Source organism: Corvus hawaiiensis, chromosome 8, assembly GCF_020740725.1.
Source record: "Corvus hawaiiensis isolate bCorHaw1 chromosome 8, bCorHaw1.pri.cur, whole genome shotgun sequence".
NCBI classification, from domain to species: domain Eukaryota; kingdom Metazoa; phylum Chordata; class Aves; order Passeriformes; family Corvidae; genus Corvus; species Corvus hawaiiensis.
The window spans coordinates 4,196,663-4,268,751 of NC_063220.1; the positions used below are offsets into that span (position 1 = coordinate 4,196,663).

Genomic DNA, 72,089 nt, shown 5'->3' on the forward strand with positions numbered 1-72,089 from the left:
ATGCCCAGAGCAGCTGTGGCTGCCCCTGGATCCCTGGAAGTGTCCAAGGCCAGGTTGGACGGGGCTTGGAGCAGCCTGGGATAGTGGAAGGTGTCCCTGTCCATGGCAGGGGGTGGCATTGGACTGGATGATCTTTAAGCTGCCTTCAAACCCAAACCACTCTATGATTGTATAATTCAGTAACAATTCCAAATGGAAATCCTTTTCCTAACATGACTTTGTGTGTAAATAATCAGCCATATGGGCTCGTGCCTCTGGGTATATTGAAACCCTGTGAAACAGCATTTCTTCAACCAAAAATGTTCTTTTACTCCACGATTGCCACCCCTGCTGTCACACCCCTGACGCTTTTGCTTCTTGGCACACACATTTCTGAAGGGCACTTAAAGTCTGTAGCTCTAATCCTCCTCCTTAGAAATATAGACCTATGTGATAAACTTCTCCAGTTCATTAGATCAGCAGTATTTGCTTAAAACCCAACAATCCTAAATACATATTTACACCATACACACCAAGAGTACAGGTAAGAAGCTGACATTTTACAAAGACTCAGCAGCTCTTTTCTCCATGTAAACTTTTATACCCCCCCAAGAGGGACAGTTGCCTTTTGGTGCAGGATGGTTTTCTTAAGAAAAAAGGTCACCTGTCAAAAATTTTCACTATATTGAATGCTGAAAGCATGAAAAGCAAATTAAAAATAAAGAGATTTAAGGCTACAATGTCATTGTTCTCACTTATTCAGGTGTGGGGAGGTTACAAAGACATAATCCCTGATTCTGCAGACATATAATCCTGTGCTCAGTCCTCACAACCCAGCAAAGAAAACACACAGTGACTCTGGGATCAGGACCTAACTGAGCTTTCCGTGCTGATCAGTGATTTTTAGAGTCAAGTAACAATGAGCTGACAGAGGTGTGAAGTCTCTGTCTTTGCTTTTAAGCTTTGTTTAATGATAAGAACGTTGAGAGTGGGGAGAAGACAGATCTAACAGCAGTGAAAAGCAATTTCCAAAGGGTTGTTCCAGAGATATTCACTGTACATGTAAAACTGTATGGGACAGGGAATTCAGAGTCTTCTTCATTTAGGATTAAGAGAGGTAAGGGAGCTCTGAAACCTGAGGCATGTAGGTCCAGAAAAATTCACATCCTGCAAGTGATCTAAACCTCTTGGACTTTGAGAATTAGACTCTCTGGTCATTCAAAAAACATGAGTAGTTTCCACATAAACCATCTGAAAATCATTAGAGTCTTCCCAAACCCAAAAGGGTCCTCCTGTGGCAGCTGTGCTGCTCTTGCAGCCTCAGCCCAATCTGTGGCACAGCTACAGGGCTTTGACAGGATTTTCACCTTTTCCTTTGGAATGAGTGAATATCTGAGAGACTTGGAGAGCTCCCGGGGTGGAAACAGGGCACTGGGAAAATCCCACTGCAGCCAAGGAATCCCATATCATTGCAGCAAAGCCACTTTGTACTTCCCAACCTCCCTGAGCCTCAGCCTCCCACTCACATCCATTCCTGCCTCACTCTTGGAATCTCTTAAAAATGTTTTGATTTTGAAGTTAAGTCTAAAATGTCTTCTCAAAGTTATTTTTTAAAAAAATATCCTTGCCAGAAGATTTTACTTTTGATCTGAAGCAAACCAAGATCATTTCCTAGATGCACTGGCAAAATTGAGAGGGTAAATCACTGCCAGAGGCAGGGATGTGGCTTTTGGGGGCCTTTTGGGGGCCTTTTGAGGTTCCTTCCAACCTCAGCTGGTCTGTGGTGCTATGATATGAGTGGCTGCTGCTGCAACAGTCGTCAGGCTTCATAAGGATTTGTCTGGACCATTTTTAATCTCTAGCTTTTATTTTTTTTCAGACATAAAGGAAGTTCTAAGAAGTCTGATTTAGGGCTACTGCAAAGAGATTTTTAGGGTGATCTTCTCAAAGAGGAAGAACAGGGATAGAACTTGTTGAGTATTGTGGTTGCCTGACATTGGAAGTGACAACTTACACACAAGAAGAACTCCCTAAATCCTGTCTACATCCTCCCATTTGTAAATACCATAGAAAGCAGGGCTGTACACATTGAGCAGACATGTATAAAACCTGGAAAAAGTCATCTAATAGACCCAATCCTCAGGTGAAATAACCATTATTTTGATTTATCAGGAGAGGGCCTAGCACCTAATAATTGTTCAACAAACCCTGTTCAGCCTCTCCTCGGTTTTGCCAAATGCAATTACCCAGATCTTCACATTCAAGCTGGCTCAAGAACATAACATAAACCAGGATCACAGCTTACAGTTAGGGCTCTGAAATTACATAAAAACCGTTAAAATGAACAAAGGAAAAAGCTCAGAATCCACAAAATGACACAGTGGACTACATTCTCTTAATCATCTGCCAGTGCTCTGCCTGCCAAATTTACAAGATAGAAAGGAAATGTTAACTGAACATGCGTGTGAGGAGTAGATATTGCATATGGGTCACAGATACTAACAAACAGAAAACTGCATATTGCCTAAGCAGCTGCCCAGATTTTGCACATGCAGCTCCAGATTTTGGGCACAGGATGCAGCCAAACTTTACAAACTTCTTCAAAAATATTTAAGTAACAAATGGAAATCCCCCCTCCCCCCCCCCTTTGCACACGTGTGTTAGACAAGAGAACAGTTCTGCTTCATGAGCAGAGATAATAAATACTGTGCATTACACTTACCACTGTTATTTTACCTCACTCGGGTCAGAGTGTTGTATAGTACAGATAATACTCAGCAGACAGATGGTTACTCATATCTACATTCATCACTGAGACACACACTTTAGAAAATTTTGCCAGTTGCCTATAAGAATTCAGCTGAATATCTAGCACTTAACAAGCCACAGCATCGTATTTCGAGTGTCCCATAAAATGTCATCAGGGAATGCTGGGGTGCTATTTTTATTTTGTGTTCTGAGGCAGTTTGTCAAGCACCAGCATTTACAACTCCTGCTTGCTTCAGATGGTCAAAACATGACAGAGAGCTGATGCAAGGAAGGGGAAATTATATCTATTCTCTATTATAGGATTAATTGTACAAGAAAGGCACTATGAAAGAGAGACAAATTTTTAAACACATACGAAGGGAGAGATTTATTGCTCATGGTGGGATATAAATCAACCAGTGACTGACTGTGATACACAAGCATCATGAGACAAGTCCAGTGCTGTATTCTCCATCTTTTACTAGACATCCTAAATGCATTATGTTTTGGATTGTTTCTCCTGGGAAACTAGCTTGCTGTCTTTGAATTTGAAAGTTTGAATGTTTCTGGAGCTGCCCTTATTGACGTACAAACCTCCCATTGACTTTGGCATCAACTCCACGTGGAAGTTTACAACAGCTGTGGACTTTCCTGGTGCAATTTAGTAAAAGTGATCTTAGTCAAACATGCTCAGTATAGAGCTTTTTATCTTTTTAAACTCAGTAATAATCAACTTTCTAACATCCTGCACACTACTACAATCCAATCATCAATATGTCTTGAATTTTTAAAGAAACAAGTATTGAACTGGGTGTTTTTATCTATTCCACCTGAGAAAATTATGTTAAGCCTAAGAAGCAAAATGATTAAACTGAGATAGACAATTTAATCTGGCCAAGGGCTCATTTAAATGCAGTGCTGTAAAAGCTTACTTAAATTCTGTGGCTGTAATTACATGTGGATTTTATTGTAATTATGGTATTTTTTTCTGACTGAAATTAATAAATAAGCTGAAAATTTTTATTTACATGGTAGCTGATAATCTTCACATAATAACTGAGGCGTTACCCCACATTCACTGACTTTGGGGTGAGGCCCCTCACTGAGTTCCCAGTCTGGGCTTTGAATCAGAGGCCAGAAAATCCAACAGTGGGCATTTTTTGCAACATACCATGCCCTTTTCTTGCGTGAGAGAAGGTGCCAACTAAAAAGTAATCCCACATTTTTTACTACTTGAGGCCTTATTTTCTCAGTATGGCATTGACAGTTGGAATATGAGCAAGGATAGATGGAAGTACAGCCAGTTAGTTGTGTCAGCTGTTATTTAAGCTACCATTGCATTCATGAAGCCTAATTAACCAAGCCTATTTTAAGATCTGGGCATGCATCTGAGTGCATGGTAAATGTTAATAATGTTCCTATGCAGAACTGCAATCCAGAGCTATAAAGATTTGTACTGAAACCTCCAGAGATTTGCACGTACAGATGTGGATTCAGATTATTGGTTCCCCTCTCATGGTGGAGAGGGGGCCTATTATTTGTGCTCCACTTGCTTTGGCAATTATACTTGAAACTCAGATTTAGGCTCATCTTTCCTTTAAGTAGTAAAAAACCCTATGATTAATAACTCCTCAGAAAAAGAGATTTGTTATTTTTCCTCTTGGGCACAGGGCCCAGATCTGCAGCTCTGGGCAAAATCCAGCTCTTCAGAGCTCAGATATATGGATGGTAGGCAGGAGGCATCCTGACCTTTCCACCCTGTCTACCATTTGTATTTTCCTGAAATTTAATGGGGAAAATATTAGTGGGATTCTGAGTAAATAACATAAAAAATTTAGAGAAGACATGGCTGAATCCAGCATAGTCCAAATTGTTTTTTCTCTTCCTTCAATTCTACAGGATTCTTCCAAATATATATATCAGAGAAGGCTGAACTGTGCTGGGCGCTGGATGAATATTTAGAATTTTTTTTTTAAGCTTTTCCCATTAAGATATTTTCTGCACAAAACCTTCTCAAGCCACTAGGGTGGGGTGGTTTTTGTAAAGCCATGTTGGCAGCTACAGCAGAGGGAGCTTTACCTGCAGCCAGTGACAAACACAGCACAAATATCCCAGTGCAGCTTTTTAGAATAATCTCACCATGGCACCGGTTTGCTCCCATTACTTTCATGAGCCCCTCTGCTGAGGACTACTTTTCTATCTATAGATGCAGCTGCTGATGGAAATCAACGGGAGATTTGTATTTGTGGAGCCTGCAGGATCACGGATCAATAGCGCTCTTCCAGTCGGGGGCAGGAGGTCCAGAGCAGCCTGTCTCCCTTGGATGTTACATGGGCTACTGGAGGGACGTGGGCTGGGCTTCACCCTGTCCACAGCTGCCTCCCAAAACCTGGGCAGGTGAGGAGAGCTACTAAGGATGGGCCAGTTCCTGTTGTCTCACAAATCTCACTTTGTCTGTCCCATACCGGGCTCCTCATTCATTCAGCTGCGGAAGGTTCCGGTTGTGCGATTCTCCCGCCAGCGCGGAGGAGTTGATGGAGCTTCTCTTGAGGATCTTGTTTATGATGTCCTTCCACGTCTTCTTGTACTGGTGCCGTAGCAAAGAGTACACAAAAGGGTCTGAAACAGCTTTGCTGTAAGCTAAGCACTTGGAAATGATCCCCCAGTGGGCGCTGATGTGGACCACAGAGGATAATTCAACAAGTCTGGGGAAAGAGGAAGGGTGAAAGAGTGAAACGTTAAAAATGACATTAACCCACCCCAAACCCTCAAATTATTCCTGGGCAATTGCAACAAAACTAAAGAAAAGAAAGCCATACTCATGAAAATGTGTATGTCGTCCTCCTCTTGCAAATTTTAAAGACTGCTAACGTAAACTTGAGGCCTGTTTGCCGAAGTGCCGTTGCTTGGTCTCATGGGAGTCATATTCCACTACCACTCACATTCTAAAAACCCAGCATCAGTCTGAACTCGCGGTTCTAGGTCCCCTGCAGAGTATCTGAGTCACCTCACATGAGCTATCCAGCTCTCTTGGCCAGTCCAGATCTAAAGAGAGTTCAATGCCTTTAAACAGTGTTTCTGAGTCATAGAAACACACAAGGAAATTCATCACTGAGAGATGGCGTATCGTACCTTGAATTTAAAAACTGGTCAGTTCAAAGGGCAAGAATTCACATTTGCAACATATTTAGCAAGACAAAACTTTAAAATCATTAAGGGAGGGGGAGAGGGAAGAGCTTCATATGCTCCTCATACCTACACTAGCCCAGAGAGTTCACCGTGTACTAAAAGAATATTTTTGACAGTAAAATATTGATAACTCCCCATGTCTTTGAGCAACACCAAAGGGCAGCTCTGTTCCATATGCCTCTAAGGCTGTTAGAAACTATTGATTTTTATAGAGGTCGAACAGCCACGTGCTGTTACAGAACCCCACATGGCAAATCAGATCTTTGCTGAACCTGTCTGCAGCAGCAGATGTTGTTAAATCTGCCTGGGAAATACTTCAGTTGCTCACGTTTCTCCAGACAAAGCACCACTTCCAAGGAGCTTTCTGAAGGGTGGTTCCTGCAGCAGCAATGACAGTAATGTTGGTACTTCAAGCAGTTTAAAGATTAGGGGTTTTTTTTTCCTCAGTCATTTTATTCCTATTCCAAAACCTTTCACTGCTACACATTGTTTAAAATAATGCTGGCGAATGGCACAGGCCAGTCAGGGGGAGGGACATTTCAGGTGACCAGGGAATGTCACATGCAAATACTTGGGAATCCCTTGTGCCACTCCACTGGTGCTGCTTGGCTCAGCAATTTTGAGATCCCAAAGAACCTCCATCTGTCCCATTTCTCTCTCCTTCCACCTCAACTAAACAAATGTTCTTTCAACCTCTCCTTGTAACTCATGGTTGTTATCTTTCCCATAAAGGAAGATCAGAACTGAGACATAATTATCATCTACTAAAGTTTCCAGGTGGTCTCATGTGGTGTATTCTCTCTTCTTTAATAAAATGCAACTTGACATCCACATTAATGTGTTCTAAAATGAGAATTGACAATTTGGAAATTAATCATCTACTGAGTCACATTTACTTTGTAATCTACCATGAGCCATCCTTGTTGGTCTCCACTTCATTTATTTGATGCCTACTTCACATTTTGAATTTCATCATGTTGAATTTCATTTGGATGATTTATTTTTACTGAGTGCTTTACAGATGTGAATTTGATTATGTTTAATTAAATTCAGTGGATGCCTTGAATAACCAAAATATGACAAATTTGTGTCTGAGGGTCTGTCAGTCAGTTCTCTGAGACATTAACAATCTCCATTTAAAGCACATCAAAGAGACACTTCAGGTTGCAAGCCTAGACTTGCTAATTTTACCTTCATTGACTGATCAAATGAAAAGCCTACAATTTTATTAATAAAATCTTAAATATTTTCCTTGCATTCCAAAAGCTTCCTTGACATTTACACATTTTTCAATTCTCATGTATTATTTTTTTATAGTAAATTACATTTGCAGTTATGAAGCAGCAAACACAGAAATGCAGCCAAACCCCAAGCTATGCATTTCCATTTCATGTACAAACAAATAAATGTCAGCCTTTCAAGGCATATCACAGAATTTATTGCCTTTGAAAGGTTTTGTTTCTCATTTGTGAGGGAAATGATATGCATAGCTTCCATTTTCATGAAGCTTTTCAGCCTAAAAGAGACATTTTTAGTGAAGGAACATTAATATTTCAGTGCTACCTGTAAATTAAATTTTACAGTATCAACTACATAATTCCCTGGCTTGCTTTCATAAGCCTCTCTTCTACTGTCTGGTCTTCAGAGCCTTTTTATTTCAAAGCTGTAAGCTCTTTTTCTGTGATATTTTGTTCATATTTTAGAAACTTATAACTCTGTAGAGTGTGTAATTTCACGTGGCTATCCAATTATTTTATTCCACCTTCAGTAAACAAATGAGAATGCCATGTTGAAGTGCATGACCTTGATCTCTACACATGTAATGCACACTGGAAATCCTTTATTTACCTGTGCAGTTAATCACTGCACTAAAATATTGTACCAAAAGTGTGCCCACCCAGCTGGGAGGCTGAAGAACACAAATGGCACAAGAATTCTGAGCTTCTTGTGTGCCCAAGCACAATCTGGGAGGCAAACAACAGTTTAAAAACAGGGTTTGCTCACCTCCTATTCCCCAGAGATGATACAACAGAATTCTAATCATCTTCTGCTTGTTCCACCATCCTCCTCTGTAACCTGAGGGCTTGAGACTATGAACTTCTGCCTGCTATTACTTCAGGATTTTTAATTTAGAGCCAATTTCCTCATGCATTGACAGCACTTATTAACTTGCACGAGCAAAGTTCTGTATTTTGGTATGAAATGCCTGGAGTTGGAAATGAATATCAGAAACTGCTGTGACTTCTCTTCATTTTTCTTATGAAAAAGATCCTTGGAGAAAAGAGGTTTGGAACAAGTATCTTTAATCCCATAATCAAAAATAAAGCAAAGGAAGAGATGTGCACTAACAAGTTATTTTTACAAAACAAGAAACAAGCTATACCTAGAAATATATAATATGGGGGAATGCACCAGTCATGCTGGTACAGAGGAAACACTGGATCAAAGACAATCAGATTCTGATACACCACTTAAGGTCATCCACTGAACTCATTAGAAGGGTGTTTTCTTGATAAAAGAAGTGCCTAATTTGATTTTTATCTTGATGTGATCTGAAAAACTCTCATCTATCTGGAGGAGTATTTATCCCTATGGGTTCATAATCACAACTCCTTCACTGGCTCATGGACTTCCTAGAGACAGGTATTTATTTTTAGTGTGCAAACAGGAAGATAACAAGGTTATAGTAAAACTTTGTGATTTGCTGCTGACAGCCCCCAATTCAGGGAGTACTTAAAAGCATGTTTAATTGGAGTGCATTGCTGGTTAGAGCTGGCAGAGGCACTCCCTCTCCTGACTTCTGTCCACTGCTTGAACTGTGATTGATTGTGTCTCTCTTGAGAATGCAAAGCACTGGACAGAGTCCAGAAATTACTATTTTCCCACACAATTAAAACCAAATTCTCCCAATTCCCTCAGTGTCCACACCCTCAGCCCTGGGTGAGGCCCAGGGAAGGAAGGGATGATTGTCCTGGGACACCCAGCCCTGCAAGTGTCCAGCAAGGTGTCTCAAGGAGCTCAAGAGGAAATTCCCCGCAGCCTGCTGTGCAGGGATCCCCCTAAACATGCCAGAACTGAAAAGGCCAGGAATGTGGGAAACATCAACCCTCCTGACACATCTGGCCAGCTCCCACCCTGCCTCAAAACATCCTCATGCATCCAGGACCCTGTGTTTTACCTCTCATCATCATCACTCTCTGTGGAGAACCTGTTCCTCGGCAGGAGAACATTTAAGTGATCCTTGTACAGACTAAAGGGAGAAGGCTCAGGATTTTTCTAACTCGTCTTCTCTATCTTAGGGCTACTGGGACACAAATTGGGACACCACAGAGTGAAGAGGAGGTGGGGAGGTGGTGCCTGAGTGCTGAGATGCCTTTGGAGGAGTGCAAAAATACTCCTGACAGCTCTGGTTAGAGCACTCGGTGTCACTCAGGATGAGCCGCCAGCTATTCTGTGACTGGGAGGATTTTCATTAAGTTCAGAGACCCAACATGAAATGAAAATTAACCATTTGCAAAAAGACAAATACTTTAATAACTTACGCCTTGAGAATTAAGGCTAAATGTCCTCAATTACAAAGCCTTTCATACCATTTAAGTGCGTGGATTGCAGTGGTGTCTTGTGGCCACTAAATGAAAGTGAAGGCAATTCTAGTAAATTACTTTTGCTTTCTAATTCTGGAAATTCAGGATATTACACTGAATAGGAAAAGCTCAGGGTAGGCTACGTGTTCAATTATATTCACTCTTAATGCAGCTTTTTCAATGATTTTTTAAAGGTAGATCTGAGTTTGACTGAAGTCAGTCCCACTAATTTCTACTTAATAGTACTGGAATAGGAGATACTTTTAAAATAATTTTTTTCTCTGTTTTGCACAGCAGCATCTCAGTTTTTCCAGAGTCTTTTAATAAAGAATGCAAGCTGCAAATTTCCTTCAACAGCTAGATAACTTTTTTTTGGAGAGACTCACTTTCTAATACTTTTATTTTTTCATAGGAGTAATTTAGCGTTTCTCACAGGAGCCATTTCCAGAGATAAGCTGGTGGATAGCCATCTGACCATAAATCACAAAAAGTTTTGTTTAAGTCTGTGGACTGTGTTCACACCTCAGCTGGATGTTGTTGACCAAATTTTCACAGTCTGAGCTATTGAGGCCAGTGTTTCCCTGGAGATCAACCCCTGGACTGGGAAGTCAATCAGAGCAGCAGGTGACAACTGAAAAAAGGTCTGCAAAACCTTATGGACTGATGTGCCAGCTGCACATTGACTGGGCTGAGTGAGCAGAGTCTGGCCCTCAGACTGCATCAGGACTGAGTGGAGAAGCACTGTGACATTTTACATCGTTTGTTAGCTCAGTAAATGCAACCTCTGTCACAGGAGTGGAAACGGCGCATCAAAATTTCACAGGAGCCTGTAATCCTGTTCTGGCTCAGAGTGCCCTACTTCCCTGAGCTAGGAGTGCATCTCAGCAGCCTTTTCCAGGATGTAGGTTCACACTTACCTTGTAATTACATAAGGTGCAAAGCAAAGTATGAAAGTACCAATAAAGGTACTTATTTTCTTCGTTGCCCGCTGCCTCCGTCTCCTCTGTTCTTCGAGACAGCGCTCTCGCACACTGTGTGACATTCAACACAAACAAGAGCATCAGTCACAGCATCAGGTAACAATCTGCAATGGCTTCACTACAGAATGATGCAGAACAATCTGTTTTAATTGCATAAACCAATAGCAGGTGCACTGCATTTAAATGGGGCAATACCAAATGTTAATGCATTGTCTGATCATCTTACCCTCCACAAAATTACTGACAGACACATGACTGTACATTTATGTGCACACCTCTCCATTATATCAATTCATCTATAGTAAAATTGGTGGAATTTATCCTTGAAAACAGTTGGAAGCTCCTTTTTGAACTACTGTAAGCTGTATTTGCAGGCAAGATGTCACTCAGAGATTTGGAAAATATCCAGGGTGGGACAGGCAGCAGGCTACTTCCCTAGAGGCAGCAATTCCAACACCACTGCCATGGAGAGGAGAAACTTCCCAGCAAGATAAGCAACAAAACAACAAAATCATAATGGGAAAAAGAACACTCTGAACCTTCAGGCCAACGTGGGAGCAATCACTGTATCCCATAGCTGTGAGCTGCGTGGCCATAAACATTCCATCAGCCCATGCAGATCTGCAGGGCTGCTGTGCTGAATGCTCTGCAAAGCTGGAATTGTTTAATAAATCTACAGTGCTGGGATATCCTCATTCCTCACCTCAAACCAGCCCCATTTCCAACTAAACACATACAAATTAGTCACACCCTGGGTTTTTCCCTAGCTGTGGCATTTTAGGACAAGAGCTTTTCCTTGGAGTTTCCTGTTGGTGGTCTCAGCAGGCCACCAGAGAGCTCTGAATTCCCTTGGTGTGCCAGCAAGGAGCACAGGGCTGAGGCTTTGCTTTCAGTGCAAAAAATCTCTGAAATCAGCACATTTTCTTGTGAAAACAGGATTAATGTGAAAGCTCGTCCTCTTCCTCTATCTGCTTGAGTGACTCCTGTGCTCCTTATGATTTCTGAGGGATGTGGATGATTCCTGCCTACTCCAGGCAGGTGGATTGGGCAGCACTGGTATCTCCCACAGTGACAGGACTGCCTGTACCTCAGTAAATCCCTTTGCAAAGGGCCCAGCCGAAGCCAGACTGCCACCCTGAACCCCTCTCTGTGCACATGGCAGCGCTGCCACGTGTTGACTCCTTGCACAGATTTCACAGTGACACAGTCACTTCTCAGGCAAACTGAATGGTTTGTCCCATAACCTGTATTTATATATATATATATTTTTTTTTTTAAAAAAAACCCAAACTGTTTGGCATTGGTCTTTCCACTTTTGTTGTAAATTTTTAATTGATGACTCATCTCAGGCTCCACTCCCTCATAGCTCTGAGGCTCATGGCCATACCCTTACATTATTTACTTCATCTGTAAATGTTTTATCAACATCCAAACACATGTTGTGTCCTGAGGATCTCAGTGTGTTTCAGTGATCTCTGTGGCAGTGAGCTCCTTTGGTTGTGTTAAAGAAGAAATGTTTCTTTTGTTCCATTCTAAACTTGGTCTTACACTGCCGGTCCCCAGAGCAGCTATCATGACGTGATGAAATAAATACTGGAGGAAAAGTTTGTTCTCCAAACAAATTGTCTTTCTCTTAAAGAATGTGACACTTTTAAAGGTGCTACATGTTCCATATGTGAGTTATTTGCAGCTAGAAATGACAGCTGATAAGGGAAAAAAATCCGCCTTTTCAAGGGAACCTATGTGCTCTCAGTTCTGCAAGAGCTGGGGAACTTGGAGTATTTTTATGTGCAGAAAAATGATCTTAGAGTTCTGTGAGCTTTGTTTAAGACCTGTGTTCTTAAATTCATAATATCCCAAGCCCATGGCAATACAGGGAAGTGAATTTCCAAAGCAGGTTCAATTAGGATGTTGTTGGGGAGGAGAGGGTGGTGTATTTTTTGTCTCTATTTCCCTAATTACATCTTTTCCTTACTGGCACATGCAGAGCTGTCTCTCACTTCCAGAGCTCACCCATGACTGTCCTGGTAGACTTAAACCCATTTCTTTTGTTCAGCATTTCCAGATGCATCCAATAAATACCACATCACAGAGGAAGGTATTTTATCTCACTCCTTCATGTAGATAATGTACACAGATGAATATTTTGCTTTTGCACACACTTTCATGCACTAAGATAAGAGACATGTGAGTTCCAGTAGTGACATCAGTAATAGAACAGGATTGTTGACTAAGCTTTCATTTAAAGATTTTAATATCCTGGGAAATCTGAGATATATCCCTTTGAAGGTTTGGTATTTTAAATAAAGTTTATGAGATGCTGGACCTTAAGATGTGTAGAGCTGGATACACCAAAAAGATAATATAGATAATTTGAGTTAAGAAATACATGGGTTAAATCTCCCACAATACCCAAGATAATTTGGTCTTAAGAACAAAGAAAAAGCAGGATCCACTAAAAAAGCCTCAGCTAACTTGAAAGGACACGTGCCCCAAAAATTCACACAAATTTGTAGGGTGTTTGGAGGTTTCCTTTGTGCTCCTCTCAAATGATCTTCAGGAGATCACTCGTGTCTCTCCAAGTCACAGGTATAAAGCCATCTGTCACTAGACCCCCCTGCAGGTGGATTCTGAGCCATGGGAAGCAGAAAATTGTCTGTACTCATTTTCCAGTGTTGAAACTGGACCCTGCAAAGAGCCAGGAGAATCAGAGTAGTCTAAGGTGGGATTGCAAACTTTGCTCTTTCCTGTGGACTCTCCCAGCATCCACGGCTGCGCTCTCAGGTCCTACAGTGCACCTTGAACTTGCCTGTTACATAATGCAAATGATGCCTTTGTTATGTCAGACATTTCTGAGCATCGCTGACTCTTCCAGCAGAGCTGCAGCCCCTGTGCAGAGCTCACAGGAGGGAAGGTGACCTGAGATCTGCCCCTTTCAGCAGCAGGAGCTGTCGCTGGTTAAAGCAGCCCCTCCGCGGGTCAAATCAGCCACCAGTTCTGTAGTGTAGAAAAGAAGCCAAAACTCTCCTTTCTTAGAGAGAGGCGTCAGAATAACCTGATGCCAGAGGTAAGAGCCAGTGGTGCAGGTTGCTCACAGCAAAGTGCCTGTACAGCTCTGTCTCCCCCGAGGATAAGAAGCATCATTCCCACAGCTCCGCAGAATCCATCCCGCAGTGACAGGATCATAAAATGCACAAACGCCCTCAAATCAACCTCAACCACAAAAAATGCAGAGGAGGAGAAATAATACTGAGATTTTTGCCCTTTTGCTAAACTTTGCTGTGCAGTCCAGGCATACTTTTAGCATTAAGCAAAATGAATGCAGCTTAAACCAGCCCTGGTGGGTTTATGGCACTTTCCTGGGAGTAACCACCACATCTCCTCATGCTGCAGGAACTAAGGCAGTCGAGGCACAGTTCATCAACCAGACAGCAAGCAGGGCAGGGGGGAGTTTTTTCCTCAGTGTGACTTGGTGAATAAGGGAAGATTTATACCTGTATTTCTCAGGAATGGCAACGAGAGTTGCCCAAAGTTCTGCTCTGCATTCTTGGTCAAGAGACAGCTCAAACAGCTCAACAGGAGAATTCTGAGCAAATGTTTCTGTCCCTCTAAAATGGGCTGTCCTGCCCTGATCCTCCCAGACTTATTTGTCTTAGCCTCAAGCATCGCCAGAGCATGACCTGTTTTTGAGGACAGCCACATTTGCTCTGAGCCCTGCAGCTCTGCTCCTGGCTGGCTGCGAATGGAGAGGCTGCTGTTCACCTCCAGCTCGTGGAGCGAAGGGGAGCAGGGATGGTCAGATGGGAGGTGTGGTGTGGGACAGCCCTCTCTGACCGCTCCCTGCTTTCCTCTCTGCCAGGCAGATTTCTTCCCCGTATCACACACCGAGCCTGCGTCCCTTCCAGATCTATGCATTGATTATTCATGCAAGATTTATAGCTTGTGCATAATCCCTGGCCTGACTTTTGCACGCATTCCTCTCCCTGTTTGGTGCTTGCCTTCCAGCCCACAATCCTCCCAGTCCCTGGGAACTTTTCTCCTCCTGTCTCGAGGCACAAGGGACTTGCCTAAAATCTCTCGTTTGAAATGAGCTCTATACATCCCTTGTTTGTCACATTAACATTGCTACTGAATTCTCTCTCACTTAAGGTTTAAGTATAGGTATTCAAGTGCATGAATATTGCAGCTGTAATTCCCTTAGGATCCTGCCTTCAGGAATGATAAAGTTACAGAGAGCACAGCAATAGGAAAACTGCTGGGAAAAGGAGCAGCAGGCAGCACTCAGCTTCCCTTCCAAACTTCAAGGGACATGTGCAGCCTCCTCCCTCTCACGGATCCAGCAACATTTTGGGCTGACAGTGCCCAGAAAATGCAAAGCTATCAACCACTAAATCCACCTTTGGAGACAAAGGGCAGTGATCTGATCACTGTCTCAAAGGGAAGTGCATGCTTAGCCAAAACTGCCTGTTCCTTTGCTCTCCCTCCCAAAACAAGTCCTCAAGCCTAACAAAAAATGAGTTCTGCAATCAGAGAATTAAACCCAAGTGAAAAGAAACATGCAGAATAGAAACCGGCTGTGAGGATGCTTGTTTTCTCCCCCTCCCCGTCCCCTGCTGTGAGACAGCTTAGTCTGTATTTAGCATCACACTGAGCCCCCTCCTCACTTCTTTTGCCATGAGCAGTTGCTGAACACACGGGAACCTTACCTGGGATGGATGTCCACAAGCAGCACCAGGGTCTGCATAGTGATCACGTCGATCCGCTTACAGTGGAACCGTGCCACCTTCAGCACTTTGAGATATGTGAAACACAGGACTACAAGGGAGAGGAGGAAGCTGAGGGCGTGAAAGACCCCAGTGAAAATCACAAACTGTGTCCTATCCTCCGGTCTCTTGTTGTAGAGCGTGCAGGAGGCATAGAGGTGATGGAAACCCACCCAGGAGAGAGAAGCTGCCACTATGGGGAACGACGCCGAGTGCAACCACGTGTAGCTCAGTATGAGAGCAGCGTCCCGGTACCTCATTTTGGAGTGATAACTTAGAGGGAAGACCACAGCAATCCACCTGTCAATGCTCAACGCTGCCATGCTCAGCATGGAGTTCGTGGTGAGGAAAGTCTCCAGGAAGCCCACAACGTGGCAGACCTGATCTCCTGCCGGCTGACTCTTGTAAATGATCCCCGCCAAGGTCAGGGGCATGCTCGAGACAGCCATCAACAGGTTGCAGAAGGTGAGGTTGAGGATGAACAATCCCGGGACCTGCTTGCGGATGTCGGCGCTGTACAGGAAGCACATCAGCACCAGCACGTTGGCCAGCAGGGCCACGAGCATCAGCACCACCACCACGAAAGCCAGGAGCAGCTCCCAGATGCTCATGGTGCGTCCAGTCACAGGAGGGACATCTCCGAAACTGCGCCGCGCCGGCACCGGGGGACCATGGTGCGAGGTGCCCCCACCTCGCCCTCCTCCCCAGCCTGCTCGCTCCCGTGCATGCCCTCCGTATTTTTAGAGGAGCTGCAGTTTTCTCCTCCAACCTCCCCCTCCTCGCTGCTCCTTTCCACGTCAACGCTTCCCGAGACGTGCACAAAAGCACTGGCAATGCCCATCAAACTGCAAGGAGGGCTTAAAAAATATCAGCAGGACTGAACCACTGTCTCCAGCCGGTCCATTTTGAGGAGAGCACGTTATTCTGAGCAACTGCTCTCCTGAGAGCCCTAATTACCAGCCCCAAGCTTGCAAGCAATCCACCGAGTGAATTGTGCTCTCTTTCTCCCTTGCTTTCTGCCTCTCTCTCCCTCTCTGTCTTTCTCTCCCCTCCCCTCTCCTCCAACCCTCACTCCCTTGCAGGCTGAATGTAACCTGCTTTTTATGATCACAGATAAAAACCCCATTAATGGATTAAAGCATGCACACTGCTGGTGATTCGCAAACGTGATTATGTCATCCCTGCTCCACAACCCCTCCCCTTCTCCTTGCGACTGTGACTAGACTTTCCTCAAGAGAAATCCCATGCTTTCATTTAATTGATTTAGCCATTAATTTGCAAACAGCCTTGTAACCTAATTCCTGCACTCCAGCGTGTTCCCTACATTTCGGTGCATCACTTGCAGTGTTGCTGCTTGCTCTCAGCCAGGGCAGGGGCTTTCTTTTCTCTTCATTAGCTGTGCTTAAAGAGATGGGGGGAAATGGATATATTCTGCTACTTCTCTGGAGCTGTCATTAGGTGACGGGAGTGGTTTTACTGCTCTGGTTCAGCACTTTGCACTTCGTTGTCTCCACATACGATGCTGAGGAGGAAACTGACTGCTTGCCCTCCTCCTTTAAAAGCAGGGAAATCAAAGCCCAAATGCCAACGCCACATCCCCACGGTCACAGAGCAGGTGAGGGGCAGAGGCAGCATCGTGCTGCAGGTACCTCTATTCACTCAGCTTTTCTCCTCTCCAAGAGTTTTTGCTTCCTCCTAATCAAAGCCTCCCTCCCTGTGAGGCTGAGCATCCTGTGAGATCAAAACTAAAAAGCAGCTTGGCAAAGGAAATAGGAATGAGTCTGACTTGCACATAATTAGGTGTCAAAATTAGGTTTGTTTTAAAGGACGGAACGGGAGCTGTTTTCCCGTTGCTTTTCCTGTCTCTTTAAATCAGTTTTAACTGGGGAGGCTGAGAGTTTGTGAGCAATCAGGACAGCTTTCTGATCAAGGCAGCCAAGCTTTAATCTCTGCACAATAAGAAGGCAGAAGACACCCTGCAGCACGGTTATTTGGGCTGAGTAAGTGCCTCTGCACGTGCACGAGAGCTCGATGCTCGGGCAGTTTTCCCTCTGAGCCCTCCAGAGCTGCGCATCTCCATGAGCAGCAGCTGCTCACTGCAGCTCGGGAGCGGAGCTGGCACCCTGCACGCTGCCAGAGCTTGGCATGCTGTAGAAAAAAACCTCTTTCACCTCAGTTTTGGTTTGTTTTGTTATCAAAAGCCAGGTTTTAAAGGGCTGATAGAGTCATCAAAGACCACAAAGGAGCAGCTCAGGGTGTAGAGCCCAGGTCTGTCCGTCAGCCCTGAGAGCTCCCTGTCTCCAGAACACGACTCCTCATGCTGAGGGGGTGAGGAGAGGACTACAGTGTCTGCCTCTTTTCCCGAGTCAGTGAAGTGGTGGAGCCACCATCCCTGGAAGTGTTCAAAAAATGTGTGGATGTGGCATTTGAGGATGTGGCTCAGTGGTGAACGTGGTGGTGATGCTGGATAGCTGGAGGGGCTTGATGATCTTAGAGGGATTTTCCGACCTTAGTGATTCCATGAGAAAAGCCTAAAGGTGACCCCTTCTTTAAATAAGAGGGGGTTTTACCCTCTTAGGAGAGGTAGACTGAGGAAATGAGGGAGAGGATGAAGGTTTTGCTGCTGCTTCACAGCACCAGCACATCAGCAAGTTTCCCCCTTGGGTAGGAAGCAACAACCCTGCTGGGAGGGGTGTCCTGACATCAAGAGCCTGAGCAGGGTGTCCATGGGACAGTCATGAACAGATTAAATCTCAGCAGACAAAGGCAGCTACAGGACCACAGGAAGGTGCTCTGTGAGTTGGGGGTCACTGTGAAGAAAAATGTGGGAAAACTTGCAGGGATACTAAGAAGAACAGGGAAAAATAAAGGGAAAACCAGGTGATATATGAGAGGCAGGTACTCTGTGACAGTGGTAAAGGGGAGTCTCACCCCCACTTGGCATCAAGGTGATTCCTGAGCCTTCTTCCCACACTCAGCCTCCTCCTGGGCTCAAATGAACCCTGCAAGGACTGGGGAATTCAGGCTTTTCCCCTACCTTCAATGCACGAGACCAAGGGTTTATCAGGGTGGTTTCTTGACACAGCATGCTGTTATCCCTTCAGTGAGCTGTGGTGCCTCCAGGATTGAAAAGCTCTGTGCCTGAGTAATTCCCTGCTCTGACGAGGGTCTGGCATCGGTGTCAAGCCTGGGTGAACAGTGGGGGAGGAAATGTATGCCTGGAGAAAAAGGATTAGGGATGACAGTCGGGAAAAGAGGATTCTCCCTAAGCGATAGATGTGAAATAATGGGAGGCAGAATGAGAGAGTTCAGTGAAGCTGTGATGGAATATGGAAGGTCAGGTTTGGCAGAAAATCTACAATCAAGGGGAAAACCTTTGTTGATTTCAGGAGGAAGCTGAATTTTTCTCTTGGTGAGGGATTTGAGTCTCGGTGTGTATTTTGTATTTTGTATTCTGAAGGCCCAAGCGATTTACATAACTAATTTCCCTGTTGCTAATCCCTGCAGCAGAGGAGGTTGCTGAACACCTCTGGGTTTATTTATCATGTGTACCCAATGGAGCACGATGGACCCACCAAATGGCTTCGTTTTAGACAAATCAGGAGGAAAGAATCTGCTGGGCATCTGTTGAGGGTTAACTGCAGCTGGCAACTGAGCACTGCACAGGCACTCCCCCTTCCCCAGGGGAGGGAATCCTGGGTTGGAATCCCAGGATGGAATCCTGGGATGGAATCACAGAGTCATTTAGGTTAGAACTGACTCTGAGACCACTGAGTCCAAGGAAGACGAGGAAGCTCTTTAGGCACTCATGTAAGTTGACTTTGGTCTCTCTTCAGCCAGACCCATGCAAACCCTTGGCAGGTTTTTTGATGGAGACAGAAGCCACAGGTCTGTCCCTCTTGGGGGTGTCAGAGGTGACCTTTACACCTTCCCTGTCACCTTCACTGATGAAAAATTCATTTGTTTCAGCTCCTAGCCCCAGATTATGAGCATCACTCTGGATTCTTGCCTGGCTCCTTCCTCTCCAGCAGGTTCTGTGTGTGGCACAGTGAGATTAACTGGGATTTCCTGGCCAGCCAGGTAGTTTCTCATGGGCCACCACTCTGGGGATGTGGGGAGAGAAACCCTCCACTGCTTCACCTCACAGCCCCTGAGTTGAGAGTGCCAGGACAGCTCCACAGCTGCTCTCCAGAGCCCTCCTGGTGAATTATTCACACTCGGGCTGTCACTGCTGCTTTGCTTCATGGAATTAAAGAAACATCAGGTCTGGAGGCACATGGCTGGTGCTCCTGGCACTTCTGCCTGCTGGATGGGTATTTAAGGACTCTTAGGGCAGCTAAGGAAATCAAATCAAGGCAGGAAAAGCAGAAAGCCATGGGAAGCTTTGAGTCAGGGAGGTTTGTGGGTGGATGTGTGCGTAGGTGGATGGCAGAACTCTCCCTTTCCCCGAGCTCCTTTGGAGCCAGGTGAGAGCTTCCTTCCTGGGGACCAATTAGGGGGTGAGCAAGCTCAGTGACTGGGTGCCTCTGTGTTATTCTGGCAAATGCAGGAGGTTAAATGACATATTCCAGCATGGGGTCTGGTTCAGAATTTGTATTTTAGAATCACTCCTTATCAGCACCATCAGTGATGCAGATATTGAGTCACACTTCATCTTCATATGGAGCTCTGTTAGAACAGCATTCTTTTAAAGGAGATAGTGCGTGGATGTACCTGCTTTATTTGGTTTACCTCAAAGACAAAAAGGGGGGCTCAAAATAGAGCTTGGTCATTTGATTTTAATTGCACTGCCATTTCCCACCTCAGGAAATATTTAATAACAAAAAATAATTAGCTACATTTTAATGTTTTTAAAGATATAAGAGACTTCTAGTTTGGTTTTCTGATTTTTTTTTTTTTTTTTGTGTTCTCAACCTATTTTTACTCCTCGCCTCTTGCTTAATGCTGATGAATAAAAGAGTAACTAATGGGAAAATTAACATCTTTGAGAGAGGTTGAAAAACTCCAATTAAACAAACAAAATTCCATCACATTTAAATTGGAATAAAATTAGTATATCCATAATACTGCAGCCTGTAGAACAATACCATTACTTTAGGTTAGAATTATCCAGCATGCACCAGCACTCTTTCTGTTTAAAACCCTTCTAGAAAGGATGACTTCCAACCTCCAGGAACTGTTGAAACATTATAGAATCTTAGATGGTTTGGGTTGGAAGGGACCTCAAAGCCCATCCAGTGCCACCCCCTGCCAGGGCCAGGGACACCTTCCAATGTCCCAGGCTGCTCCAAGCCCTGTCCAACCTGGCCTTGGACACTTGCAGGGATCCAGGGGCAGCCACAGCTGCTCTGGGAAATCTGTGCCATTATCCCATTGCCCTTTCTCTCTAGGATGCTTTTTTGCAGCAGCTGAAAGAGAATTGTCTTTGCAATCAGAGCTGCCTTGTGAATTGATGTAGCAACCTGAGCTTTGCCTTGCCTTGGGAAGTTTGTACTTGGGGGACCTGGAAAGGGCTTGAAGAGATTTAGGAACCTTTATCCAAGTGGGAAGGTGATGGAACTGGAAGGCTTTTATTCAGGGAAAGGAATTAAGCTCGGGGTGACCTCTCATAATGCCACCTATGATGTGCTGTCACTCTGGGATTTAAACTGTCCTGGGCAAGGCACTGGATATTTGAAATGCAGAGAAGAAAGGAAGACAGACACTAATTTAAAGACCCCAAATATTCCTGGTTGTCTGAAGGCAGGTAAAGCAAATTAATTCCCAATTTTTTTGGAGGAAAGGCAGGGTTGAATTTGCTAGATGTTACATTTTATATTGGTCCTATAAGTGATATAAGTGATACAAGTGACACCTGTCACATCTACACTGCTCTAGATAGAACTTGTTCGCTTTACCCTGCACTCCTTCAAAATGTCAGAGCAGAAATCACTTTTGTCACACTTGCTCTTTTTAGATGTGTGGTATTTCAATTTCCTCTTGTTTTAAACCGGGCTGGCTCCTTCTCACTCAGCAAAGATGAAAATAGAGGCTTGAACAGAAGGCTTTCAAAATGATACATAGATGTCAGTGCCTGCTTCTATATAAAAAGTCATACATGAGCATGCACCCTTGTAAACTTCCATTTAGCAACTAGCTACGTATTTTATTTTTCATCATTTCTTCTACTATAGCGATTTTATGTGGATATTCGTATCCATCCACTTCTCTGCATGACATGTCCATTATTAATCTTATCTTGTGATTGCAGTGCTTGATTTTTGCATCTTGGTCGGTTTGGGGTTTGGTTTGTTCTGTTTTTTTTTAACAGAACAGAATAGCATTTCTGCTCTATCTAATAAGTTCTGCAGGGGAGGAGGTTATGATACATATGGGGATGATCTAACCAAGTATGTCTGTTTTATTAACGAGGGATATTTGGATCTTTGCCGCCGGCTGGGTAGAAGAGTTTGGGTTCAAAAATACATTTAATTTCCATGAGCATAAGTGTTTCTTGCAGAGCTTGGTTTTGCTTTGCCTCCCTTACTCTGCTGGGATTTTGGACTCCAGGGCTCAACTCCTTGTGTGTCACCTGCAAATTCTGCACCTGATTGCTTAACTAATTTAAATGTACTGGAAAGCTTATTAATGCCATTCCAGCTCAGGGAAGGAGACATCCAATTCATTCTCTGGGAGACTGAAAGGCTCATTGCAAAGCAGTCTATTAAAGGTTTAAGCTATGTCCCTGTAACAGCTCTTTTGGGCTTGTGATTCCCTTGGATCTGTGATGTATTGACAAGGTTTTATGAGGCTTTTTTCACTGGCAGCTTTTCTACAGGTCCAGGAGGTTTAAGGACTTTGAAATTCTAATTTTAATTATTGATTTAAATGTATTACGTTGGTAATGAAGGAATTATGCAATCCCTTCAATAAACCCAGCAGCCTTTTAAAAATACATAAGTTATTTCCAGGCCATCGTTTGGGAAGCACTATTAATGAGGTGTGGCCTGCCCTTGCCATCAGTTTAGCTGTTTCATTTTAATATGCTATTAGTTTAAAAGGGTTTTGGTTGGAACCTGTAAATCTAAGTCAATACAAGCAAAATAGAATCATAGAATGGCTTAGTTTGGAAATGACCTTAAAGATCATCTCATGCCACCCCCTGCCATGCATAGGGACAACTTCCACTGTCCCACGTGGCTCCTAGCCCCGTCCAACCTGCCCGTGGACACTTCCAGGGACGTGGCAGCCACAGCTTCTGTGGGTAAATGGAGGGCTAAAAGAGGAGACTACTCACCACATGTGGTTTCTGTGTTAATGCAGAACAATCCTGTGGCCATTGACCACAACCAGCAGGTTCTGAGATTGGCACTGGAAATCACCACAAATGCAGCTGTACTGGCATCTCCTTGTCATCCAGAAAGATGGATCACTGGCTGCTCTTTGAAAAAATCTTGTCTTCTTGTATCAAATAATTAAGATCAATTAAGATTAATTAAGATTAAGAAATAAACTGGAAGAGCAAATCCTGAGATCCTTTATTGACAGCAAACAGGACTTTAGTTCTGAGATACCTCATCTGTAGCTCCACCAGTTGCTTTCTACAGCTGGGAGCAACCACAACATTCATTTTATGGCAGGTCATGTGCTATGGCTCTCCTTGGGCCTGGAGCAGACCATGTTCCATAAAAAAGTACAAGTGCAAAATTGGTGAGTTATGCTAAATTCCACAAGAGTTAATCATTTTTCTCAGGTAGTAGCTCAACCCAAAGAGTGCTGAGGTCTGGTTTCAGGAGTATCATAGATTCAGCTGCCACAGCAATCTGTGTTCAAGAGCTCAGCAACGTCCCTCATCTCTCCACTAGCGTGGAACATGGGGATAAAACTCCTCCAAAAAATTCACAGCCTTTCAGTCAACTCTAACTCTGCTTTGTCATCTCCTTTAATTTTTTTACAATGCAGTAAATGTTTAAAATAACCCAAACAATGAAATAGGAAACACTGGCCACTTTCTGCTGTTCCTCTCAGTCCATGTGGGTTACCTGGAATGAAAGAAAACTCAGACAGAGACACAGAGCCAGACTGGTGTCCAAGCTCAGCAAGCTCCTGATGGAAAAAATTGGAGAACTCCCCAATCCACAGCAGTACTTTGCATTTATGAGCTGTAAATGAACAGGGCTACCTTCAGTTTATTTTTACCAGCAACTCCTGACCTGTCTTGAGTGAGTTCTTCCCATGGAAAAAGTTAATTGAATCCACATTCATGTAGACTATTTCCATGTCTACTGGTTAATCAATTTGTCTTTTTAAAACACTCCTCTGATAAAGGTTCAGAGAAATCATGAGAAAAAAAAGAAAGCAAACACACAGGAAGATATAAGATTTGTGGAAGGAGCAAGTGAGGACAGAGACTGAAGTGAGCTGTTACATCCTTTGTATCATAATATTCTACAACATTTTTTACTTTTCTTATATTAAATTTCACCTGATAGCTGAGATTCCAGCCACAAAAATCTAATTATAAGGCAGAAAAGAAGAAAGTGATGAAGTTTTGTCTGTGTCCTTAATCACTCTTTGATTTTTATCAAGCCAAGGCATAATAAACATCACCTGCAATTATCTCCCACGCAGGAAGATGACTTCCTTTTGTCAGGAATTCCTGTTGGCCAGACCCAGGAGCTCTGGGTTTTTATTACTCGGGGCTCCAGGAACACCTGCATTTTCTTGGCAAGCTCTGGAGATGAAAATGTTTTAACTGTTCATGTTAAGAATTTCCTCTGCAGTCCTGAGTGCCTCATTGATCTGGTAACTGTAAAGAGAGAAAAATTGAAGGAGCTGCTGACTGATTTCTTTTCCCAGTGTTGAGGATCTCCTGGTCTTCATCACAAGTTTCAGTTTTATTAAATTAACTCTAAGTCCCCACTTTCATTGCTTCTGTCATAGCCAACCCCCTTAAAGATTTGGACAGAAAGCTACAAATGGGGATTTGTGTTCCTTACAAGATGCTGATTTTTTCTTCTCTTATTTTTGCTGATTATTTTCTCTTTCTTAAAGAAAATTGTTCATTATCACTAACAAAAGGGTTTTTATAATTTCCATTTAAAATCAGTATAATTCAATTAGCTTCAAGGAGTTGCTCCTCCTCATCCTCTGGGCCTGGGAGGTGAGGAAGCAGTGCAGGAGGAGCATCTCCACACCTGGAAACACAGGAAATGTCCCTCAGCCCCACAGCCAGATGATGCTGGAGCTTCTTTTTTCTTCCAGGTACAATTTTTGAAATGGAAACAATGTCTTCAAAAGTGGCTTTATGTTCAGAGAAGCTGAGATTGTCTTAATGCAAATCTCTGCAATTTTTCCTCATTTGCACACAGTGCTGTTGCCTTGGATTTCCAGCTATCATTGTTACTCCCTCTGGACATTGCCTTCGCCCCGTTTGGATCCCAGCTGTGTAAGGTCACAGTGGAATTTGAATTTGTTTTCTTCTAAACTTTCTTGCAAACCTTCTGACATTTCTTCCCTGTTAGTACAGGGAAGCAACCAAAACTCAAACCTCTGCTACTGTCCTTCATTTTTTTCCCTCTTTAACATCCAACAGTCTGCCTTTAGTGCTGACTTGAGGGAAGGGAAGGGAAGGGAAGGGAAGGGAAGGGAAGGGAAGGGAAGGGAAGGGAAGGGAAGGGAAGGGAAGGGAAGGGAAGGGAAGGGAAGGGAAGGGAAGGGAAGGGAAGGGAAGGGAAGGGAAGGGCATTCCGATGAGTGATACTGGAGAGCACGCACACGGAATAAAAAGTTCAATCCAGCTAGTAGAAACTGCCTGTCTGTCCCTCAGGAAATCCTCTAACACACCCTGGCAGGGCAGCAGTTCCAGTGCCAGTGAACCCTTTCAGATCATGGGGTCACAGAATGGTTTGGGTCTGAAGGGACCTTTAAAGGCCATCTCCTTCCCTATGTGTTACTTGGAGGTGGTGACGGGATTGAAAGGGCAGAAAATCCAAATTTTTTTGTTTCAAAAAGTTGGAAAATTTCTGCCCATGATTTTTATGTAGTCTTTGGAATGATTTCCAAAGGGAAATCTCTTAAGAATTTGACCATTTTAGGGACAAGTAAAACCTGCATTAAAAAGATTTGTTGGGTTGTTGCAACTGGGGGAGATGAAAAAGTAATGTTGAAACAAACTTGGGGGTTTTATCAACAAACAACTTGCTTGGTCTAATAAACTGAAAGTGTAATTCCAGAGACAAACCATCTCCCTTAGCAGCAGGGACACACAAGCCCTGTATTCCCAGGCTTCCCAAAACAGGATAAAAGCTCATAATCATCCACTGAGTCAGGAATTGGCGAAAATCAATATTTTTATTTTAAAATATGATTTGGGAATTTTTTTTTCTTTCTAAGCCTCACAGGATAAGGCCTGCATTGCCAAAGCCCAGCTCTAAGATGATTTTTTCTGACAAGACATGCATCACTGGGGATATTTGTCTGTAATGGAAGTGATGGCACATGTTTATGGCACTGTGAACACAAACCTGCACTGACAGTTGCTCAGAGAAATGCTCTGTGTTCCACATGGATGTTCCTCAAAAGCCATTTTGCCTCTGTGACACCTCATGAGGGTTTAACCCACAACAAATTTGAGCCAAATTGTGTGATTTTCCAGCATTTAACAGAATAATCTGAGCAGTGTGTAAAATCCCTGGTGTGGATGGTGATCCTGGATGTAGCAGCAAGTCTTTGCTACCCTTCCTTGCTCAGGTCATATGAGGTGTAGAGGCTGTAACTGGTGAAGTCCTTTTTCCATCCCAGAAAGGGCTGAAGGCTCTTTACAGCCTTAACTTGCTCCCAGTTATCCACAGAGATCCCACAATGAGGAAGGAGGTAAAAAACCCCTCTCTCTTCCATCCCCGAGCTGATAACAGGAAAACTGGACTTGTAATCTTGTTCCTTCTTCTTACACCTCTCTCTTTCCTGAGCATGAGAATAACCCTGGCTGCTGTAATTGTTCTTGGTAAGTTACTACAGATAGACAGAGATACAGACAGAAATACAGATAAATCCGAGAATATTCCAGGATATTACTTTTATCCACCAAAGGACAGGATTAGCTGCTGTGCAGCTTTATTAACCACTGTGTTGGATGACTTTCACCAAACAAATTTGTATTATAATGTGGGTGGAAAAAAGCACAGGACCTGCAATAAAAATTCCAAGAGGCAATACATTATCCAAACAGAACTTTATATATTTTAAGGGATTCTGGTAACAAAGTGCTTGGTCTCATTTCCTTAATTTTTTTAATTGTCCCACTGTAAGATGCTATACTTGGCATACAGAGAGAGCCAAGGACGTGTTTTCTGATACTCTGATTTTCAGAGGAACATGGAATATATATTTTCATTACCCAGCTCCTGGGTCAGGAGTATCATATTAGCTCCAAGACAAATTCAGAGAAGGATTTTGCCTGCATGGGTATCAAAGGAGCATGGATTCTAAGAAGGACTGGGTTTGTGCGAGGACCTGTAGTTATAGGTGGATATGGACTTGGAAAAGTGGGAACTGGGAATAATGACACACCTTACAAAAACAATGTCCTGCTCAGACTTCCAGCCATCCTAGCAAAATATGTTCTAACTATATCCTTGGATCACTTGGGATCTCTCCTGACTGCAACCATGCTGTTTATCTGCTGCTGTCTCTACCACAGAAAACTGCTTTAAAATATTACTAAACTCTCCTTTGGTGATTTACTGAATTTATATAGAAAGGGCTTGACAGGAATTTTTTCAGAAAGAACAATATCTTTGTTCTTTTTTTCTCTAAAACTGCTCCTCCTGTGTTGGCTGCCTCTGTTAGCCCTGAGCATTTCGTTCCCAGATGAGCGTGGCAGCACTGCTTCTTTCCTCAATACAACAGCATAAAAGGCACAAGCAAAATGTGGTCTTTTCTAATAGGATCTGAAAAGCTGCACTTTCTGGGTTAAGGTTGCTTTTTGTCTAAAGAAAAAAATCTCATAGGTAAGAAAGAGATGGCAAAGAAAAAGGCTTTCTCAGCTGATACACTGAAGAAAGTGTTCAGGAACAGTTAATCCCCCAAAAGATATTTCTTGAGCAATTCTGGCAAGATTGGATAGAAAAGGCTATTACTTATGTGTCTTGCTGTTATTTGCAGCATGGACAGGAGTTGTCAAGACACAAGTCTACTGCATTTCAATATTTTAGGTCATTCTTTATGCTGGAATCAGGATTATTTCTCATTCATGTCACTTCTATCCCCTGTTCATTAGACATCCATATATGCCTGTAGCACACAGTATTTAAGGCCTGATCCTGAGCTTGCTGGAGTAGAAAGACTTTGAGGGCTTTTAATTAACCCTTGTTAAGCTTTTCAACGAACAGGGAAAACTTCCCAAACAGGCAAAAATAATTGGCTTTAGTTGCCTTCCTGCATTAATTGGGAAAGAGTGAGTACTTCTCAAAGTGGCAGACCAAGAATCAAGTTATGAAACTCAAATATTTGGTATATTTATACCATATAAAATGAAAAAGTAAACATAACAGTCAGTTTGCAGCCAATCATTCAGGATATTGAGGTTTGTATGATCTCAGTCACCCTAAAGTAGATAAACCAGCAAATGGAGTAAGCCATTACTTTCTCTTGATGGGATTGAAAGATGAGTGACAACTAAGCCCTGTAAGTGCCTGATTTAAAGCCTTCACCATCCCCAACACATCTTTCTCAGCAGTGTCTGCCAGCCTAAAGGGTTTTCTCCAATCAATTTTTTACATTAGTTGTTGATAATTGAAAATCTTCAGCATGTGTCTGAGAAGATGTCTCCATCTTTTCGTTCTTCAGGGGAAAATGATGAGTACGTGTCTCAGACTGGGTCCTTGTGTGTGTCATATCTGCTCCAAGGAGTGTCCTGTGATCATGGTCAACCCTGTACAAGGTGAAATTAAAACACCCTGATTACCACGGAATTCACCATAGAAAATGGAGTTCAGTAAGATGCTTTATGTCTTAGCTGAGTAAATGCATTCAGGGATAGGAAAGTAAGACCAATCTAAATTTGAAGGCCAGGCTGAGACCCCTTTTAATAGTGTGACCTCTTGTTCCTCAGAAATATCCAAAGGAAAGCACACTGATCCTTTCTGTGAACCACATTTCGGAAAGGGAGCAGTTGTGTTCTCCTGCTTTCACTTTATTTATTACCCCGATAGCCAGAATTGTATGCAGTCAGATTTCTTGGCATTCTAATTCTTAAAAATTAGTTTCTACTCATAAACATGAACAAACTTCCTAAAGAGCCATTATTTCTTTAACAGACAGAGTTTTACATTCATATGGCTGTGACTTAAAGTGCAACAAGACTGTAGTAGGTAAGATATGTTACAATCTTTAGAGCTAATTTAGTTAGTTGATTATAAATGTTCAGCTTCTTATCAGAAAATTATCAGCCTGGAAATAAATACTCTGTAGCCAAGGTAATCATTCAATATTTAATAAACTGTGTAGGCATCTCCTGCCATTAGAATTCAACGACAGCAGAATTTCAAAGAGCATTTTGGATAAGGGCTGATTCACACCCAAGTGGTTTGTGCAATACAGACATGCAAGGGAAATTTTCCAGCTCTGAGGAGTAAAACAGGATTAGGAAGCCATGACAAATGATTCAAAATAGGGTAGAAGTCCGAAACATCATCTCCAGTGTACTACAGGCTTAGCCAGCAGACTGGTTTAGAAACCACTCTCTCTTCTCTTATCAACAGCCCAAAGGCATTCACCTCCCTCCTGTGTCTCCACCCTTTCCCTGTGGCTGCCATAACATTAGAAAACTGATTTTCAATGTGCTTTATCTCCTAGACTTGAAGAACCACAGTGAAATCTGCTTGGTGTCCATGAACCATCCGGAATCCAGGGAAGCAATGCTCAGATGTTGTGGGCATCTCATGTCAGACCAGACTGCAACCCAGAGTTTTGATTTAGTTTAACAAATCCAAATTATACACTTTGATTTGGGCCCATCCAAACCTTTTGCTTCCATTTAAAAACTTAAAACCAAATGTTTTGCTGTATCCATGCTGCCTTCAACTTTCCATTCTGCAAATCACTCAGCTTGTTGACTTCTCAGCTGGACTTAGGCAGAAAAACATCAGGCTTTTCCACCGAGTGGAAAGAGAGCTGGGGAAAAGAATTGCTTATGCTAAATCTAATTGGCAGCAGGGAGTAATATCAGATTTCTGAAAAAAATGTTTATGTATGACAACCCTTGCTGCTTAACTGGCAGACAGGCTGAAAAATGCAGCTGGATGAACAGTGTCAGACTTTTCAGTTTGACAAACTGGGGACAAACATTTTAGCAGGTCCTACTGCGATGGGACAAGGGGTGATGGCTTGAAACTGAAGGAAGAACAGTTTAGATCAGATTTAAGGAAGATGTTTTTTACAGTGGGGGTGGGCAGGCCCTGGCACAGGGTGCCCAGAGCAGCTGGGGCTGCCCCTGGATCCCTGGCAGTGCCCAAGGCCAGGTTGGACATTGGGGTTTGGAGCAGCCTGGGACAGTGGAAGGTGTCCCTGCCCATGGCAGGGGTGGAATGGGACAGGTGTTAAGGTCCCTTCCAGCCCAAACCATTCTATAATTCTTTGTTTCTGTGTCCCAAACTCCCAGCTTTCCTGAATAAAATGTCACTGGTCGCCACAGATGCTGGATCAGCAGCAGGGAGGCGACTGAGGAGCAGGGGACCCAAATCTTTCCCAATCCTGCTACAATTCTGCTGAATAACCAGAACCAGGAGCTTTCCATGGCCCAGCTGCAGCTCCCCCACAACAGCTGATGAGCACACATGTCCTTATGTAAAGGCTCCAGCTATTTAAGGAGTGTTCAACTGTACACAGAAGAATTCCTCTGTGCCATTGCATTATCCTGCCTCTTCAGCTCAGGAGAGGATTTCAAATGGCAGCACCTCTGTGCTCTGTCAAACCTCACTGCGGTCTTATTCCATATGGAAGCAGTCAAATGTGTTGAATGCAATTAAGTTCATGTTTAAAATTAGAATGAGAAGTAATTGACAGTGAAAATCTGAGAAATAATTCAGACAGAAAAGAAGTGGTGAGTTTTGCTTTCCCATAAACTTCCTAGGAGCTTAAATATCACTGTGCTCTAGGAGACTTTGGGTAAAATGTTATGTTTGATTCTCAAAAACCAACATGAAAATGGTATTTGGAAATGGGAACATTTTTGTTTTCACAATGAAATCCTCAGCAAATATTATCCTCTCCTCCTCAGATTTGTGTGACAACTTTCATGGACTCAAATCAAACATATTTATTTCCGGAAAACCCTTTCAAGAAAATTCTTTTGAGATGAGTTGACTTTGGTTTTTATCCTACACTTTTTCGTATTTCATTAACTTGACTTTTAACAGCTGGTGTTTAATGAATAATTACACAGCAATGAAAAATACATCTTGCATTTAAAGAAAGCTTTATGCAGATTTGCTAATCAATTTAGACACTGTATCTTATTTGTTTATAGTACATCTCCCAATTGGAATGTAATTATCAAACGTTGTGTCTATATTTAACTGTCTAAATTGAAGGAAATAAAACAGTTGAAGCAACTAATTGTCAGCGTTACCAACCAATTAGTATTCTGAAAGATTATTCTATTAAAGCTTTTCCATCCAGTATAACTCATCTTAAACACCCCTGGGGTTTGGTGTTCTGTCCATACCCTCCAGATATTTGTCAGCTCTAGAAGCAAATTGTGGAAGAATAGGCCTGATAGGTCCCTTCAGCTATGAACACGAACATTTTAGGCAAATAAGTGGAATTAAAGATTAATTCTCAGCTAGTCCCTTATTTCTTCTAACACCTGAGATGGGCTGGAAGGACTGAAGGTTGTCACATCTTTTTTTAAAAACAGATATCATAGCTGATCCAAAGGACTGTTAGAAAAATACTGCAAGCATGTTCAGTTTTATGATTTACAGCAAAAGTAAGAAAGAAAAAGAACTTGCATTGTTGCTGTTCTAAAATGTGTTGCTGATATTCTACATGACATCAAAAAGCACTTTAAAAAGGTCATTTAGCACATTAAATAAATGTAACTGGATGAGTGTCTATACCAAGAAACCTGGACAAATTCAGCATCATGTTCTAAAGAGCAATAACCTCTGGCTCCCTGGTTATGAAATGAATTTAAATAAAAATAAGTGAAAGATCAGATTTTCTTCCTGTGGTCTGCTATACTTGAAAACTACCTTATCTTCCATGTTATGAGGGTTTTACAGTTCCTTAAAATGTTCCGAGGAAGAAGGAAAAAAAAGATCAAAAATGAAGAAGGAAAGCTCCTGGTATAACATCAGATGGGACACAGCAGGTGGGTGCAGATATGGAAATCAGTGTATCTCTGGAATGACAATAACAGTAGACCTAATGTAATATTGCTCCAAGTACAGCTATGCAGCTTAAATGAGCCACAAATGTGACATTTCTCAAAGTCCCCAGGAATGCTGCATTTCCCAGTAAAACCAGAATTTTCTCAGAACATGAATTAAAGAAGAATTCAAAATTCCAGGATTCCCTGGAAAAGATGAAGAGATGTGCTGAAGCAGTGCACCAACCACCAGGCATGGACGTCACTGATTAATCACAGCCTCGGGGGGGTATTGCTGCCACCCTGAGCAATAGTGAAGCCCAGGAGGGAATGGATCCAAAAGAAGGTGTCAGACTGCCCAAACCCCAGAAATCACTGCTGTTGGGCTCTTTCCCCCTCTCCTGGGGAGGTGCTGGGATTTCCAGGTGGTAACAATTTGGGCAGCAAACAGCAGGCATTGAAAAATCTTTGGCTGCTCCCTGGAGGCACTGGGCTTGCTGCCCATGGGGAGGGATTGCTGCTGCTTCTCTTCTTTCCCATGGCAGGGAGCATGGTGGGATTCTTGGGGTGTCCTGTGCAGGGCCAGGAGCTGGGCTTGGTGATCCTTGTGGGTTCTTTCCAACCCTGGCTATCCCATGAGTCTCTGATTCCCCTGGATCCTCTGGCATCACTGCACTTTCAGAAGAGCAAAGGCCTATTCTTGACCTGTTACCACAGTGTAAAACGTGAAAAACTCTGACAGCGTCACTTTTAAAGCATGTGTGTGAAACAGTCTTGAGGTCAGCGTCTTTGGAGCTGCCTGCAGGTTGCTTCCAAGAAGTGGGAAGGTGTTAGGAAAACACTGTGCTCCACTCAGCTCCTGTAGCACAGGACAGGTATTGTGTGCCATCAAATAAGATCACTCTATACAAGCAAACTAAGTCCTGTGTAGGCAGTATGGATAGAGGATGTGGTGGGAAGAAATCCCTTTTTTATTTATGAGTTGCTACTTTTGGCTGAAGTCACGTGCAGTGCAGTAGGGGTGGCTGTCATGGGACAACTGGGGGTAGAGCAATCCAGAGAGATCAGGATTGATCCCGATGGGTTTGGATGTAGGAACAGGAGGGGAGATGCGGTAATTGCAAGTGGTGAATCCCTGGGCTGCCTGTTTCCCTGGCTGTTCTCTCAGCGACAAGCCACTTCAGGGAGGAGGTCTAACAGTTCGTGGCATTTTGCCTACAGGGAGCAACTTATGGAGGTGGGAAAATGTCAACCCCCGCGAAGGAATCATTAACTCCTCTCCAGGAGGGAGAAGTGTTAACTGCTAATGAGAGCAGGGCTGTGAGCAAACCTCCCAGTCCATTTCGCTTGCACCATCTTCTGAAGATTTGCTAAAGGCTCTTCTGCCACCTCTGCAAACACAGAGCCTTTGATCAGGGTGGGTGGGAAGTGTTGGATGTCTCCCTGTCTGACCCCGAGTGAAGCCAAGCCCAGTCCCCAGCACCCTCCCTGGGGCAAACCTGGCCTCCAGCTCTGCACGGGGCTGAGGGGAGATGTGTCAGTCCCACCAGCTGAAATGAGATGCCTACAGAGATATTGGGTGGGCACTGTTTGCTTCCACCAGGCGTTTGTCCCCTCCCAAACTCATCCCACTTGGTCTTTATTAGCTCCATGTTCTTGTGCTACAGCCTGGTTATGGAAAGAGAGCACAACAGTGGAGAAATCTAATGGAAAGTTGTCCCTGCCCATGGCAGAGGGTTGGGGCTGGATGATCCTTAAGGTCCCTTCCAACACAAACCACTTGTTGCAGTGGGGATCCTGCAACACGCATATATCAAACCAGGAGTCCCGTGGAAAAGGAAATATATATACGGACAGACAGATTCTTGCTAGCTGTTTCAGAGATGTTTATTTCTCCAGCCGCATGGCCGGGGCTCTGCCGAGGAACTGTTCCAGTCACGGGACCAAGGGTCCTTCTGCCCGCGCAGGAAACACAAACCAACCAATGGGAACGAGGCTGAGCAGGGGCAGGAAACCCCGTGTCTGTGCCCTCAGGGCCCCTCTCCCAGGGCTACACGGCAGGGGAGGGACCCCAACACCTCACCCGTTTTATTTTAATAAAAGGAGAATGAAAACAACTGGATAAACATAACAAGAACAGTTTCAAAACAAAACAAGCCACCCTCCTGAGTCTTTAAATGTCCAAACAGATTCTCTGGAACATCTTAGGGCTGACAGAAGGGAGACAGAATTCTCTGAGCATGCTTTGTGGGGAAACTGAGGCAGGAGAGGGTTTAACTTCTTCCCTCCCCCTTTTCATCCCCCACTCGGCATTGGAAAGGGATTTTTGGGGAAACAATTGGCAAAAGCATGGTTTTGTGAGGGAAACCATGGGTGAAAAAACGGATTGGGAATACACTGGGGGTAATAGGACATAGGGTAAAAGGGAAAGGTGGGATTAGGAAAGGGAAACTGTAGGGGGGGCTTACAATGGAGATACTGTCTAACATGACTACGATTTTTTGCATATATACTGCCTTTTACAGGAACACCATCAGGCCCAGTGACCTGCGATGCTTGTAACCCTTTTCTCCCTAGTACAATATTAAATTCCACCACTTCTCCATCTCCCAAGCTTGGGATGCATTTTTCAGGGTTATTCTTTTTAATAGCAGTTCTATGCACGAATATGTCTTGCTGGTTGTCACATCTTGTTATAAAACCATAATTTTGCTTAACATTATACCATTTTACTATCCCTAAGATCTTAGTTACTATGATTTTTTCCTTTTTCCGAGTGTCTGCTGTTTTCTGTCTCGCTGCGTCTTTGTTCTCTCTTTCGGTCGCTCCCGTGTTGGAATTGTCGGGGCTGCTCGTGCCTGCGCGCTCTTCCCGGGGTCGCGTTCGGGGCTGCGCGGGCCGGGCCGGGCCACGCCGCTCAGTTCTCCGTGCGTCGCCTCCTCTGGTCGCAGCTTCGCTGCCGCTGCCGGGCGCTGTACCCACGTCTCGGCCGGGCCCCTGAGCGACGACTCCCCCGCGCCCTGCTCCAGCGCGCGTCTCGGCCGGGCGCGGCTCCGTTCCACCGCCATCGCCGCCAGCCGCCGCCCGCGTGCCGCCCCTCTCGGTCGGGCGTTCACGGGGCTCGCTCCACCACGCGCTGCACGCGGCCGTGCGGGTCCTGCCGGGTCCCACCGCTCCCCGCTCCGCCACCGACACTGCGGCTCGCGTGGCTCCGCCCGCACGCGGGAACTGCCTCGCTGCTGCTCTCAGAGCGCTCGGTGCACGTGGCCTGGGCCGCACGGTCCCTGCGCCACGCTTCCCTTCACCAGGACACAGCTGACATTGCTCAACAGTCTCAGTAACTAAATAATATTCACGAAAATATTCTTCCATCGGCATATATTTTGACTCTAGTATTAACTGTGTCCAAACGGTTTTCCAAAAGCCCTTGGTAATAATTAAATCCCAAGAAACATAGAAAAAGTTCTTAAACAACCATGCCAGGAAGTGTTTCAGTTCTTTTTGAGCTTGAATCAAGCTAAAATTTACAAATCGTTGTTCAAGAATCATTTTAAGTTTAAGATAAATGTCCATATGCGGCTCTGAGAGCCAAGAGTCTTCCCACGGTTCCTCCATAGTTTAGATATGGAATAGCAAAGCAAAACCAAGAAGAGGAATCCAAAGTTTCCAGGGTTTACTCACACAAATCAGTCGCTTAGGGATCGGGGATCGTTCTGCTCACAAATCTCCACCATTTGTTGCAGTGGGGATACTGCAACACGCATATACCAAACCAGGAGTCCCGTGGAAAGGAAATATATATATATAGACAGACAGATTCTTGCTAGCTGTTTCAGAGATGTTTATTTCTCCAGCCGCATGGCCGGGGCTCTGCCCAAGAACTGTTCCAGTCACGGGACCAAGGGTCCTTCTGCCCGCGCAGGGAACACAAACCAACCAATGGGAACGAGGCTGAGCAGGGACAGGGAAACCCCGTGTCTGTGCCCTCAGGGCCCCTCTCCCAGGGCTACACGGCAGGGGAGGGACCCCAACAACCACTCTGTGATCCTATGGTAGGATCCGATTCTGTGAGAATGTGCCAGGCTCATCCAACTCACATAAAGGAAGGAAAAGCCCTTTTTGGCCTCAGAGCATGGAGGTGGCTCACAAACCCCTCACTTGATGTCTTTGGTCCTTAAGAATACGTACAGGGAAAAAAAGGAGAACTAGACCTTGATTTGCTGCTCATATTTGTGGCGAGCCACAGATTTCAGTGTGCAAGATCAACTATGTCAGGCTTGTTTGGTTATGAAATCCAGATAATATCCCAGCAAGAGCCATGAAAATAACTCTAACTGTGCTGCGATTTGATTGTTCCATGATGCCTACGTGAGAGTACAACCCCTGTGCTCAGGTGACACAACAGCAGGAGGGGGATCTGCTCTCCAAACCCAAACCCGATCCAAGTGAAGAGGCAGAAAATCAGCCTAGAGCCAAAGGAAGGATATAATGAGGCATGACCCCCAAAATCTGGTCATTCTCTGTGAGGACTCTGGCAAAATCACCCTGCAAGCAGCCAGCTGAGGTGATGGGGGAGAGATTCTGAGAGGTGTGTTAGTAAGCTCTGAGCAAAGTTGCTTTAAATCTGCTAGGTTAGAAATTTCTGCACCAAGCTTATTTTGTTCATACATCCTCCTTACTTAGAAATGTATTTTAAACAGACACACTCCAATTTTAAATACTTCTATAATAATTTATGTGCCACAAACAGGGGAGATTGCCAAAAGAGTGAATCATTTTGTCTTGCTTGCAAGTGCTACAAGGTAAATGTGAGGTTATGAAGTATTATAACACTGTTATGTGTCAGGAGCTTGATGCAGGATGAGATTTAATGGGAAATGATGCTAATAGTGTGGAAATAGCCAAAATAGATGGAAGGCTTAGAGCTGGCTGCAGCAGGAACAGAGGGGAAGCCTGTCAGAGGAGCTGCCGGCAATCAGACGCACAAATCCCGCTGAAATGCAGCGGATTCAGGATGTCTGATTCTGCTGCAGCTCCAATAAAAATCCCAGCCTCAGCAAGGAAAGCTGTGATGGATCTTTTACACTCACAAGGTGTGTGATTTGGGGTTGGTCCCGTTGCAGTGGGACCTGTGAGAGCTCTGAGCTGTGCAGGAGCTGCTCCGGAGAAGCTGCTGGGAGAATGCCAGAGGCAACCGAGAAAGTTTCACTTCCTGCAGAGACCACTTTGGGATGGGAAGGGACAGTGTGTTATCTGAGCACAGGCACTATAACCCAGGCCCTGAAAGAGGCAGCAAGAGGTTCAGGAAAGCAGAGGGCTTTAATAGTGAAGGCAGCATCTCCTTGCCTTGATTCTCCCTCACCTCTGTTTAAGTTAGGGAAAATGGTAATTATCACTAAGATTGTTAAGGGAAAGTGCTCGGAGGCCTGAGCTGCCATACAAAGCTCAGGGGAAAAGCCATAATCATCAGGAAATCCCTCAAACCAGAGGATCTCTCATCTCAGCTGCTGCCAGAGCTCCAGAGCAAGGGAAAGAGCCTCCTAATTGCAGGGAATACCCCAGTAAGCTGGCCCTTACCCCAGATGGCTGAAAGCTGGTGACTTCCATGCCTATCCTAAGAAAGGCTCAGTGTCACTTCGCTTATTTTTCTCTCATGCTTTCACTCAATTCCAGCTGGTTTTGTGTGCAAACAGGGCTTCCAGATGATATTTAATAACTCAAATATAGGCATCTAGTGCCATTCTCACCCCTGAGGGTGACTGAGACCTCCTTTGGGGCTCTGGAGGGGTTGCAGGGGGCAGCTCAGGTGGCAGCAGAGACAGTCTGGAAGGACTGAAATAGGACAAGCACTTAGTCTGGGCACCCAAATTGCTCCCATAGGTTGAAAAAAAAATAAACATGGTAATGTTTGCAAGGAGAAGACTCTTGCTGAGTTACCAAGGCAATGCCAACCCCCTGGATAATGCTGGAAGCAGCAGCAGCAGTGAGCTGGTGCAGGGTGAAACTGAAAAAGTCCCTTGGCCAGGGGAGGGACAGATCTCTGTGCTTGTGGATGCTTCTGATGCTGCAACTTCTCTTCCCCTCACACATGATCCCTTAGAGCCCCCTCCACCTTCTCACGGAAATCCAGTGTTAAATCCTTTGTGCAGCAATCAAATGAGTCAGGTCTGCCACGCTGAGCAAGATCAGGAGCAAAATTATGAAGGAGAAAGTGAAAACCCACCAAACTGGGAATAAATCCCATCTAAAAGCACACATGGTTATTTGTGTTTGGTTTTGGTTTTGTTTTTTTTTTTTAAATCCATGACAATGTTGAAGTTGAATATCCAGCAGTGTGGTGATGCTGTCAGGTTTTTCAGAGCACACCATGCCAGCTGTATCAGGGTTGTATCCCAGCATTATCATTATTTAATAAGCTCCTCCAGCCAGAGTGTTCACAAATAAATAAACCAACAGATTAAGGGCAAAAACAATCCCCCTAAAAGGATGTGCTCCCTTTGCTCTGCTCAGGTGCTGCTAATAATAGAAGTATCATGGAGTGATTCAAAGTGCAGCAGAAAGGTTGAATGCTCAGGTGCACAGGGCAGAAGATCCCTGGCTGGCCAGACACTGGAATCCCATCCTCTCCAATTAACTGGGGAAGGGAGGAAGCAGCCTTGGGACGCTCCTCCCGAGCAGCAGGGCTTCAAGAGCATTTCAGTGCCTGTCTTTGGGAAGGGAGCATTCCCTCGGAAGAGTTGCCTCTCCAAATGACAGGCACAATATTTATTCATCAGAAAATGTGCATTTAAGGAGCTCAGCTGGCTGCCCTCTGCTCCGGCAGCTTCAGGAAAGCCTCCCTTGCAGGGCACTCTGCTTCCCGGGGATGCCAGCTGCTCCTTTGCCACTGCTGGCTCTTTTCCACACATTTGCTTACTCTTTTCCATCCCAGTTAGCTCTGCGTAGCCTGGAGGAAGTGAACTAGATTCTCTTTCTGGGGCATCATGAAAAGAAATGTTTACAGGATGGCAGACAATCACTTCTGTGTAAATCTGGTGGCAGCACATGTGCACGGCTGTGGCCGGCAGAGATTTGATTTTCCCTGAGAGCACGGGGAAAAAAGCTTCCAGTGCCCCCCACCCCAAGCCCAGGAACACTGCACAAGCCCTGGCCAGGCATCAGCACTTTCTGTCTGGAAACAAAAGCATTTGAACTGAGACTAATTAAAGTTTATAAATCCCAGGGTTCCATTTAAATCATGTTTCGAAACAATCTTCCTCTGAAACAATCTCCATCAGTCTTCCTCCATCGGCTGCCAGATTATCAACTGCCATGTGAAAGAGAAGTTTGTATCTATTTGGAACAGATGTGTCAGCCAGGATACTAAAATATTCAAAGTAATATCCAGTTAACATGCAGCTTTCCTGAGGCAGAAAGTATTTTTCCTGTCTCATAAGGCACCAAATTGACTCTCAGCAACCAAATTTCGCTGATAGAAGTAGGATTTCATTTTCCATCGAACTCCTTGATTTCCTAATGAGGTTTTCCACACAAACTCTCCTTTAGAGCAGACATGGTGCCTGTCAACAACTCAGTCCAGTGCTGTGCCAGGTAAAGCCAGGCTGGCTCAGTGCTGGTGCATCCACATGGAACCCACTCCCCTTTTCTGGAATTCCCACCCAAACTGGCCAAAGAAATAGGCACATGCCAAACTGGAAAGCTTTCACTCACATTTATAGTTTTGAACCACATTAAAGCTAGATTCTACCATATGCACCCCCTGGGTTTAATCATAATTTTAACAAGTTTGTGCTTCACAATATTTGACTTTTTATCAGTAAGACTTTGGTTGGGGCTGGGGAACCTGCTCAGCTTCCAGGTGGTGCCAGAAAACTCTTCCCTCCTGTGGGGTAAAGCAATGATCAGGGATTCATGGACACACATCCCAGGGAGCTTAGACATTGGATTATGAGATTTAGAAGGCAAATCGCTGTGTCAAAGGCAATAAGTTTATGACCTCTGGAGATCTTCAGCAAAGGCTGGTGAGGCGGATACAGGACACACCAGCAGAGGGATGTGGGATGTGTGAGGTACCTGGGAACTGAGCAGCCACATCATCTCCTGTGGGGATAGACAGGGACAAATATGGGAGCGAATCTGGTGGAAAAGGAGGCAGGTAAATACGTCATATATGAGTGTCAGTGAAATTATCAGGTGGGGAAAAGTCACTTTAGCAGGCAAACTTAGGCTTTGCTAGGATCCAGCATTCCCACCTTTCCCTTTTCTGCTGGTAATACTCAGCTCTTTGACTTTCCTCCCACCAAGAAATCCATTGGTCTTTGACTGCACATGAAGGTTTATTTTACTTCTAACTCAGCTGGAGTGTAACCATTCCAAAAGGGTTTATTTCCATGTGCTCAGTGTTAGAATGCAATTCCTCTTACAACTCTGTTTTCTTTGTGTTTTGTTTTATTTATCGAAATTACGTGTGGTTTATTCCACCTTTTGCTTTATTGGGAGAGCAGCTCTGTTAACTGAGAGGCTGTTTCCACTTTTACTGGAAAGGCTTTTCTGAATATTACCTTTGGATTGGCAAATTTTCAGTAATTTGCACTCTCAGCCACACATTGCTATGAAAATTGGATTTGGGCAATGGGCACTCCCTGAGCTCCTTTACTTCCAGTGTAATGACTTTAGCTGGAAGTTGAGCATTCATCATCCTCCCAGCCACTGCTTTTCTGCTCAGCACCAGCTGCAGATTTGGGGTCCCAATCTTTTAACCATTTTCATGGGAAAATACCATCACTTTGATTGATTTGTAGAGCTTGAGAGTTTAAGCCTCCATTAAGAGACTGCTGTGAAAATTAGAGAATAATTTAATTGTGCTTAGGCCACAATATGACCCCCATTTTTTTCAAATTAAAGCTCCACAGTACAAAAAAATGCAATGATTTTTTGGTTTTTCTTTCTGTCCTTGAGCCCAGATTTGTACCTCTTAAAAGTATCAAGAGATATGTGAAGGATGTTTTTAGATTAAAAAGAATAAAGGTGGAAAAGGAATGGTGGATGTTGATTTCAAAGCCTAAAAGGAGGGATAAATGTAAAACTCATTCTCTATTCCCACACCACCAAATACCCAGGAATAAAGCTCATCATGGATCCCATGCTGTCACCAAAGGGAAGATCAGAGAGGTGTGTCTGTCTTACCTGAACCCATTTAAAAGTGGAATTTACCTCCTGAGCCAGCTGAAAGAAAGGAATTGCTGCAAACAGCATTTTTTCAGCTGTCCCCTGCCTTTGGATGGGGGGACATTATTGATGCTCAAGTCATGGAACCTGAGGATCCAGGACAACTAGTTCAGATTTTCAAGTCTCTCACAGTAGTGAGATGTTTTCTGCCTTAGACTTAATAAGATTAATTAATCTTGGTAGTCATCCCTTGGGAAATATTTGTTAGGAAAACAAAAAAAAATAACTGTGTCCACTTCTGTGGGGAAAGTTGTTCCTGTAAACAAACACACTTGCAAGTAACAGAACTTAATTACTTCTCCCAAAGCCTCTGAAATCCTTGCTTTATCCTTCTGCATAAAGTCTCACTGCTTACAGTAATTTGCAAGAGCTCTGAAGACCTAATTTTGCACACTCCAATTAATAATATTCTGGAGAGACAGAAGATATAAACAGTTTTTCTAAATTAATACTCATGCTTCTCTTCAAGCTTTTAATCAAAGAAGACAGCATGACACCTCCAGAGGCTTCTATGCCATTGTGTTGCCAATAACATTATATTGTTCTAGTCAAAATGTATTTTATTCCCCTATTCTCATGGTGTTTTCAGCTCCTTATAAATTGCTTCTAGTTATTAGTTTTGTCTGTGGTTGGTCTTCAGCTGGGGAGAATGACTTGGCTTTGGAATGGGGTTTTATCCCATGTATTTTTTCATCACTGCTGTAAATTATTTTTTATCAAGGATCTATTTCGTGTACACTTCTGGGGTAAAATGCCTTCTTTATTTATATCCCTGTGGATATTGTTGTACCCACAGAAGGCCCAGGAAGCTGGAAGTCCTCCAGGACTTTGCACATGGCTTTTGACACGTGCGTGAGTCCAGGAGACCCTCAGCACCAGTGGAGTTTGTGGGATGTATCAGTGGGGGTTCCCACAGACTCTTCCAGAAGTGTATTAACACTTTCCCAGAAGTCTCCCCCAGATTTTCTCCCTATTCCTGGGACAAATCCCACATCCCTGGGGTGTGTGTGCTGGTAGACAGCGGCTGCAATCGAGTCACTTCATTCCTCATTAGGACAAAACTTTGTCAACAACATACCCACAGCAACAGATGACACACTGCTGGACACACCATTCCTTAGAGCTTCAGGCCAGCAGCCTTTCCAAAGGAAGGAATGTCTCCCCAGTTGTCTTGGATTCCCAGAAATCTGAGGAACGTAGGACGGGATCTCAGCAGGTACCAATTTTAACACAGGAAACACTGAAACCACGTCTTCATCATAGCAGGTATTGCCAGTTTCCAGAGATTCCTTGCTCACAAGAGTTTGCAATCTATTCAGGGGCACAGATGAAGATTTTTGAGGAAATCCTGTTAAAAAAACTCCAAAAAATCCCAGTGCTTTGCCATATCACTGGTCAGAAACAGGAATTCTTGGTTCTGTAGCTGGGCGTTCAGGAGCTTCCCCAAATGGGGTTGCTCTTGCCTTGCTTTCCATTTCATGAGGACATTTGGGACACAATGCTCCTCAGTGGGCTTGAGGCTTGGCACTGGCGCATTTTATTTTGTTTCTGTACAGGTATACACAATATAAAGAAATATATACAAACAAATCAATATATAAATACACAAGCACAATGCCAGCTTGTAAAAACATCATTTACCTGCTTACCTGAATAAAACCAACATTTTCCTCCAATTGCAGTTCCTTTGCAATTCCTGCTACACAGTCTTCACTAATATCTCTGCAAGTGACCTTTTTTTTATTTATGAGAATATTTTTAGAAAAAGAAAGAAGCTGATAAACTCTTAGTAGCACTATGGATATTCACTGTTTCCCCAGGAAGGGTTTCTGATGGATCCCTGGGAGCTAAAGTGGCAGGGAAGTAAAAATGTGTGAGATTGGGCTTCTCAGTAAGGAATTATTGACAGGAGTCCTCAGAAGACACCGAAGTTGAAAGCAGACAAACCATTGCCCTTAAAAAATATCAAGGATACATAAAGGATGGGCCAAAGAGACTGTCCTGGTTCTTCTGCTTCATCTCACAGGGTCAAACACACAATGAATCGATCCCAGGAATGTGAAGATCCCACAGTCTTGATATTTGTGCTGCGGAGCTTAAATATCTTTCTTACCCAAGAAAAATGTCATAGGCACAGAGAAATAAATTCTTCTCTTCATGTTTTAAGCAGCTGCATCTTCAGCTATGGATTGTTCCTCTGGAATTTTTCCTCTTGCAAAGTTATAAAAAGCTTTGGAAAAAAAAATTAGCGAGCTGGTGATTTATATTTTCCTGATGTAGATTAATTAATTTGGTTTAAATTAGCCTGATCTAATTCCCTGGTTATTCTTTTCTCATAAGTACATAATATACAACTTATTTTGACAAGTGCAGCAGGTGATGCACAAGGAAACTGTTTTTTTTTTTTATGGAGGGTGCTGCTTTTTGGCCTAAGCAGAAGAATATCTGACTCAGAGGGATGGAAACCTTCTCCCAGTCCCACCAGTTCTTTTCTCTCTGAATGAGTGGGTTTATTGTCATGCCTTTTTATGCAGTATGGTGTACAGGAAACATTCCTTACACACTGGAAATATTATGGTTTGCCATTGACGAAATAGTAATGTGAATTAAAGAAGGCATCAACACAGTCCTTAGCCAAGGGAATAAATATTTTCCAGTAGAACTGCACAAGTTGCTGTAAAAAAAGAAAGAAACTGAATGAATTTGAATTAATATAACTCTTCTAAAGACACTGAAATTGAGCATTTCAAAAGATTCTTGTGATTTTAAGCATGTGACCAGGTTTTATTCCTGTTTCTAAGAAGACAAATAATAAATTTAATCCAGATTAAGAAAAGAGATGTCTGCTCTTATAGGAAAGATAACTGGAATATAAACTTTCAAAGCATTAGTGAAAAGTTAAAATGGGGAATAACAAACATTTTAGTCCAAAATGTTACTTGTTGAGTGATACTCAGTGTACTCTTACCTGTCTCTGTTTGTATTCTCTGCATTGTGGCCTCTGTTTTTAACAACCTCCTCTTGCATTTGCCAGTCTCACACGACCCATGCAGGCTGAAATGCTTTGCTTCTAGAAGGCAAAACTGCTTTTTTCACCAACAAAAAGAGAACTCTTCCCCATTAAATTATTGATTTCCACCCACTAAATTCAAAGCTTATTTTGCTATTCCAGTGGACTCTTTGAGATTTTGCTCCTAGGACCAATTAAAAATATAAAAACCCTGTGACCCTCCCCAGCAAAACTCAGATCAAAAGTGGCGGTGGAAATAAAAACTACATATTTTTCACTGGGCTTTGCATTCTTCCAGGTTGCTCTGTGAGGAAGGTTATGCTTTGATAGATGAAATTCATTTCCTCCCAATTTTTAATGACCACAGCTTGCCCTGCTACTGATAGCACGAGGAGAGTTTCGTTTCATGTTGCTGTAGAAGAGGGTGAGGATCAGAGAGGCCCATAGGAAAACACTGGTGTCACAAGCTGTGCCACTCTGGGCATCATCTTGTTCAAGAACATTTCCTTTCCAGCACACAGAGAAATGAAAGAACATAAAATCTTTTCCTTCCAGCCTGAAGTTTTCTTCTCTCTCTGTCCCTGCTCTGGCTGTAGCAAAACAAGGTTGATTTCTTGCTGCCCTTGGGTTTGAAGCGTAAGGAGAGTTCAAATGCACAAAAATACCTACTTTAATTCTGTCCTGCTACTGCCTTTCCCAACATCGAGATAAAAATCAAAAATGGACTGGGATGAAAAGATTAAAAGTGAAAAGGAAAAAGAAAACACTAAGCAAACTGTGCAGCTTTCCATTACCTCCCAGGAGAGCTGGAGACAGAATATTTACAAGGGTGTGGAGTGACAAAGGGAATGGCTTCAGACTGAAAAGGAGTAGGTTTAGATTAGGTTTTAGGAAGGAATTGCTCCCTGGGAGGGTGGGCAGGCCCTGGCACAGGGTGCCCAGAGCAGCTGGGGCTGCCCCTGGATCCCTGGCAGTGCCCAAGGCCAGGTTGGACATTGGGGCTGGGAGCAGCCTGGGACAGTGGAAGGTGTTCCCTGCCCATGGCAGGGTTGGGACTGGATGGGCTTTAAGATCCCTTCCCACCCAAACCAGTCTATAATCCCAGGAATCTATGATCCCACTTATTTTAAAATAACGCAGCAATCATTTAATATTGACTCATTTCTTGTGGAAAGTACACACCTTCACAGACACTTCCAAATAAAATTTAGAAAAGAACTGTAATAGGACATATTTGAGAGCTAAAAAAAAATGAACAGATTTTTTTTCTGGATGGGGGAATAGCTTGTCTTGAATTTATAATAATGATGGGTGGATGTTTTTCCTGAAGAAAACTAAGTTATTGGGACAAAAATAGAAGCTAACAGCATACTTGAATGCAGTACAATGCAGAGGGAGGCCAAACCATTGCTAATAATATCTAACTTTTGCACAACAATTAAATCATCATTACTGTTGAGCACAGGGAGGAGTAAGCAATAAGAAATGTCTGAAAGGATCAGCATATTTAGGGTTGCTTGCCTCATCCCTTCAAGGCTGGTCGCAACAGCCACAGGTCCCCATGCACAAGGAAATCACTCCATGGGTAGAGTTACCTGAGTCACGGTTATTGCTGTACCTCCAAAGAAAACACCACAAAAAAGTTCCTACATGTTTATCTTTTTTCCTTTATTTTGCATCTCTTGAAAATTTTAAGGGAAGAAACCGATTTTCTTTTTCCCTTTTTTAAAAAAGGAGCTGCCACTGGGAGTGCTTCAAACTTCTTCTCACCAATTTAGTTTTTAATGAAATATATGAAAAAATGACAGAAAAACTATGGGCTTCCTTCATAAATGGTTTTAGGGTTTTTTTTAAAGAATACAAAAAATAAAGCTATTAACCAAAGACAAACTTTCCTCTCCAAAAGCAAAAGATGAGTGTGTGGATGCTGTTGGGACATTCGTGGGATGTGTGACTCTCCTGGGATGGGTGACTTTCCTCCAGGGATGGCAGGAGCTGCAGAGGAGCCATCCCAGCACTGCCACAGCCTCTCTGGGGCTTCAGCACAAAGGCAAACCACAGCACATCCCTGCAAATATTTCCAGGCAAGAAACCCAGCAAGGAGTAAACTGAAACACCTCGAATGGCACCGACAGGGGCAAATTGTTTTATTTCATTTTCCCAGCACAAAGCTGCCCCTGTGAGACACAAATACAGGTGGATGAAAGCCACCAACACCTCTGCTGCAGCTGGCCTGGCTCATGCTGGCTGATTACCCAGCCCATGGAACTGACACATCACAACTCCATGGAATTATTTTGATTGCAGCATTTTCGGAGAGCTGAGTTGCTTTTCAGCTCGCATGTCACAAAGTCTGCATGCAGGAGTTTATAATTAAGCAGCTATTATTCTCTCTTGCTTGATAATTGCCATATGTTCCTAAATGCTGTGTCTTTCTCCATCTAGTGCAAATCTGGCTATGCTGGCTTTTTCCACACAGACTGAAGTCCCCTGTGATTAACCCACTTCTCTCTACAGACAATCTTTAAGCCTCTGAGGGACCCTGAGTGCCTGAGGGACACAGCTATCTTCAATAAAGTTTAATTTTATTTAATTTCATTTTTAAAGCATCTCTGACCTTTTTCAACACACAGACCATAAAAATACTTTCACACATGGATATATCAAATGGCATGTCCACGTAGGTTTGCTAATAAAGCTGCACTGCTCTGTTCCTGCTGGCCCCTGGCTATACTAGCTGTCTGCTTGCCTTATTTGTGAGTTATAAATAGCCAAGGACTGCATACTCACTGTCTGGTTACATTGAACAAACTGTGATTTTAATTCTCTCCAACAAGCCTGTCTCCTGACACAGGTCTGTCCTGAATGCTCAGTCTTACCTGTTTTCCTTTATTTTTACAGTTTTTACATAGCTGGGAGATTCTTAAGCAGAATTTCCCAACTGTAAAATATTCCAACAATTAGCAGAGCCACTGAAGGGCATTTTTACACTGTTAACAAGCTGTTTGCTGTGAAGAAATCCTCCACATCATTTGTTATTTTCTGATTTGGTGACATTTTATATACTCAAGTTGCACAATTGAAGGCATCAATTTGTGAGCTGCTCTTCCTGGCTTAGCAAGTACCAAGAACTCATGAAATCCTCTTTAGGTCCTGCTGGAGAAATTTCCTGAAAACCTCCCAGCCCCAGGCCAGAAATGCTTTACAGGTGAACTAAGGCAAAGAGCTGAAGGCTGGCCTCAATACAGGATTAAATTACTTAAACAAGGATTTGGGTGGAATTCAGCACCTAAATCCAAGGCTGCAAGCTGCAAACCCTCTACTCCCAGAGCTTGTAACATTCCTGGGCATCTCCCTGTGTGACCAGGGAGGTCTCTGGGGTGGTGGATGCAGGAACTGCACCTGCCCCTGGTTTCTCGGCAGTTTGTGTTAAAGTTCAGTGAGCGCTGCTGTGCTGGAGCAGGTCCAGGGCACACCTGAGCTCTGCCATCAGGTCACACCCCACTGGGATCCTGAGGAAAAGGTCACTGCACTCTTTTAAGGGCAGGAAAATCCAGGGAGCCCAGCAGACCTCAGGAACTGCTGAAGCACCGGGCAGGGAACACAAGAACTGCCTTTCCTGTACCCTCATTTCAGGAAATTACTCTGACGTGGCTCAATGTTGGCTCTTCCCAAAAAGGAGAATGAATTCCCCAAAGTCTCTGTTCTGCTTAACTGGTTCCCAGGTGAGAATCTGGTCTCCACCAGCTTCCTGAAAAATGGGCAAGAGGTACTTGAATGTCTCGGAAAGACTTTCTTGGGACTGCTGATCCTTGCGTGCCAAACCCAAAATCCAGACTGCTGTGCCTCCCATCCATCGGAGGATTCTGATTAACGGAGGTTCATAGAATCACAGAATGTCCTGAGCTGGAAGGGACCCACAGGGATCATCCAGTCCAGCTCCTGTCCCTGCACAGACCCCCCAACAATCCCACCCTGGGCATCCCTGGAGCTCTGGCAGCCTCGGGGCCGTGCCCTTTCCCTGGGGACCCTGTTCAGTGCCCAGCACCCTCTGGGGGAAAACCTTTTCCTGATATCCAACCTAACCCTCCCTCCCAGCTCCAGCCATTCCCTCAGGTCCTGTTCCTGGTCACCAGAGGGAAGGTGACACCCCCAAGCACCGTCCTGCTCTTGTCCAGCAGGCCCTGGGCAGGCTCAGGGTGCCCAATGGGACACTCAGTGGGAGATGCCATCCCAGAGGACTGACAGGACCACAAGCAAACCAGAGAAGGGCAGAAACCTTCAGAACAAATTGCAGCCATGATTAGTGTGTGAAACAAGTTAGAACGAGCACATTCCTTGAAGAAATTACAGCCCCTGGGGAAATAATTTAAATGTCCATGATGAGCAATATCTCACTCCATGACTCCACTGGCTTCCATCTTCCCTTCCCTACAGTTACAGTGAGGGTGAGAAAGATCAGCTTGAATTTTCCACGTGTTTATTCTGGCAGGAACTGCTGCCAGTTTTATCCTCTTTATTAAGACTGGTGTAGCATTTGTGTTTTGTTCAGCCACGCTATGGGCAGCCTCACTGAGAGGATCTCCATGAAAGCTTTTCCATGTCTTTGTGCACTCGGCTGCAATGCCAACACATGAATATTTCCAAGGCAGGGCATATGCTGAGTGCAAGAGAGATCTGTTGGGCTCCAAAACTGCCTCATACATGAACAATTGAGATTTTTTTCATGTGTAAAGAAGCTATCCACTGGTTTTTTTGGTGTGAAAATTTATGGGGATGGTGCTGTCTGCAAATGTCTTTCCCTATCGTGTACTGCAACACCCAGTGACACAGCAGTTCTTACTAATGCAGGCTGCCCCTTCCTTTCAAGCATTTTGCCATTATGTCCCACGTTAACATGAAAATAGGAATTTTTTTTTCTCAGAGGCATCCATGGAAAAGTTAAGTTCGCTGTTTCTTCCCCTTCCACAGAATCACAGAACCATGGAATGATTTGGGCTGGAAGGGACCTTAAAGACCACCTTGTTCCACCCCCTGCCATGGGCAGGGACACCTTCCCCTGGACCAGGTTGCTCACATCCACATCCAGCCTTTCCTTATCTTGCTTTATTTCCTGTTTTCTTCTGCAGTTGTCAGTCAGGAATTTGATCCCTTCCTCAGAAATAATGCTGTCAGATGTCATTTCTCGTGACCAGCTTCTTTCATTTTCTTTGCTCTAAATTGTTGCAGACAATTGACATTTATGCAGCAGTTTGATGAAGTAATTTCCAGTTTCATACCCTCGTTCACTTTATTAACTTATTTGGTTTCTGCTGTGCTTGTTTTCTTTATCTCTGAAAAGAAAGGAAGCAGAACTTCCATTAAATTTGGGCCTTATGTGGATTATCTCCATGCTCTAAAACATCCTTCCTGCACAGTAATCCAGCTTCTTTCCTTTTCCTTTTCATGGTTACATGCCACAACAAGCTTTTGCTGTTTATATTAAAATCCTTCCCAAAGCCTTTACAAAAAATTAACTTTTGTCACTTCTCATTTTATTTCCTTCCTTAATGATATGGAGCATACTGACACTTTTCTGATTATTCTTTTGTTTCTCCATTCCTTATAAACTATGATTTTTTCCCCCAATATTACTTTGTAACACAATTAATCCCCTGGTTAGACTTGGTGCCTCATCAGGATAGTCTGCCACTTTTCTTTAATATTAATTCAGCTTCAGCGGGTATTTGTGCACCTCTGATTTAAAAACTCATTAAAATCACCAGGTTATTGTGTTTAATTTCAACAACTTGCTTATTGCAGCCTGCCCTTCAGAAAATGAAAACATTAAGACTACTCTCAAACAAACTTTTCAACACGTGCTTAGAAGCTGTTTTGACCAAGAGAAATTATACTTTATATATTTATCATTTTTTTAATCATCCAATCCAGGTTTTTCAAAGGAATTCTGGGCCTTGCACAACACAGCACACATGAAGAAGATGCCAACAGCACAAAGAACTTCCCCCACTGCCAGGCTGAAATGGTGGTCTGGATTTCCTCAGGCTTTGAGTCACATCCAGAGAAGCCTCCTTGCCTTTAATCTCTCCGAGTGTCTTTTTGTTATTGTTGTTGCTGTTATTATTATTATCATCATTCTCCTCCTCATCATCGTTAGTAATTATTTGCCCTTCATTTTCAGCTTTTCAGTTTGGTGATTAATGCACACAAAGGCAGCTGTGTTGCTCCTGGAAATGCGATTTTCCATCTCTGTCAACATTGGGCTCCATATGGTGCCACTTCCCAAGGACCACGCAGGATCCCGGGCTGTACAAACGAGCCTTGGCTTGCACAGTTTGCACTTCATCTTTGATAATCACAGGCCTCCTTCCCCACCCACATTTTCCACAGGGTGCATCATCACTGTGTCATTTCTTTCTTTACGTGGTTTGCAGTGCACTTTAAATTTAGGTAACTTGAGAAGAGTCACAAGAAGCTCAGCTCACGTGGTCAGTGCCACCAGACTGAAGGTTGTGTACACTTCATAACACCTTTTAGCTAAAGAGTTTTGTTCTTACCTACTGGTCTACCCAGGAGCAGGTGAAGGGGACAATCAAGAGGAAAAGCAGTGACAACATCCTTTTTAGTGACACTGGAGGGGAACTCCCACAGGGATCTCCTCTGGAGGTTATCAGACACAAATATTTAATATTATAATTATTTTCTGGCTCAGGTCTTCACTGCTGTGAGGTTCCTCATCCAGAGATGCTCTCAGAATGAAGTTTCCTGCCTCAAGACTATTCCTATCTCTCCTGATGTTTTTCTGGGAAGACCTAGACAAGTTATATTTTCTCTTTGTTTTCCACCATTTGTCTGTACAGCTTTGGAAATGAAGCTGCTACAGGGTCATCACATGGACCTGGAGGTGCTGCTGAAATCCTGCCTTGGAACATATCTGAGGGGGTTGGAACTAAATGAGATTTGAGATCCTTTCCAACCCAGGCCATTCTATAATTCTATGACTCCATGACTGAGGAAGGGGAATCCTCTGTAATACCCCCATATATTATATGCTTGACACCCACTTGCTGAGAAAAAACACAATAAAAGTCCATAATGGACATTTGAACCCAGGAACAGCTTCCCAGGGCTTGAAACTGCCTGATTAAGATCCAAAATAGCAGAAAGTGCCTGCAAATATCCAAGATTTGGAAATGATACAGAGTAAAACTAACAGGGATAATAACCAGCATGTGACTTTCTGGATTAACTGACATTCCCTTGAATAACAGAGATGCCAGGAGTGATTGCTTCGATCACTTTTCTTCCAGCAAACATGAAATCAAGGGGGACACAGCTGGGCAAAAAAATCTTGCCACCAGAGATAAAACCTGTGCACTTACAGTGATGGGGGAGGCTCTACCTCTCAGCACATCAGTTTGGGGGCTGTAAAGCTGCTCCAACCATTTCCTGTCATTGTGGGGTGGGGGAAAGCACAGCAGGTTAATGCATGGTGGCATCCCTCCTGTTTAATGAGGTTTTCATGTGCCTGTGGCAAACATCACACTGGGCACTCCAGATTGGAAGAAAATCTCAGCATTCATAAGGAAAAGAGGAGTCATTACTCTTGCCTATTGCTCTTGTTTTGTAGTAGTTTCTCTGTTTAGCTCAGTACAACTTTGCAGGATCTCAAGAACCTGTTTTTTGTAAAAATAATCATTTTTTTCACAGGTTGCCTGCAAAAAGAGACTTTATTTGATATTTTGGGCACTATTTTTGAGTATTTTCTATTTCAGCCCCCTAGAAAGTCACTGAAGTCACTGCTGTGTCACCTGCTGGGCCTGGGAACACATTTGTACAGCCAGAGGAGAAGGCGTGTCCCACACGTGTCTCAAACCTCCCAGCTGGTCTTGACTTGTTAACTTTCATAACCGATCTCATTAAGAAATTATAAATATGCAAAGTCCCAATAAATTATTTAATCAGGAAGCTATTGGATACAAATAACTGCTCGAGGGAAAGGTGCTGCCTCTGTGTTACAGGGGATTTCACTGACATCCTGTGTGGGTAAAGGAGATGGATGCTCAGTTGCTTTGGTCCACTATTGCTGGGAAAAAACCCCAAAACACACATGTTGCTACTCAGAAAAAAAAAAAGGCCTGGTTTCCATGCATTTTCTTTAGGAAGGAATGGGTTTTTTTCACCTGGAAATTCTCAACCCAAACTAGGACTTGTAAGGAGAATCAAGGAGTAGAGAAGCGAGGTATGACTTGACTTTTGTGAGTAAACAAGGAAAGGTTTTTGATATTTGCTGGGGGGGTGGGAAATGTTATCAGCAAGTCCAAATAAAGAAGAAAATTAAAAAATTGTGTTGCATCACCTCCGGAGGGCTGGAGAGATCCATTGTGTGGGGTGTGTCTGTGTACTGGGGATGGTGGGACAGTTGTGAGCTGACACTGCAGCCCTTCCCTCTGCCACCATCAGTTATTTGCCTCTGGGGCTGAATTCCCAAGAAAAGCCTCCAGTCTGCCCCTAAATGTGGGATCTGGGTACTTTTAGCTGTAGGGCCCTGATATTTCCCAGCTGCCTGACTCTTTGGATGGGTGTGTATCTATGGCTTCAGCCACTCCGTTCTAAAATATTTAAATTCCCTGCTCTTCGTTTCTGCTGGAATTTGCTGGAGAGTTTCCTCATGCTGAGAAATCTTCCACAGTGTATTATAGGCATCACAAGTAATCAGAGGAACATTCATATGGTTATGTCTCGCTCAGTTATCCCCTCGTACCAGGGAAATAATTGCACAGAAGCAATAAAGAGCAGACAAAAACCTGTGAGAGGCTGTAACCCCAGGAGCACAGCAGTCGCCGGAGGGGAATTGCTGTAAATCACCCACAAAATGAAAGCCGCTGCCATGAGTTTTTTACAAAGTCATGGTGAAGTACAAATGACATTAAAAACAGCTATAATGTGGATAATTTTGAAATCCTGCTTCATTTATAATGAATTCTTAAAGTATCTGCAATTCAAAGAGTTCTGCAAAGAGTTTCACTTTTCCCGGGATGCGGGGCCGGGAGGTGATTCCTGCCCGCTTTTCCTGGGGCCGGGAGGTGATTCCTGCCTGCTTTTCCCGGGATGCGCGGCCGGGAGCTGATTCCTGCTCGCTTTTCCCGGGATGCGGGGCCGGGGGGTGATTCCTGCCCCCTTTTCCCGGGATGCGGGAGGTGATTCCTGCCCGCTTTTCCCGGGGATGCGGGGCCGGGAAGTGATTCCTGCCCGCTTTTCCTGGGGCCAGGAGGTGATTCCTGCCCGCTTTTCCCGGGATGCGGGATGCGGGAGGTGATTCCTGCCCGCTTTTCCCGGGATGCGGGGCCAGGAGCGGATTCTTGCCCCCTTTTCCCGGGATGCGGGAGGCGATTCCAGCCCGCTTTTCCCGGGATGCGGGAGGTGATTCCTGCTCGCTTTTCCTGGGATGCGGGAGGTGATTCCTGCCCGCTTTTCCCGGGATGCGGGGCCGGGAGGTGATTCCTGCCCGCTTTTCTCGGCATGCGGGAGGTGATTCCTGCCCCCTTTTCCCGGGATGCGGGACGTGATTCCTGCCCGCTTTTCCCGGGATGCGCGGCCGGGAGGTGATTCCTGCCCGCTTTTCCCGGGATGTGGGATGCGGAAGGTGATTCCTGCCCCCTTTTCCCGGGATGCGGGAGGCGATTCCAGCCCGCTTTTCCCGGGATGCGCGGCCCGAGGCCGCCCTCCCGTGGCGTTGCCGGGGGATGCGCGGAGGGGCCGGACGGGCGCAGGCAGACACGGAAAACGTGGGAATAGGAGGTGCTGGAGAGGCTGGAACAGGAAAACAAGGGGAAACGTCAACCAATCCTTTTAAAAGTACTCGGGAGCTCTGTGCAAAGTGTGCCGTGAGGCGCTGCCCAGAGGTCGGACAGGCAAATTCCGGCAGAGCCCAGAAGTGAAGGCAGAACTCCAGGGATGCCCTGACAGAACTGGAGTCCAACAGCAGATCCTGCATCTCTCCCAAACCAGCAGCCTCCTCTGAGGAGCTCTGCACGCGTGTCCGTGAAGAGCAGGGTGGCAGCAGCCCCAGGGCAGGGCCCTCCCCTGTGCTGGGGGACCTCCAGCTCTGGGGACACTTTTGGCCCCTCATGACAAGGCAGACATGGAGGGGCTGGAGCGTGTCCAGGGAAGGGAACGGAGCTGGGAAGGGGCTGGAGCCTCAGGAGCGGCTGAGGGAGCTGGGAAAGGGGCTCAGCCTGGAGCAAAGGAGGCTCAGGGGGGACCTTGTGGCTCTGCACAACTCCCTTACAGGAGGGGGCAGCCGGGTGACAGTCGGTTTTTAACAGGTGGCAGGACAAGGAGAAATGGCCTCAAATTGTGACAGGAGAGGTTTAGTTTGAAAATCAGGGAAAATTTCTTCACCAAAGTGTTTGCATGCACTGGAGCAGGCCCAAGGCAGTGGTGGTGTCCCCATCCCTGGAGGGAGGTGTAGATGTGGCACGTGGGGACATGCATTGGTGCAGGGGGAACCGTTGGACCCAACACTTTTTTTTCCCTTGGTCTTTTCCAACCTAAATAAGTCTATAATTCTGTGATTCCCTGCTCAGCACTGCAGCACAGGATATTCAAAGCCTGTTTTCCAGAGCCTAAAAAGACACCCTCCTTACCAACACAACTCATTAAACATTACCAATTGCTAAGCAAACATTCCTAATTATCAACTAAACAGTGCTGACATATTTCAGACAAATAAAGCTATCAAAACCCTGGAAGGAAATTTCTCCTCTGACAGATGCCTGTGGGGTATCCAGGCACTCTCTGTGAAGTCTGGTGCACCTGTTTCACCCCTTGAAAAACCATCTGATGAAATGAATTACCAGCTCTCCTGTAAGCCTGGCAGCTGCCAGCACAGCAGAAAACATGCTCGAGTTAATATTAGAGCTACAGGAAATTCATCTTCAGGAAGCCCTGAATCAACCCAGGGCTATACAAGGTGTCATTAGAGCTCAAAATGGAGCTTCCCCATTCTGTTTGAATGAAACCTATGGAATATATTGGTTCAGTATCTGTTTGTACTGAACCTTTGGCACAGCTCAAACACCTTGGGCTTTGAAGATATATTAGGTCTGAACTTTCTCAACTGTTTTTGTAACCAGAATTGTATTCACTTGTACATGTATTTTACCTAAAGGGGTATCTATCCCCTCTATGAGTTTTACACAGGTAGCAACAACCGATAAAATAATTGTCTTTAGCTAAGAGAATATATTTGCATTTTTTAATCAATTAATAGGTAAAACTCTGGCCTCACTGAAGTCAGCATGAATTTTGCTAATGAGTGAGGTTTCATCTCTTCTAAGGCAGATCAAACGTGTCTTTCAGCAACTGTACTCTCATTAAATCCTCTTATTCCTACACAGACAAGGTTATTCTCATCTTATATAATATGTACCAGAAATAAATATTATTTGCCTTCATCCTGGGAGTGCTCCAGGCCAGGTTGGACAGGGTTTGAAACAACCTGGTTTAGTGGAAGGTGTCCCTGCAGGAGTTTCATAACCCTGCTTTTACTTGTGCACGTTCCTTGTTACCTCCCTGATTTAGACCCCTCCATCCTCCTGTTGGAACTCTCGAAATAAACACTTGGAAAACTTTAGGAACACGAGTATGAGTAAATGCAGCTCAGCCTAAAAGGGAGTTGCTCTCTTGTGCCTGCACGAGCAGGGTAAGGCTTAACCCTGGAGCAGCAGCAAGGAAGACAGAAAACTCCATGGAGCACAAGCAGGAGTGGCAGCACCCACCTCAAAAGGCTTTTCCACAAAGTCTGCACCAATTTTTACCTTGGCCACAGCACCCTGCCTCATTAGAGACAGCAATGTTCCCCCAGTAATTTTACACTTCCACTGTATTTCCTTTTGTTGTGGCAATCTCTTCAATTCTTAGCATTTGCTTTTCAGAATGTTTTGTATCTTGAATAAAAAATGAAGCAACAACATAAATCAAACTAAAAACACCGTGCACTTTCCCTTTTCGGACACAACTGTCTGTTGTAAGTTTAGTGCTACTGATCTGGTAGTTATTTTAACTGCTGCTTGGCTCCAGCCCTGTTGATATATTGGTTATTTTTATATATGGGAGGCCATTTGTGTGACTGATTTTGCAATTCATGCTGCCTGCTGAAGGACATCCCTCGAAACAGATCTCAGAGTTGTATTCTCAAGATGAAAGCAATTGGACAGAAGTACCTTTCTCAAAAGAGGGACCTCTATTATATTTTTTCCCCCCCTGAATTGCTTGCCCAAGCCAATTGGTTGGGTGATTGGAAGAAATGAAACAGGGAAGAATTGATGGGATTCACACCTCGGTGTGCAGCATTAAAGCCATTTCTTATCCTTAGCAAATGGGGAATGTTGGATCAAATTCCAGTATATGGCCCAAATACAGTCCAGGGGAGAAAATGATTATGCTTATCATGCCAGCATGGGCTTGGGGCAGGTGAAAACAAGAGCATCCAAAAAAGCACAACCAAATTGCTCAGGGTTGTTATATCAGGTTGCCAGTTGCTCAGGGTCCCTGCCCATGGGAGAGAGATGCTGCAATAACTGTAATTTCACAGATAAGTTGCATTTTAGGGGTCAATATTAAAAAAAAAAAAAATTCAGGAGCCAGGTAGGAAAATATCAAAGGATAGTAAGAGAAAGAGGCTTTGGTAAGGAGGTTTGTGCAGCTTTGCTGTTCATACCCTCCTAAGATATAAAGATTTGACCAAAAGGCATCCTGACTCAGTGAAACCATAGATTTAGATAAATATAATCTCTATGTTAAGGACCTACAGTTGCAATTCCTCAAGATGCATGTGCAGGTGTGCAAGTGCTTGCCAAAAATCCAGCCATGAACACCCCTGGGGCTTGCACACCCTGCTGAACTTGGTCTGTCTGAAGTTTTGGGGAGGACAGGAGCTGTTTCTGTGTGATGCTGAATATTTCTGGCCTTCCTTGGTGAATGTGAGCAAATGAACAGCTGCACTTCATCTGGGAAAAATTTATTGATATTATTACTTATTCTCTAGTGGAAACTCACAGCAGAGGCTTAAGGAAGATCAGAAGATCCCACAGTGAAAGGTTGCAGAGCAATCCCCCATCTGCTGCTCAGTGACTTGGAGATTTCTTGAGTCAGATATAGAGATTACATATTTAAATGACTTTTCTTTTTAACATGAATCTATCCAAACACTTTGGGGTCCTGGTCCCAAAGTGAGCCTCCACATGAAAGGATATCCCCTTTTTCTTAGTTTAAACTTGCCTTTTGTTTTCATCAGATGCTCCTTGGCTGCTTAGAGAGGTCAGAAACCACAGATTGCTCTGCTATCCCAGGTGACACATAAATACTTCTATTTTAATTTCTGTTCAGCTCAGTGACTGCAGTTGTTTCTGTCAGATGTGGACCAAAGTAAACAATCCTGCAACAATTTAGAAGTTACAGTTGTTCTCCAAATTATATAGAAAAACAAAAGAGCCTTGTTTATGCCACCCATCTGGATGCACATGGCACAACATCTGCAGCTCCGAGGGAAGGGCATCAGCTCTGAAAGGCACACACACAATGCCATCCCAAGAAGGCTCTTTTCTGTTGTTTTCTTAATTTTCAAAGAGAGTTGGGTCTATAAAACAAGAGTGGGCTATTCAGATTGAGGGATTTACACTGGGAGGTGACCAAGGAAGGACTGGATGTGGCACTCAGTGCTCTGGGCTGGTGACAAGATGGGGATACGTCACAGGTTGGACTTGATGATCTCAGAGGACTTTTCCAACCTAAATGATCCTGTGATTCTGTGAAAATGCCAGCTCATGTCCATCACAGTGGATTAAACCAAATAACCTGATACTCATCAATTTTGAGTTTTCTTTTGGGAAGAAAAAGAGTGGCTGCTGGCAAAGAGAAAAAATATAGAAAAATCACATAAAGAAACTACATGCAAACTCTACCATCAATTATAAAATCAGCTTCCTCCATTCCCCCCCAAAAAAGCCTCTGTGGGGTGAATATTCAGCATCAGTTTGCACTAAAATAAAGATTGATGTGATTCTCCCAGTTTATCAAACACCTGGTTTAAGCAAAAGGTATTATAGGGAAGTCACCGTATATTTTTGACACTGTGCCATTTTTGTTCAACTATCTACACTTTCTAAAAAGAATAAAGCATTTTCCTTCAAAATTTCCTTCATGCAAGATTAAGTGACTTTGCATTTTATTGTGAAATCAAACAGATGCATGGATTATTCTGCTTTGGGCCAGGGAAGAGAAGACAGGGTGGGCTGGTTCTTACAGGGCATTTCTGACATTTTGCTTGAAAACTGCTGATCACAAAAACTAGACCCAGGTTCCAGGTCTGACATTTGCACATTTTCTCTGGGCAGAACTTGCTTTCTCAGGGTCACACGTCACAGCCCCCAGGGCAGGGAGCTCATTTGGAGCAGGCTGAGCCAGATGGGGAAATCTCCCGTGGCAGCTGCAGCAGATGGGAACTCAGAAGAGAGATCCCACAGAGACCCTCCATCTCAAACTTCCCTCACTTGCCAGGAGCTCTGGATTTCTGAGGCCTGACCAGATGGTCTGTAAAGCTTTCAGATACAGCAGCTATAGGGGTTTGAGAAAGAGAGGGGCAGGTTAAAGTTGGTGTGATGGAGATATGTGCATTGCTGTGATATATTCCAGCCCTAAGAGCTCAGCAGGTGCCACAGGAAGCTCTTCAAATTTTAATCCAGGTGCAGAATTAAACTGGTGCATGTGTTAATATCTAACCCAAACTTCACTGAAATAATTTGGCATCCCTGTGTGTTTCCATGTGCTCTGGAGAGTTCATTCCCAGAGCTGCTGCCCAGCTTTACCCTGTTCTCAGAGCAGCAATTCCCTTCCACCTGGGCAAAGCATCCATGTGCCAAAACTCTACCTGTTTTACAGGTACCAGCCATTTATCAGGATATTCAAAGTGCTGACAGTGTTATAAAGAAACAGTAATTGTGGAATAAAAATTTCATAGAAACATAGAATAGTTTGGGTTGGAGGGACCTTAAAGCCCATCCAGTGCCACCCCTGCCATGGCAGGGACACCTTCCACTGTCCCAGGCTGCTCCAAGCCCCGTCCAACCTGGCCTTGGCACTTCCAGGGATCCAGGGGCAGCCACAGCTTCTCTGGGCACCCTGTGCCAGGGCCTCACCACCCTCACAGGGAACAATTTCTTCCCAATATCTCATCCATCCCTGCCCTCTGGCACTGGGAAGCCACTCCCCTTGTCCCGTCACTACATTTGCAGTAATTAATTTTTAAGTGGAGAAGTTTTGTATGGAAAGAAAATGAAACACAATAACCACGAGCAAAGAAACAATAGGAAAACCACACACAGAAAAGCACACACACACACAAAAAAAATCGAATAAAAATAAAACCAAACAAACAAAACTGAAACAATTCCTTTTTTCTTCCCGAGCTCAGCGCTCCCTCGCAGCCCCGGTGCGCTGGCATTCCCGGCACTGCTCTCTCCTGTCTCTAGAGGGCTGCCTTAAACCACGGAAAAGGCTCCGAATAGCCGAATTTCAGCGCTTTCCTTTTAAACTCCCATCCCAATTTCTGCATCGTCATCAGCAGCGCCTCTGCACGAATTCCTGTCACCAGCCTGGAGCAAACGTCCTTTGCAAGGGGACTCGTCTGCAGCTCTGATCTTTGGGTCGTCCAGCGCTGGACAAATGTCCCGACCACTGGAGGGTAATATCAAACCTTGGCACTGTGCATTTTGGCTCAAACTAGTGCAAAAGTGCAGGTTTTTTATCTGGCTGGTGTTCATTCCACAGGCACCTCGCTGAGAAGGGTTAAATCAGCAACTCTGAGCAGTTTTAGCAACTTAAATGCAGCTCTGAATGTGTTTGTAATACCCAGAAATCAAGAAAGGTACGCTCAGGAAGAGTTAAAATAAAGAACTCTGCTGTAAGTGTGTCCTTGTCCAAAATGATGCTGCACTTTATGCCACTGCATAATAAAATAGAGAACAAATGGATTGCATAAAAGTGCATATTCCATTTTCAAATGTCTCATTTTAAAACTTGAAATGACAGCTTGTATTTTTAATTGCTCTATTTTTTTGAGAGTAGATCTCCTGAGGAATGTAAGTTTCAAGAGTTCAGTGTTTTAAAAAATGGAGTATAAATGAAACTATGTCAATCAGTAAGGGCCTTTACTCCTGAAGCAGTTTGTGTTGAAAACAGTCTTGTTTTGTAAATCTGATGCTCACAAAGAACCTGCTCAGTTTTAAAATGAAACAGAGTCAGCACTTTTTCAATTATGGGGAAAGCACAGAGGAAGCTTTTTAATAATTTGCACCACGCTCCAGTCTCTAGATCTCAGATTGGTACCTGAGCTGATTCAAAGGGAAAGCAAAACAAACCGTTGGATTTGTGTGGAAAACAAATAATTAATCCAAACTTTGAAGGCATTCGGAGGGTTCTTTTGAAGTAATAACAGTGTTCAGCAGGAGGGAGGGGGTCAGAGCCCTTGGGCCCCTCAGCTCTGGCTGGTTGCACTCAGGTAAGGTCATGTCTGGGTGTGCCCTGCAGCGTCCAGCTCCATCCCTATTTACACCAGGACCTCCTTCCCTTCAGGAGAGCAGGACTACAGGAAGACACAGATCCCATGGGATCCCAAGCAGGTGTCCCCCCACACCCACAGAGGTGCCACCCACCCCTCCTGCAGCCAAACCCCACAGAGCCACGCTGGCCTCAACTCAAGCAGCCTGGTCGCAGCACAAAGACACCCTACAAGCTTGTGAGTAAGAAAACACCCTCAGAAGTCTTTGGCTCATGGCTGCTTTCAGATTCCTTGAGGATAAACCCCCTGTTCCTCTTCTTTGCCCTTCTCCTTTCAACCATGCAGCATATTTATGTCTCCTGGGTCAAGCATTATCTCTTGGAGCACACTGAATTAACGTCATTTTCTTCCTGTGGGTGCTCCCCAGCCCCACCTGAGCCAAGCCCCTGAGACAGGATTATCCTCAGGGCCTGACTCTCCCCTCATCCCTGTGGGCCACACTCCAAGGACAGGGGTGAATCTCACCCTGACTCCCCAGCGGTCAGGTTTAATCTCAGTCATGAGGCACAAACAGGACTGTGGAAACCCTTGAAGGACCTTCTTTAGAAAAAAAAGGCAATGCTTGAATAATAAATTCACACAGCGAGGTAAGTATTTTATACAACAGAGATGCAAACAGATTAAATTAATTTACAGCTATTGCATTTAGTACATAGCATTTCACCAAGTACCATGGATGGGATGGTTTACAAGGGGTAAAGAGGCTGCAGTTACTAAGCTGCTGTGAAGATTTTAGCAGGAGAATCAAATGCATTTCCTGGCTTAACTGAACATGGGATATGATTTCTCTAAGTACTGTCACAAGTGTTAAAAATGTGATGGGATATATCAGTAAGAAGCATCTTCAAAGAGGATTAAAGGTTCAGATGTTTTTTTCTTTTGTTTGAGGCAATAATATATTGAATTCTTTTGGACTAATTAAACTTGAAACTGATCCAACTTGCTGGGGTTTTTTTCTTCTTCTTTTTGGGTACAATGCTTCTTACAGTTTATAGCTAATAGGCAGGTGAGCAAGATAAGTAGCAGTGAACACCACTTGATGCTGTTACTGCCTAAGGGAGAGATGGGCAGCCAGTTGTAAAGGAAGAGGCTGTTCGACACACATAGGAGATGAACATAATGAATTTTCACCTGAGGAGATAATGCAATGACTTAACCCCCCACAAGAAATAAGACCTTGGTGTTCCAGGAAATTTCTTATTGAGGAAGTGTTTCAGAGATGACAGCAAAGCTTCTTTGTGGCCACCTAAACACTAAAAAGCCTGTAGGTTGCTTTGCTGCTTGGTTGAAATTACAGAATCAGAGCACTTGACTTGCATTCAGGCTTTGCTAATCCCCGTGGAGCTTTATCCCCTGTTTGTCATTAGCTGACTGCATTGACAGCCTCCCCTGCCTGCCCTCCCTAACCAAAACAGCAACAAAAACTCCTTTGCATCAAAGAGAATTCTCTTTCAACTTTGATCACATTTCTCGTGCTGCTCAAGCCTGTTGCTAAGAGAAACTGCGGCGGTGAGGAATGGGCGAGTCATTATTATAATTACTCTGGTTACACCCCAGTGAGAACAAGCCTCTCCCAGCGCTCGGGGAATTATCCAGCAGTGCAGGCTTTAATTGATGGAGTTACTGACAGCCCTGCTGGGTTGGAGCTGCAGGAGAACCCAGCCACAACATCAGCACGTGGGGCAGGAGCTGCTGCCACGCTGGACTGGACCCTCTCTGCCAGCTACAAGGATGTGCACGGCCCTGGCTGCCAGCACTGGGGATTTATGCCATCAGAACACTTCTTGCTGAGAACTCAGGACCAGCATCCTGAGCTGTGCTAAAATATCTGCTGTGCTGGTGCTTCTCAGCCTGACCCACCTGCACAGAGCTGATGGTCAAGGCAGGAGGAGGAAAGGTCTCACTTCATGGAAAAAGTAGGACCCAACTCTTCTGTCAGTCACTTGTTCCACTGGCCCAGCCACATCCCCTGAGAGACATTGTTTGTTAGTCTGGAATCTTTTATAAAATCTAAAATATGTGCTAAAAAGCACTAATAAATACTAAGCAGAGACAATGTGGTGGTGCCTTGTAAAGACACAAGGTAGGCACCTTTCCAGCAGGCAGGCATTGGACCAGGCTGTTTGGTTTAGTATGGGATGGGGGGATCTGGAGCACCTTCAATGTAGTTCTGCACATTGCTTCTGCCACTTCAGAAATGTTACTTAGTGTCTTTATTGAGTTTAGTTCTAAAGGAAAAAGAATGAGATATATGCATGCTAAAGCAAGAGGCCTTTTTCTTACCCTCCCAAGCATGTAAGGAAAACTGCAGCATGTACCCTATCATCTGCTGGAGGTGTCATGAAAAATACAAATACATCAGCTCCTGAGATTGCAATGCAAGAGCTGTGATAAATACATGCAGTGGTGTTGAGAATATCTGCACTCATTTGAACACATGCTTTCCAAAGTGCCTCTGTATTTCAGAAAGGTGCTTGCTCTGAAGTAGCAGCGCTAAATAGAAGTGTTTTAATTTTTCAGGCCGTACAAATAGAGTGATTTATCTTTCAGGTGAAAGGAAGAGGGGAAAGGATTATCTTTTTCACCCCATGTGTAGAAGGTATCCCAACAGGCTCCAGGTGACACGACGTTTACATGGATCACTGCTTAGTCATTCATCCGGCATGGCTGGAAAATGTCAAGTGCAGGGCAAACACCTGCATATGTGGAGACAGAGGGAGTTGCACTTTGTATTTAAGGCCTCTAAAAGAGCAGAAGGAAAGGGTAAAACTGAAATTATTTTCACGAACACAGCGGATCTTCAACATAAAAAGGGAAAGGAACATTGAGGAAATGTCCTCGAATTGCAACAGGGGACGTTTAGATTAGATATGAGGTAAAATATCTTCACAACAAGTATTGCCAAGCATTGGAACAGGTTTTTCAGGGAAGTGGAGCCATCATTCCTGGAAGTGTTCAAGAGAGGTGTGGGTACGGCACTTGAGCACAAGGTTTGGTGGTGAACATGGTGGTGGTGCTGCTGGTGGACTCGATGATCTCAGAGGTCTGTCCCCGCCTTAACTTTCTATGATTCTATGATTTATTAATGTGGAATTCCATCCTCAAATATTCAGGAATGCCAGGGAAATTTTTTCAGATGGCATCCATGGAGCAGTGTCTGCAGTACCCACCTTGGTTTGGGTTTTTTCAAATCTGAGGCTAGGGGAATGGCAGGGAGGAGGAGAAGCAGCATCCTGCCCTGGGGAACAAAAAACAGGGATTTTTTTTTTGATGCTGTGATTTTTTAATTTTTATTTTCTTGAATGTGCAGAGAAACTCCTGTGCTTTCCTTCCTTGGGTCTTCCAAACCTTTTGGAAATGCTGCTTGAGAACTTCCTTTCCTGTCTGGGAGCAGTGATGGGAGCAAGGGAGCTGCAGCTGAGCAGAGTGTGCACACACAGACAGAATGGGCTTGAGCCAGTTCCCTCTGCCTGCCATCAGTCAGAGCCTGAGACATTAAACTCTATCCCCAGCTAAAAATGCCTTCTCTTTCCTCTGAAGGAGAAAGGTTGGCAGCCTTGTAGAACTGGTTGGCTTGGAGATCCTTTAAAATATACTTTACAGAAATGCTTTAGCTCTACAGCACTCTACAGAGTCAAAGAACAGGGCAGGGAAGACTGGAAGTTTGAACCCAGCCATTTTCTGGGAGTTACAGCTATTGATTACAATTGCATTGACTACCAGACCATTTAATCTAATGAAATTGTTCTTGAGTGACACTACTGCAATTGAGATGAAAGTGTGGCCAACTTGGAAGGAAAATTTAGAAGTGTTGGAAGAGGCAGTAGTTGGATTTCAGGGCACAAATGGGTGTGTTAGCACACGTTAGACACTGACTGTGTTGAGCTCAGCTGTACTCCTGTAGAAATTCTGCTATTTCACTAACGCAGGAGAAGAATAGAGCAGTAGTTTTCTTACTATTTCTATGACTGAATTCCCATACAATGAATCTATAAAATGATTAGATCCTAAAGCTGAGTCAAAGCCAAATTAGTTATTGAGAGGCAAATATAGCTCTCAAAATCTCTTAACAGATAATTCTGTTACTTGTGGCTTAATATGAAGAGGGAGAGTTAATTATTTATACCATGCATGGGGTTCACTAAATGAGAGCTGCAAGATGAGATGGAGTCATAAATTAATGCTTTGTAAAAATCGTTCTTTACTCAAAGCCAAAAGGAAAGGTATTTGTGGGATGGAGCAGGGGTAGGCATCACTGAAACCCAGCAGGTCAAACTCCTGGAGAGCCTCCCATCACTCAGGGCTACTTATGGAAAGGGGCTGTGCTATGTTCTGGGTTTCCCCATGCCCTTGTCTCACCCTAAATACATCACCATGTCTGGGTTTTGTCTCAATTCCCAACAAAATTTTCGGAGTTTGAGTTTGGCTGCTGAAAGAACTCTGCATGTGTGAAGACATTGGTCTGTCATGTCTGGTCCTGACACAAACCCAGAATCACTGTATTAGTTCTGTGGTTTTATTCTTAAATTAACCTTGTCACTTCTTAACTCATTTTTATCTGCCAGTAGACCCCAAAAAGAGAGAAAGTACTTGTTTCCATGAGATTTTATTTATGTTACCTTCTCAAATGAGATAATTTTGATTAATTGCTTCAGCTAGCAAGAGTCTTCAGACATAGCTTTAGAGAAGGAACCTTTCTAGTCAGGAAAAAGGGGCAAGAGAGAACACACAAAATGGTTTGGGTTGGAAGGGACCCTGAAGTCCATCTTGTTCAAACCTCCTGCCATGAGCAGGAATGCCTTGCAGTAGACCAGGCTGCTCATGACTGTCCTCTGACAGCCCTCCCTTTTAAATTATGCTGTAATATTTCCCTGCATTTCCCAGTGAAGGATCTGTTTAGAAGAGGCTGAAGATCTGCTATGGAACTGAAGGCTGCTGCCCTCGCCATGCTCCCCTTGAGCTCTGGGAAACACCTGCACACTCCTTCCCTGCAGCCACAGCTTCGACTTCTTCCTCTGTTACTTCTCAAATTTATTTTGTCTTCTTCCCTATTTAAACCCTGAAATTCTGTCCCAGCCATCTTTTGTAACTGCAGCCACCAGATCGTCCTTTGAAGCTCTTGGGTTACCCGTTGCCTCTGCTGCTCAGACCTTCAACCACTTCACACTTTTGTTGCAGCACTTAATTGTAAGTGTTAATTGATGGACTACAACTGACGTGAGCCAGACAAAAGAATTCAGGTAACTGCTGGCTCCTCTCCTCTCACTTTACATGCAAACAGTGCCTGAGCTCTGGGAGACTCAGAGGTGAATGACTGATGGGGAAGGGGCACCTACCTTGGCATCCGAGCTCAGGCAGGAAACACAGGGAAGTAAATCAGGGATGACCAACCCTTTTAATAAATTGCAGACAAAAATCCCCTTGGCCAGTGAAAGGTTAAATAACAGGCATAAGTGAGTCGCTCCATCTCCTGCCCTCCCCCCCTTCCCCACACTGCAAGTTTAATAAGCCAAAATCAAAACCATCTAGGCCTGGAGCTTTGTAAGATTTAAGACTTTAAAATGTGAAGCACCTCATTATACGTGCCTATTTTCAATAAAAAGGGGAGATAACTGGTGTCACGTCAATGTCTTATCAGTGATATTTGTTTGACTTCTATTTCGAAAGTGCACTGCTTGCTTTTTCTGGTGCTGGAATCAAACTCTTCTGAATTGTACAGTATAAGAAGAGATATCAGTTTTCACCTAAGAACTTTCAAAAGGAGACCAGTCTGTGCCTCCCTCTGCAGAAATAAAGAACTATTGTACAGTAGAGAGTATAACACTTGCAACATGGCCAATTGACTTCCTTCTTATTAATCAACTACTCTGTTTACCTTCTTATACAAACCATTTCAAAACCATTAAAACTAAGAGGATTAGCATCACATTTCTGGCAAAAAGCACCTTAATTTCAGCAAATGCTACTTTCACTCTCTGAGGAGATTTTTTTGGAAAAAAAAAACCTTGAAAGAATTGGATTCTTTATTGTGGCAAATTCACTGAAACAGGAATAAATTATATCTCCTGTGTAAAAAAAGGTGGAGGGAGGGGGGTAAAAAGAGGGCTAGAGGCATACAATTCTCTCAATCCAGTGAGAGAGAACTGCAAAAGAATTGAATTACCAAGAATGAAAAAATTTCAAAGCAATCCTGAAACATGAGTTAAGTCCTGACAATTTGAATCAATTGTTCTGTCCTGGCCGTGTACGAGCAGTTCCTACTTTTGTAGCCTTGATTTCGGAAACAGTTGGGGATGGTTCACTTGTTCTGCAAATAATACTGCAGCTGAAAGTTCAAGGCCCAAATTCCCATCTTCCTATGCTCTGGGAATTTGTCTGGCACAGACAAGGAGGTGCCATTTATGCCAAGTTCATTTTATTTAGCTTCCCGTCTTGACTGTAAAAGTTTTGCGTGGAATTAAATGGAGGAAAAATATTGTTCCAAATAAATTCTCATCTCCTGAACACCACGCAGCATCAGTTTAAATGTTTGCAGCCATGCATTTTACTTTGTTAAATGGGAGATTTAAGAGATGTAACAGCAAAAACACACCGGAGAAACAAAATGAATCATAAAAGCACATTAAGCTGATATAGAGAAACATAACACCTAAAGGGCACAAACACAAAAACACAAGAAAGTTATATATAAGTGAATATTACAGGAAAATTTGCCTCTGAAAGGGAGAAAATTAGAAGAGAATTTAAATATTTCCAGAACTTGTCATAGAGCATGGAAGGAGAGTACCAAGTGAAGTCTTAATCCAATAAATCCTATTAAACACCAAAAATTCCAGACATGGTAAATAATGATGCCAAGGATGCTGCAGACACCTCCACGCACAACAGGTAGGAATCCCTGCAGAAACATCATCAAGAGACACTTTAGGATGTCCCAGAATGGCAAAAAGGACACACCAGGGTAGATTCAGGGGTCTAAATTGTGTGTGCAAAGATACCAGAGACTGTGCATATTAGATTGGTTTTATGTTCCTTCCCTAATATTTTCTAGCAACAAAGTTACTATTTGCTCATTAAATGTCCAAAGTAACACCTAAAATCCCTCTTGTAAATAAAAATTCTGATTTAGAGCCCTTTAGCTAAATCATGCCACTATTTTCTCAATCCTGTTACTAAATTCTACATTTCTGCCATTTGTTCCTAGTACAGAGAAATAGCTTTTTCCCCCATTTTCATTCTGTAATCTGAGCACAGAATGGGAGACACTATTTTGCCTTCTTCATGGCATCTCTGAAAAAAGTAGATTGGTGAATGGAGGGAAGAATCCACAGAATTTTTTTTTTTACTATTACAGAGCATTAAAATTATTTTTAAAGCAACACATTTTTTCAGGAGTTGACAACAAAGTTTTAAAATAAATGTTTCCATTTTGGCCATTTTTTTTTTCAGCTAGCTCTCCTTAACTCATGCTCAGAAATAAGACAACAGTGATTCCAAAGGGAAGTTGCAGCTCGATGATAGAGGACACCAGTTAAAATTCCACTGAATTTCAAAGCCTGTCCCTCTGGTTATATCCCAGTGATCCATCCAGTGCAGCTCGAACAGTTAATATATGGGTATTGCTCTGAGATTGCTGGTTTGGGATCAGGCTTTTTAAGGCACATAATTTTTCAGGCAGACCTTGATGATCAGTCTCTGGGGCCTGATGCTGATGGCCCCTTCCCTCTGACAAGATAAATGGTCCTTTATAACTCTTGTCATAACGTTCAGCTGGCATCAGGAAATTAAGATAAAACTTTTTTGCTGGCATTGCACTGTTATAGGACAGTGCAATGTCAGGACTAAACTCACTGCTGGAAAAAGTCTAACTTTGCCAGGGATTTTGTTTTGGGCACAAACCTCACCAAATGGGAGCTTGGAGGAACAATGTTGTATCTTAGGGAAAAGCATTAAAAATGAACTTCTCATCTCCTGTTGCTACAAAAAAGTTCAACCTCACAGGCTTGTTGATCAAAAAAAATTGTATCTAAACATAGAGTCTTTATTCCAATTTACTCTGAAGAGTTTGAATAAAGTGAAAAAGTTCCATGCTGGAATTCCTTCATTAAAAAAAGTCTTAGAAAATTAACTGTCTATCTCTGCTAGAGAAAAAGCTTCTGATAACACATGGGTTTGGTTCATAGAACCATAAAAGGACCTCTAAAGGTCATCTAGTCCAACCCCGGTTATTGTCAGAAAGCTTTCCTGTGCAGTGATGCACAAAACTCTCACATAGAGGGCCTGGAAATAATGTTTTCCCACCAAGAAGGTTTCTTCTCATCACCAGGTTGCAGCAAACAGTTCTTGAATATTGTTTTTCCATTGCAATGAGAGCTATAGAAATTCTAGAAATACAAGTGAAGAAAATAATTGTACACTCAGGAGGACAACAAGCAAAAAACAAATACTGCAGTGGTCTAGGCAGTGATCCATGGCTCCTGTCCATCCTGTAGCTTTCCTCTGGTATAAAAATACTGAGGATTTTGCAAGCAACATCTTCCCAAATCACCTTCTTTCCCAAGTCCTAAATTTCTTGACAGCTTTTCAGACACACAAACTTAAGCAAGAGTTTCTCCTTTTTGCATAACCACAAGAAAAAAGGGCAATTTCGGGGTCATCTGTCCCACGGGCCTTTTCATTGGTGTATCTAGTTTTCTTCTACAACAAAAGATAAGCTCCAGTCACACAAAGCTGGGCTGCATCTGGGGACAATACAGATAATGCTGCCTGAACTGAGGGCTGAGCCCTGATAAAGAGAATTATAGAGTGGCCTGGGTTGGAAAGAGACCATAAAGCCCATCCAGTGCCACCCCCTACCTTGGGCAGGGACACCTTCCACTATCCCAGGCTGCTCCAAGCCCTGTCCAACCTGGCCTTGGGCACTTCCAGGGATCCAGGGGCAGCCACAGCTGCTCTGGGCACCCTGTGCCAGGGCCCCACCACCCTCCCAGGGAAGAGCCACCTCCCTCCCCTGCTGCCCACGGTGCTTTGGATGGACCTGGCTGAGCTGCTGTGAGACCCCACCACCAAAGCCTTTCTCCTTCCAGGTTAACCCACGACAGCAGGAGCTGCCTTTGGAGTCCACTCTGCCTTTGGCATTGCAAGGTGTTTACAGCAAGGCTGCAAGGCGGATAAGAAGGAATAAACAAGCCCAGCTTAAACCTTGTTTTTGTCAGAGGAGTTAAAGGCCATTAAGCTCAGTCTTTTAAGCTGGCTAAGAGAAAGCCACGGTAGATCCTGTGAGATATACTGTGTATTAAAAGGTTCCTGATTTTTTCAAAATGATAACCTGCTGAAGGAAACGATGTCCTCTGCCACAGTACCTGCTTGTCTAATTGCAAACCATGCAACCTTATCCCTCCAGAGATTTACAGATAAAAAACCCCGCTGTCATCACCTCCACCCGCCCTGTCTCCGCTCTCTCTGTACAGCAGGTAAGACAAGAAACAGGGGCTGGAGGATTTAAATAGAGGGAGTACATTTGAGAAACAGGACAATTACGGACACCAGCACGGACACGTGTGCAGCAGGAATGGTACAACTTAATGACAGCAGCCTTTTCAACTGGGTACCAGTAAAATAAATAACAAATGTTGCTCTGGAGGAACACAGTAGCCCTGAGTACTTCAATTGAAGCAATCGATGAAAGTGCCCATCTGGATAAAGTTTTGAAAGTGATTTGTTTAAAAAAATTAGTAATAAGCAAGGTCCAAAAGTCAACGTTTCCCTGGCAGTTTGGATGACAGAGTTTAACAGTGTGAGGAGGAGGACCAGAGTAACCATGGGCAAGAGCTCTTCTGTTTTTACATTTCTCCTGACACTGCAAGAGGTTATTTTGATCCCTAAGGAGGCTGAGTCAAACCCTGTCCTGGTGCTGATGCTTCTTTGTGCAAAGCAGATGTAGGGAGTGAACTGCTGAGCTGTGCAGCGTCCCTGTAGGGAATGCAAACCTCAGAAAAGGGTCTGAAAATGATGTCCACTAATGATGGAGTTGTGACCCCATGGGAAGCCCGCACTGGAGCAGTCTGTTCCTAAAGGACTGACCCTACAGAAGAGACCCACAGTGGAGCAGTTAATAAAGAACTTCCCATGAAAAGATGCACAGTGGAGAAGTCCATGGAGAACTGTTTTCCATGGGAGAGACCCCACAATGCAGCAGGGGAGGAGTGTGAATAGCCCTGCCCCGAGGAGGAAGAAGCAGCAGAGACAAGAAGTGATGAACTGCCCACAGCCCCCACTCCCTGTTCCCCTGAGCCACTGAGGGTGAGGAGGTAGAGAAATCAGCAGTGCAGCTGAGCTCAGGAAGAAGGGAGGGAATGGGAGAAGGTGTTTTTAAGAGTTGGTTTTATTTCTCATTACCCTACTCTGATCTGATTGGTAATAAATTAATTTCTCCAAGCGGAGTCTTGGGGAATGTTTTTCCCATGACAATAATTGGTGAATGATGTTTTCCTGTCCTTATTTTGACCCATGAGCCTCTCATTATGTTTTTTCTCCCCTGTCCAGCTGAGGAGGGGAGTGATGGAGCAGCTTTGGTGGGAACCTGGTGTCCAGCCAGGGTCAGCCCATCCCATGAGCACAGATTGCTCTGCCTCCCCTCCCTCCTGGCCCTGCACCATCAGGGCAGTTTTACATCCATTCCCTGCTGTCAGAATAAGGATGCAGGAGCTGTAATAGGGGGTGAAGATCTTGCAGTCTCATGAAAGAGTGCATTAATTGAGCAAATTTTTACGGATGTGAAAGTCTAAATTACTTTTCTGCCTCTAGGCTTTCTGCACAGGATTGTATATTCAGGTGAACGAAATATATGAGTTAGGCTGGGTGAACATTTAGCAAAACTAAAATCTTTAGCTAAATTTGCCACCCCTGACCTCTACACACATTTATTTGGTCTCGTTTTAGAAAGCCATCACTTTGCTGGGCCTAGCATCGGGTTAGGATGAGAGAAGGTGGAGAAAACTGGACAAGGGGAAAAAGATGGATTTTTTCCTGCTGCTTCTTGCTCTCTTCCCCCTTCTTGTAAAATCCTTTTTCTTGGGTGATGAGCAAGGCAATCGAGGACTTGGCAGGGTTGGGTAAATATATTTTCCTAGGAATCAGCTATGAAGACACAAAGAGCTAAACTTTCCTCCAAGCACAGACCCTGAGGAAGATATTTCCAGACACAGGCAGTGGGAAGGTGTCTAACAGGGTTATGGTTTAGTGGTGGACCTGCCAGTGCTGGATTAATGGTTGGACTTGATGATCTTAGAGGTTTTCTCTGACCTTAATTATTCTGGGCTTCTATGATATGTGACTTCACACTACTCAGTTCATCCCTTTTTCCTCTCTCTTCTCAGTTTTTTAAAAATGTAGTGTGAGACTGAGGATTTCTGTGGCCCTGGGACTGCAACAAGTGTGGTCCTGACCCCAGACATACAAATAACAACACACAACTTATGAGCATTTCTTCTTTAGTTTTGTCTGGGAAATAAACCCACCTAATTCTTAAAGCTTTATCAGCTCATTTCAGCTTTCTCCATATCCCAAAGAAATCATTCTCAGCACCCTGTAGGTGCTACCCTGGCAGAAAAAAAAATGAGACATCTGATCTGACT

The 72,089-nt window shown here is 43.9% G+C and overlaps 1 protein-coding gene across 1 annotated transcript; it reads right to left on the minus strand.

Moving 5' to 3' along the window:
- Positions 1 to 926: 926 nt before the first annotated feature.
- Positions 927 to 16,337, minus strand: GPR26 (G protein-coupled receptor 26). Its single transcript, XM_048311809.1, has 3 exons — positions 15,187 to 16,337; positions 10,418 to 10,531; positions 927 to 5,432 (listed from the first exon to the last, which is right to left on the minus strand). Exons 1-3 carry the CDS (start codon positions 15,852 to 15,854, stop codon positions 5,201 to 5,203), a joined length of 1,014 nt encoding a protein of 337 aa, XP_048167766.1. The 5' UTR covers positions 15,855 to 16,337; the 3' UTR covers positions 927 to 5,200.
- Between the last annotated feature and the right edge of the window lie 55,752 nt (positions 16,338 to 72,089).

What these genes read in the sequence shown, in the direction of transcription:
- GPR26 (XM_048311809.1), bottom strand. Translation starts at nt 15,854, where the DNA reads ATGAGCATCTGGGAGCTGCTCCTGGCTTTCGTGGTGGTGGTGCTGATG. An exon ending in CTTGTGGACATCCATCCCAG is followed by an intron (nt 10,532 to 15,186) that starts GTAAGGTTCCCG and finishes AATGTCACACAG; the next exon opens with TGTGCGAGAGCGCTGTCTCG. An exon ending in GCACCTTATGTAATTACAAG is followed by an intron (nt 5,433 to 10,417) that starts GTAAGTGTGAAC and finishes CTCTTTCCCCAG; the next exon opens with ACTTGTTGAATTATCCTCTG.